This window comes from Procambarus clarkii, chromosome 6, assembly GCF_040958095.1.
Source record: "Procambarus clarkii isolate CNS0578487 chromosome 6, FALCON_Pclarkii_2.0, whole genome shotgun sequence".
Classification (NCBI taxonomy): Eukaryota; Metazoa; Arthropoda; class Malacostraca; order Decapoda; family Cambaridae; genus Procambarus; species Procambarus clarkii.
This window is the reverse complement of record NC_091155.1, coordinates 35,935,514-36,007,602: the sequence shown is the minus strand read 5'-3', so window position 1 is coordinate 36,007,602 and position 72,089 is coordinate 35,935,514.

The window sequence follows — 72,089 nt, the reverse complement described above, 5'->3', positions numbered from 1 at the left end:
GTGGCGGACCCGTTGCAGGTCGCTTCCGAACTGGGTTCCCACTTTTCTTCTGTTAGCTCTGGTCTTCATCTTCCCCAATCTTTCCTTCTTCGTAAACCTTTCCTTGAGTCTCGTCCTTTAGATTTCTGCACTCATCTTCAGCTTCCCTATAATGATCCCTTCTCTCTCTCTGAACTTCGTTCTGCCCTGGCCCTCTGCGGTTCTACGGCGGCGGGCTCCGATGGTATTCATTATGAGATGCTTCGCCATCTCCCTCCGAGTACGTCTCAGTATTTACTGAGTCTGTATAATCGGATCTGGGAGTCGTCGTCAGTCCCTGAGGACTGGCTCGATGCCGTTGTCCTCCCTGTTCGCAAACCGGGGTCTCTGGGTACTTTCCCTAAGGACTTTCGCCCTATTGCTCTCACAAGTTGTGTCTGCAAACTCTTTGAACGTATGGTTAACGTTCGTCTGATGTGGTTCCTGGAACACCATCACCTCCTCTCCCCTTCTCAATTTGGTTTCCGCAAGTGCCGCAGCACGACAGATGTCCTGGTGAACTTGGAGGTCTATATTCGTACTGCTTTTGCTGCGAAGACCTCCGTTGTTGCCGTCCTTTTTTGACCTGGAAAAGACTTACGACACCACTTGGCGTTATCATATCCTATCTCAACTTCATTCTTTTGGCCTTCGTGGTCATCTCCCTCTCTTTCTCCGCGGCTTCCTCTCTCGTCGTTCCTTTCGGGTGCGCCTTGGTACTGCTCTCTCTCCCTCTTTTCAGCAATACGAAGGTGTGCCCCAGGGTAGTGTTCTGAGCACTACTCTTTTTCTGGTTGCCCTCAATGGTCTTCTTTCCTCTCTTCCTTCTGGTGTCTTCTCCGCTCTCTATGTCGATGATCTTACCCTTTGTTGTCAGGGTGATGATTCGCCTCTCCTTCAACGTCGGCTTCAACTTGCAATTGATGCCGTGTCGTCTTGGGCCACTGATCATGGCTTCAAGTTCTCTACTTCTAAGACTTGTGCCATGACTTTTACGTGGAAACGGGTTGTTCTTCGTCCCTCTTTGTCACTTTATGGTCATCCCCTTGAATACAAAGATTCCGCGAAGCTTTTGGGGTTATTCCTTGACACTCGTTTGTCTTGGTCTCCCCATATCTCTTACCTCCGTGTTGAGTGCTCTAAGGCCCTTACCCTCCTTCGGGTCTTGTCCCATACTTCTTGGGGGCAGATAGGCGCACTCTCCTTGCTTTACATTCCTCTCTCGTCCTGTCTAAGCTCGATTATGGTTGCCCTGCTTACTCGTCTGCTTCTCCTTCTACTCTTCGCCGTCTTGATGCTTTGCACCATACTGGGTTGCGCCTCAGTTCTGGTGCCTTTCGTTCGACTCCCGTCCTTAGCTTGTATGTTGACACTGGCTTCCTGTCTCTCCTGGACCGCCGTGATCGCTACTGTCTTCGCTATCTTGCGAGGTCCTTGCAACATCCTTCCTCTCGCCTCTGTCGTGCTTTAACTTTTACCCCTCCTGTGGTTCCTGTTCCTCTTCACCACCTCCCTCTTTCTGTCCGGTTATCTCGCCTGCAGGATTCTCTTTCCGTTCGTATTTCTGATGTTTCTCCTCGTGTTGTTCCTTCTTTGCCCCCGTGGAGGGTCCCTCTTCCGCGGTTTTGTACATCCTTGACCCGTATCACTAAAGCTTTTACCCCTCCTACGATTCTAAAACGCCTTTTCCTCGAGCACTTTTCTTCTCACTCCCGCTCCGTTTCTGTCTTCACCGATGGGTCTAAGTCAGCGGACGGTGTTGGCTACTCTGTTGTTTTTCCTGATCGCACTTATATGTGTCGCTTGCCTCCGGAGACTAGCATCTTTACAGCGGAACTTTATGCTATTCTCTATGCTCTTCGTCTCCTGCTTTCTCGTTGTCAGTCTTCCTTTGTAGTTGTTGTTGACTCTCGTAGTGCCCTCATGGCTCTCGGGTCCTTTAATCCAGTTCATCCGGTGGTTGTCGAGATCCAGCATTGGCTGTTTCTCGTTCACAGTAAATTTAAGTCGGTTGAGTTTTGTTGGGTTCCCAGCCATATTGGTGTGTCTTTAAATGAGCGTGCGGATGCTGCCGCCAAGGAAGCTGTCCGCTCTTGTCCCATCTCTCGTAAAGGCATTCCGTATTCCGACTTTTACCCGGTTATCCATTCCTCAGTCCTTACCCGTTGGCAGGCTTCTTGGTTGTCTGTTACTGGTAACAAGCTACGTACTCTTAAATGTTGTGTTTCATCGTGGCCGTCCTCCTTCCACCATAACCGGAGGTGGGAAACAGCTCTGGCGAGGTTGCGTATTGGCCATACTCGCTTAACCCATGGTCACTTGATGGAGCGCCGCCCTGCCCCTTATTGTCCTAGTTGCATTGTCCCTCTTACGGTCGTGCATGTCCTTCTTGAATGTCCTGACTTCCAGGACGAGCGTGTGTCTTGCTTTCCGACCGCCCCTCGCGGTCACCTGTCCCTCGATAGAATTCTTGGTGACTCGGATACTTTTGATATCGTTCGCCTTATGCGTTTTTGTTCTCGTATTGGCATCCTTGGTGATATTTAGCGCCCTCTGATTATTTTGCGTATTTGATGGTGCTACATAGCCTTCCCGGTTTGGTGCCTTCTTTTGATAATTACTTACTTACTTGTTAAAGGGCCCGCCAATTGTCTTAATGATATTTTTTAGCTGGAATTGGGCATTTACGGCTTTAGCGGGTAGGCGGTTCCATGGGTTTATAGCCCTCTTGGTGGAAAAAAAAATCTGTTTTCAGTCCTACTTGAGAGAACATACTCTCCAACACTATATCTGTGATTGTCCTGTTATCAGTGACTTCATACCAAATGGTATGAGGTATTTTGAGCTCTGTAATTACTTCATACACTCAGAAATATTGGAAGATATTCTTGTGCTGCACCCAGATTTTGCCAGTGGACGATAATAGATCAGCATTAAGTATTTTGTTCTCTCCTAATTCCATGTATGACTGGCCATCCTGTGAGGTGAGGATGTTGGATGAGCTTGTAGCTGGTTTTTGATCTACACTGTGTGGTCCTTTATACAGAATAGGGAAGCAGCACATTGCTGTGTATACCTAAACCATGTTTAAAAATACATTGTGTGAGAGGAGTCTGGTAGAAACTGGTAAGAGCTAGTAATTATAATATAATGTTTCCATGATTCAGTGCTTACCTCTTGTGAAAATTGCTTAGAGTTATTTAGTCAGAGTTGATTTGTTTTTTGTATTGAGGCTGGTATTTTCTAAATTGATTCCATGTACAGTATGTCTAACCATCCTGTGAGATGGGAGTATTAGATAAACTTATAGCTAGTTTTTTATCTACACTGTGTAATATTCCATATAGAATAGGGTAGTAGTACATTGCTGTGTATACCTAATCTTCTTAAAAAAAAAATCAGTAATAAAGATTTTAAATTATAGTTTGTATTATTACAAATTCAGTACTGCGTTATCCTTATTAAATCATGTTGACCATGGATCATTAAGATCTCATGTTGATATGTAATAGTCATATTTCTTTTGAACTGCTTATCCATGCTAATCATTCATTAAATTGTGCATTCTCTCAATTTTTCACTTCCTTGGATACACTGTACAGTACAAAAAGATAGGATAAAAACAAACCAGTAATATTTCTTTCATTATATTTTTCATTTAAATAACTGCATCAATATTTTTACAGCTGACAGGATTTGTTTTACCATGCAGGTGCATTATTTATTAAAAAAAAATTTGGTTTATTGTTACACACAATGGTGCTACATAACCTTCCCAGCTTGGTGCCTTCTTTTAATACTTACTGATTAAAAAATAAATAATAAATACATTTTATTCAGGAAAAGTACATACAGTTGATTTATAAACATAATGTTGGATTTATAGGCAGAGCTAGTACATACAATACCTAAAGCCACTAATACTCATAGCATTTCAGGCAAGGTGTGGGGGAAAAAACACAGACTAAAACTTAATAGTAATCGGCATTAGGTATACATTGTGTTGAAAGAAGGAATAAAAAATACAAAAAGGGGGGGTTAACATAGCATAAATCAGCAATTGCACATGTTGGTGAACAGCGTTGTTTAAAAAATAGCAAGACATGGGTTGACATTTACGAGGTAAGTTAGGTTACATGGAGTTAATTAGGCAGTACTTGGTTTAACTCTTAAACTGGTTGAGAGAGGTACAGCCTTTGACATGATTCGGGAGGTCATTCCACATTCTGGGTCCCTTGATTTGTAGAGCACTTCTAGTTTGGTTACACACAGCCAAATTGAGTAACAGGAAGAGGTCTTAGACACAAATTTGTTCCATGCTAAATGTAGAGGAATCAGCTGAGTACTGTATTCCTCAAATAAAATAAGTTGCCTCAGCTTATAAGGTAAATAAAATAAGCATTTTTCAAATAAGTAGCTGCCTCACCTCACTGCCTTACTGCTACATAGCCTTTCTGGCATGGTGCCTTCTTTTGATAATTACTTGTTCCACACCCAAATTGTATAACAGGAAGAGGTCTTGGATCCCTACTTCCCTCTCTCTTTTTTAAAAATCTATATAGTCATAATTATAGCTTTAAGTATTCAATGAATAAAGTTTTTGACATTTTTACCCTTCTCCTTACCAAACATCATTTGTGCAGCATATTTTTATTTTATGTCTCACCCAGATTTAATTTCAAAATAAAACCAAACTAAATAAATTAGAAATGGGTATGTATAGCTAAGGTACACCCCTTACTACTAGGTGAACAGGGGCATTTGGTGATAGTAAATTATCCCATCAGGCAGGGCTCATCACCTTCTCTCATTTTCCATGTTCACCAGTGTTTATTTACTTAATAACTACTGGTATAATATCTTGCTATTATAAAACTAATTCTACTATCATCAAACACATATTTACTTCAAGTTTCAAGCAGAGAATGCATATATAACTAACACAAAGGACTCCTCTTCACTAGATCACCAGCTATAATATTTTGGTCATGTTCCAATATCATAAATCGATCCCAGTGTTGTGTAGTTGAGAAAAAATGACTTATATCCAGTTTACGTAAAGCTACGAGTGGTCGAAACCACACTTAAATCCCGGAATGAACTTACGAAGGTTTTTCCACTTAGTGTAGCTACTTGAATATGGACGTAGCCGCCACGAAGGCGCTAAGACGGAAAACGTTCTTAGCTAAGAGGAAAAACCTCCATAAGTAGCTTCCTGAATCCGGCCCCAGCCGTTGAAGCAAGTAACAGCTCCTATAAATTCTCTTGGACGAAGTGTGACGAAGATCATAGTGGTCTTTATCATGAACACGCTGTCAGCAAATACAAGGGAGGTGTCTTTCCGAAACCCGTTTATCTTTCATTTGTGGCCATGAATATTAGGTAGATATTGGGTGGGCTGGTTAGATCACAAATGATCGACTCAAACAAGGTAATTAAGCCTTGGTCTTTATGGTTCAATGTACAGTGTTTTCTCTGATATAGCTGTCATATATTAGGATTCTGGCTTCATAGCTAGCGCCACTCTGACAGGTCAAGACGAGGAAACATGCTTTGTGTATCAGTTACCAGGGTGATGGAAGCTACCTCACACGAGGAAAATTTGGTGTCTACATCCTAGTTATACCTGGTGGACTAAGGCCTGCTGTACAAATAAGATAAGGAACCTCTTCAATGTATGTAGTCTAATACATACCCCCTAAATGTCAACCTGTTTTGCTTTTTATTAACAATATTCATTATTGACCAACTAGTTTAACTGCTGATATCTGCCTTATATAAACTTGAAGAAAATTGTAGTCTTCTGTTTATTTAGTTAAAATTACTTCTGCTGTTCTGTTTCAATTTCTGCTGTCCTTCCATCATTTAATTTTTGTCATTCTTGATTTTCTTTTTTCAATTCATGCTTTTAATCTCAATTAGTTTTAAGGTTTTAGTCTAAGTGTTTTTTCTTCATCTTGCCCGAAACGCTGTGTATTAGTGGCTTTAGGCATAGTATGTACCACCTGTACATACATACTGTACATACTACTTGTAAAGCCTCTACAACCTTCATTGTCCCCTTCTTACCAAGCAAGTAACTGACAAAAGATTAAACAATCCATGGCTCACAAGTGGCATTCTCAACTCAATCAACAAGAAACGTGAATATGAAAAGAAACTTAGGATTGGCCTAGTTTCAAAGGAAGTAGCTAAAAGGTACTCATCAATGCTTACCAGTATCATAAGAAAGGCAAAACTTGCATATTATGTGAATAGATTCAATGAAGCAAAAGGCAACATGAAAAGCACTTGGAAAACAATCTCTAGTATCCTGGGAACTAAACAACACTCACATAACCAAATAAAACTCTACAAGGATGGGGATATACCGTCAACTGATTTAGAAATGGCAAATGAATTTAATAGTTTCTTTTCATCGGTTGGTGCTAATCTTGCCAGTAAAATCCCACAGACTCAGACACATATTAACACATATCTCTCAGGCAGCTATCCAAACTCTCTTCTTCTTTCACCAATCAGCCCGGCAGATGTTGTGTCCATCATACACTCTCTAAAAACCAAGGCAGGGAACACCAGTGAAATTCCGTCTATTGTGTACAAGAGAGCCTCCCATGCCCTTGCCCCACCCATAGCCCTACTGTTCAACAAATCTATAGTGTCACACCTTCCCTCATATCCTCAAAAAAGCAAGAGTAACGCCAGTCCATAAAGGAGGCAATCCGGCGGACATAAACAATTATAGACCAATATCAAATCTACCCATTCTATCAAAAATATTTGAAAAAATTATTTACAAACAGCTCTATTCCTACCTCGTAAAATACGACATACTCAGCCCCTGCCAGTTTGGCTTCCGGTCCCAAAAGAGCACCAACGATGCAATCATTAGTCTCCTTGACGTTATCTACTCAGCCCTTGACAAAAATGAGTTTCCGATTGGACTCTTCATTGACCTAAGAAAAGCCTTTGATACTGTCAATCACAACTACCTCTTACTTAAACTCCAGCATTATGGAATCCGAGGCCTTGCCCTTGACTACATCCGATCCTATCTTAGTGACAGACAACAATATGTAACCATCAATGATACAACTTCTTCCACTCTACCAATTACCGTTGGAGTGCCACAGGGCAGTATCTCAGGACCTCTTCTATTTCTTATATATATATAAACGATCTGCCTAATGTCTCTAATATTCTCAAACCTATATTGTTTGCTGATGATACCACCCTTATCTATTCAGACCTCAACCCACATACACTAAATAATGTTGTGAATAATGAATTAAAAAAAGTCCACTTATTTATTTATTTATTTATTTATGCATATACAAGAATGTACATAAGGAATGTGAGGATACAAATATGGTAATTACAGTCTTGTAAAGCCACTAGCACGCGCAGCGTTTCGAGCAGGTCCTTAATCTAAGAAAATTTTAAGGAGGTAAATACTTGCAAAATTTATAGACAAAAAAATGATAACAGATTACATGAAATGAAAAAAAAAGAAGATGAGAGAAAATTGTAGGTACAGTATATTAAAGCACATAGGTAGCTAAGATTGATTGCAATGACAGCTTGACTTATGGATGTCAACGAACAAACATTAAACATCGAAAAGACTTACTACATCTTATTTGAAAGCAAATCATCAAATGCAATTCAGCTACAGATAGACAACATTAACATCAGTAATAAAAAAGATGGCAAGTTTCTTGGCGTATTCCTAGACAAGAGACTCAACTTCAGTACCCACATTCAACACATAATTAAGAAAGTCTCTAAGACAGTTGGTATACTCTCCAAAATCAGATATTATGTTCCTAACTCTGCTCTCCTCTCACTATATTATGCCTTAATCTACCCCTATCTTAATTATGGTATCTGTGCATGGGGGTCTACCACTGCAAACCACCTTAAGCCCATCATCACACAGCAAAAATCTGCTATCTTTATTTTATTTTATTTTTATTTATTTTATTTATATATATACAAGAAGGTATATTGGGTTTGTGAGAATACATTGGATTGTACAGTAATTACATTCTTGTAAAGCCACTAGTACTCGCAGCGTTTCGGGCAGGTCCTTAATCTAGCAGATAATTTTAAGTAGGTAAGTTCAATTAGAATTGATAAATGAAAGATACATTACAAGAGAAAAATGAGATGAGAGAGATAAGTAAGTATATTAAAGCACATTGTTATATTAAAGCTCTGATTGATTACATTGACAGCTTGATTAGTAATTTAAACAAGATTAATAGACACCATACAGCAGATTGACAGCACATATAAGACAGCAATGATCACAATGGTAAAGATGTTCAGAATGGGTACATAAAGATTGGGAGACTGGGTAGCAAAAGATACAGATAAACAAGATTTATAAACACCATACAATAGAATGGCAGCATATATAAGAAAACAGCAATGATCTCAATGGTAAAGATGTTCAAATTGGGAACAAAAAGGTTGGGAGATTGGGTAGCAATAGATACAGTGCAATTTTAAGGCAAAAAGAGAAAAACTATGAAGATGAAATTAGGTACTTATAAGTATTGATTTTGAATGATGTAAAAGTTGGACAGCTTTTCAATTCAGTAGGGAGCGAGTTCCATAAACTGGGTCCCTTTATTTGCATAGAGTGTTTACACAAATTAAGTTTAACTCTAGGGATATCGAAGAGATATTTTTTTTTTTTTTTTTTTTGAGATATATACAAGAGTTGTTACATTCTTGTACAGCCACTAGTACGCGTAGCGTTTCGGGCAAGTCCTTAATCTTATGGTCCCTGGAATACAATCCCCTGCCGCGAAGAATCGTTTTTTCATCCAAGTACACATTTTACTGTTGCGTTAAACAGAGGCTACAGTTAAGGAATTGCGCCCAGTAAATCCTCCCCGGCCAGGATACGAACCCATGACATAGCGCTCGCGGAACGCCAGGCGAGTGTCTTACCACTACACCACGGAGACTATATTTATTTCTGGTGTGGTGATAATGGGTCCTATTACATCTGTCCAGGAAGAGTTTCAGACAAGGATTTGCATTTAAGAACAGGGTTTTGTAAATGTAGTTGACACAAGAGAATTTGTGGAGTGAGATTATGTTTAGCATGTTTAGGGAGTTAAACAAGGGGGCTGTGTGTTGTCTGAAAGCAGAATTTGATATTATTCTGATAGCAGATTTTTGCTGGGTGATGATGGACTTGAGGTGGTTTGCAGTGGTTGAACCCCATGCACAGATACCATAGTTGAGATAGGGATAGATTAGTGCATAATATAGAGAGATGAGAGCAGAGTTAGGAACATAATATCTGATTTTGGAGAGTATACCAACTGTTTTAGAGACTTTCTTAGTTATGTGTTGTATGTGGGTACTGAAGTTGAGTCTCTTGTCTAGGAATATGCCAAGAAACTTTTCATCATTTTTATTGCTAATGTTTACATTGTCAATCTGAAGCTGAATTGCATTTGTAGATTTGCTTCCAAATAGGATGTAGTAGGTCTTTTCTATGTTAAGTGTTAGTTTGTTGGTTGACATCCATAAGTGGACTTTTTTTAGTTCATTATTAACAACATCATTTAGTGTATGTGGGTTGGGGTTGGAGTAAATGAGGGTAGTATCATCAGCAAACAAAATAGGTTTCAGAATGTTAGAGACATTAGGCAGATCATTAATGTATATAAGAAATAGTAGGGGTCCCAAGATGCTGCCCTGAGGCACTCCAACGGTTATTGGTAGAATGGGAGAGATTATATTGTTGATGGCTACACATTGGTGTCTATCACTAAGATAGGATTGGATATAGTCCAGTGCATGGCCTCGGATTCCATAATGATGGAGTTTACATAAGAGGTAATCATGATTAACAGTATCAAAGGCCTTTCTCAGGTCAATGAAGAGTCCAATTGGAAACTCATTTTTGTCAAGGGCAGAGTAAATTATATCAAGGAGACTAATAATTGCATCGTTGGTACTCTTTTGAGAGCGGAAGCCAAACTGACAGGGGCTAAGAATGTCGAATTTTACGAGATAGGAGTAGAGCTGTTTGTAGATAATTTTTTCAAATATTTTTGATAGTATGGGTAGGTTCGATATTGGTCTGTAGTTGTTTATGTCTGACGGATTACCTCCTTTATGAACTGGCGTTACTCTTGCGTTTTTAAGGATATCAGGGAAGGTATGACACTCAAGGGATTTGTTGAACAGCAGAGCTATAGGTGGTGCAAGGGCATGGGAGGCGCTCTTGTATACAATGGATGGGATTTCACTGATGTTCCCAGCTTTGGTTTTTAGTGAGTGTATGATGGACACAACATCTGACGGGCTGACTGGTGAGAGGAGAAGAGAGTTTGGATAGCTGCCTGAGAGATATGTGTTGATATGTGTCTGAGTCTGTGGGATTTTACTTGCAAGGTTAGCACCAATCGATGAAAAGAAGCTATTAAATTCTTTCGCCATTTCTAAGTCAGATGACAGTGTAAGGCCATCCTTAGAGAGTGTTATCTGGTTGTGGGAGTGTTGTTTAGTTCCCAGGATGTTAGAGATGGTATTCCATGTGCTTTTCATGTTGCCTTTTGCTTCTTTGAATCTAGTCTCATAATATGAAAGTTTTGCTTTTCTTATGATACTGGTAAGCACTGATGAGTACCTTTTAACTACTTCCATTGAAATTAGGCCACTCCTAAACTTCTTTTCGTATTCATGTTTTTTGTTGATTGATTTAATTATGCCACTTGTCAGAATAATAACTAATAACTAATAATAACTATCAGAATAATAACTAACTCTGCTTTCAGACAACACTCAGCTCCCTTGTTTAAATCCCTAAACTTGCTAAATATTAACTCCCTCCACACATTCTCTTGTGTCAACTACATTTACAAAACCCTGTTCTTAAATGCAAACCATGCTCTGAAACTCTCCCTGGACAGATGTAATAGGACCCATTATCACCACACCAGAAATAAATATCTCTTTGATATCCCCAGGGTCAAACTTAATCTGTGTAAACACTGTATGCAAATTAAGGGACCTAGTCTATGGAACTCACTTCCTAGTGAATTGAAAAACTGTAAAACTTTTGCCTTATTTAAAAGCAAAACCAAAAAGTACCTAATTTCATCTTCTTAGTTTCCTACACTGAGCTTTAAATTTGCTCTGTACCTAGTGTTACCCAATCTCCTAATTGTTATGTAGTATCAAACAACCTTATCATTGTGTTCATTGCTGTCTTCTTTTATGTGCTAGCCATATGCTGTATTGTGACAACCAATTTTTGTCAACTACCATTCAAGCTGTCATTGCAATCAATCTTATATTGTTTCTGCTGTATTGTCCCTAAAAATTTTTGTCAACTACCATTCAAGCTGTCATTGCAATCAATCTTAGCTACCTATGTGCTTTAATATTCTGTACCTACAATTTTCTCTCATCTTCTTTTTTTCATTCCATGTAACTGTTATCATTTTTTTGTCTATAAATTTTGCAAGTATTTACCTACTTAAAATTTTCTTAGATTAAGGACCTGCCCGAATGCTGCGCGTACTAGTGGCTGTACAAGACTGTAATTACCATATTATGTATCCTCACATTCCCAATGTACCTTCTTGTATATGCATAAATAAAAAAATAAATAAATAAATAAATAAATAAATAACCTGTATATAAACTAGAAATCCACCATTCTGTTTGTAACTCATCTTGTATGTTTGCCCAAAATGCTATGTGTATTAGTGGATTTAGTTACTGTATGTACTACTTGTGACTTGTCTCTACTGATTTTTTGTTCTCTCCACCAAACTTGTGTATCCTCCATGGCTATCTAGTGACCTTTATTCTACCTCTAATTGTTTCAATTCTTTTGTTTACTTGCATTTATTGTTGTGTTTTGCCATAATTATTCTCTAATTTTAGCAGACTTAATACTTTGTAAGCTCTTATTGTATTGTTATATTATTGTATTGTTGTGTTTTGCTATAATTACTTTCTATTTTACAGCAGATTTAGTATTTATCTGTTCCTGTAATTAATTATCTTATTGTATCGTGGCATTATCTTATCTATATGCTTACTGATATTGATCCTGATCGAAATCTTCTGTCCCATATCCACACAAATCAGCACATTGATCATCATTATTGCAGGTATAACACAGCAAATCTTGCAAAAAACAAACTCCTAAATAGCACCAGCTTATCAGTTTACAACCAAAATGTTAGGTCACTTGGTAAACATTTTGATGTTATAAATGCACTACTTACAGCACTAGGTACTAAGTAAGTAAGTAATTATCAAAAGAAGGCACCAAACCGGGAAGGCTATGTAGCACCATCAAATACGCAAAATAATCAGAGGGCGCTAAATATCACCAAGGATGCCAATACGAGAACACAAACGCATAAGGCGAACGATATCAAAAGTATCCGAGTCACCAAGAATTCTATCGAGGGACAGGTGACCGCGAGGGGCGGTCGGAAAGCAAGACACACGCTCGTCCTGGAAGTCAGGACATTCAAGAAGGACATGCACGACCGTAAGAGGGACAATGCAACTAGGACAATAAGGAGCAGGGCGGCGCTCCATCAAGTGACCATGGGTTAAGCGAGTATGGCCAATACGCAACCTCGCCAGAGCTGTTTCCCACCACCGGTTACGGTGGAAGGAGGACGGCCACGAGGAAACACAACATTTAAGAGTATGGAGCTTGTTACCAGTAACAGACAACCAAGAAGCCTGCCAACGGGTAAGGACTGAGGAATGGATAACCGGGTAAAAATCGGAATACGGAATGCCTTTACGAGAGATGGGACAAGAGCGGACAGCTTCCTTAGCGGCAGCATCCGCACGCTCATTTAAAGACACACTAATATGGCTGGGAACCCAACAAAACTCAACCGACTTAAATATACTGTGAACGAGAGACAGCCAATGCTGGATCTCGACAACTACTGGATGAACCGGATTAAAGGACCCGAGAGCCATGAGGGCACTACGAGAGTCAACAACAACCACAAAGGAAGACTGACAACGAGAAAGCAGGAGACGAAGAGCATAGAGAATAGCATAAAGTTCCGCTGTAAAGATGCTAGTCTCCGGAGGCAAGCGACACATATAAGTGCGATCAGGAAAAACAACAGAGTAGCCAACACCGTCCGCTGACTTAGACCCATCGGTGAAGACAGAAACGGAGCGGGAGTGAGAAGAAAAGTGCTCGAGGAAAAGGCGTTTTAGAACCGTAGGAGGGGTAAAAGCTTTAGTGATACGGGTCAAGGAAGTACAAAACCGCGGAAGAGGGACCCTCCACGGGGGCAAAGAAGGAACAACACGAGGAGAAACATCAGAAATATGAACGGAGAGAGAATCCTGTAGGCGAGATAACCGGACAGAAAGAGGGAGGTGGTGAAGAGGAACAGGAACCGCAGGAGGGGTAAAAGTTAAAGCACGACAGAGGCGAGAGGAAGGATGTTGCAAGGACCGCGCAAGATAGCGAAGACAGTAGCGATCACGGCGGTCCTGGAGAGACAGGAAGCCAGTGTCAACATACAAGCTAAGGATGGGAGTCGAACGAAAGGCACCAGAACTGAGGCGCAACCCAGTATGGTGCAAAGCATCAAGACGGCGAAGAGTAGAAGGAGAAGCAGACGAGTAAGCAGGGCAACCATAATCGAGCTTAGACAGGACGAGAGAGGAATGTAAAGCAAGGAGAGTGCACCTATCTTCCCCCCAAGAAGTATGGGACAAGACCCGAAGGAGGGTAAGGGCCTTAGAGCACTCAACACGGAGGTAAGAGATATGGGGAGACCAAGACAAACGAGTGTCAAGGAATAACCCCAAAAGCTTCACGGAATCTTTGTATTCAAGGGGATGACCATAAAGTGACAAAGAGGGACGAAGAACAACCCGTTTCCGCGTAAAAGTCATGGCACAAGTCTTAGAAGTAGAGAACTTGCAGCCATGACCTGTGGCCCAAGACGACACGGCATCAATTGCAAGTTGAAGCCGGCGTTGAAGGAGAAGCGAATTATCACCCTGACAACAAAGGGTAAGATCATCGACATAGAGAGCGGAGAAGACACCAGAAGGAAGAGAGGAAAGAAGACCATTGAGGGCAACCAGAAAAAGAGTAGTGCTCAGAACACTACCCTGGGGCACACCTTCGTATTGCTGAAAAGAGGGAGAGAGAGCAGTACCAAGGCGCACCCGAAAGGAACGACGAGAGAGGAAGCTGCGGAGAAAGAGAGGGAGATGACCACGAAGGCCAAAAGAATGAAGTTGAGATAGGATATGATAACGCCAAGTGGTGTCGTAAGCCTTTTCTAGGTCAAAAAGGACGGCAACAACGGAGGTCTTCACAGCAAAAGCAGTACGAATATAGACCTCCAAGTTCACCAGGACATCTGTCGTGCTGCGGCACTTGCGGAAACCAAATTGAGAAGGGGAGAGGAGGTGATGGTGTTCCAGGAACCACATCAGACGAACGTTAACCATACGTTCAAAGAGTTTGCAGAGAACTTGTGAGAGCAATAGGGCGAAAGTCCTTAGGGGAAGTACCCAGAGACCCCGGTTTGCGAACAGGGAGGACAACGGCATCGAGCCAGTCCTCAGGGACTGACGACGACTCCCAGATCCGATTATACAGACTCAGTAAATACTGAGACGTGCTCGGAGGGAGATGGCGAAGCATCTCATAATGAATACCATCGGAGCCCGCCGCCGTAGAACCGCAGAGGGCCAGGGCAGAACGAAGTTCAGAGAGAGAGAAGGGATCATTATAGGGAAGCTGAAGATGAGTGCAGAAATCTAAAGGACGAGACTCAAGGACAGGTTTACGAAGAAGGAAAGATTGGGGAAGATGAAGACCAGAGCTAACAGAAGAAAAGTGGGAACCCAGTTCGGAAGCGACCTGCAACGGGTCCGCCACAAGAGTATCACGGAGGTGAAGGACCGGTGAAACATCGGGAACGAACTTACCCGCTATCTTGTGGATACGCTTCCAGATCTGGGCCAGAGGGGTCTCGGACGTAATTGTTGAAACATAAGATGCCCAACATTCACGTTTAGCCGTACGGATGGCCCTACGGGCCACCGCACTCGCTTTCCGAAAGAAAAGAAAAGAATCGGTCGTCTGCCTACGGCGGTGCCTCTTCCAGGCTGCACGCTTACAGCGGACAGCCCGAGCACAGTCCGCATTCCACCAGGGAACGCACTTCCGTGGACCCCGAGAGGAAGAGCGAGGAATAGAGCGGAGGGCAGCGTTGAAGACAGTGTCATGAAAAAGGAGGAGAGCGCGAGAGAGAGGCAGAAGGGAGAGGTCAGAGAGAGCAGCACTGAGGGTAAATAGGGTCCAGTCTGCCTTAGCAAACTGCCACCTAGGGAAAGAGAGGGAAGGGCGAAAAGAGAAAAAGGAAACAAGGATGGGGAAATGATCACTTCCATGGAGGTCATCAAGAACCTACCACGTGAAATCTAAGTAAAGAGAAGAAGTGCAGAGAGAAAGATCAAGACAAGAAAGGGTGCGAGTCCGAGAGTCCAAATGAGTGGGCTCACCAGAATTCAGAAGAGACAGGGAAGAAGAGAGGAGAAACGGCTCAAGGAGGCGACCCCGGGTATTTGTCAGAACGTCACCCCAAAGAGAATGACGACAATTGAAGTCACCCAGCAGGAGCACAGGCTCCGGCAAGGAGTCTAGGAGGTGTTTCAAATCAGGAAGAGAGAGCGGGACACGGGGGGAGATAAATGGAACAAACTGTGTACCATTTCCCCACAAAGATAAGAGCACCAGAACAATGGAGAGGCGAAGGAAAAAGTAAAGGAACAAAGGGAACATCAGCCCAAATCAAGAGAGCAGAAGAATTAGAAGCCCCAGCAATGGCTGGGGGGGGGGGGGGAGAGAAAGGAATAGCCACGAAAACGACCAGGACGAGCACCAAGCATTGGCTCCTGGAGACAGACACAAAGGGGCGAAAACCGCGAAATCAGAAGTTGGAGTTCGAGGAAATTGGCGTAATAACCTCGAACGTTCCATTGAAGAGTGGACAACGACGAGAAGAGAAAGGACAAAAACAGAGAACAAGGAAGAAACAAAGGCGAAAGAGCAACAGAGCACGTTAAAGAATATCAGGGTCGGGATCAGGGTCAGCAAAGTCAGGGTTAGGAGCCATGGGTAAACTGAGCAAAGATGGAGGGAAGGAAACGGGAGAACAGATCAGAGGTGGGCGGGCAGAGTCCGGAGGAGGAGGAGGAAGAGGAGGAGACAACGGAGAGGAGCAGTCAAGGACAGCAGCAGGAAGAGGGGGAGTAGAAAGAGGGGAGCGCACCCCAGCAAGAGCAGCAACCGAAAGGGAAGCAGGGGCCAAAGAAACCTCCATAGCAGGAACAGGGGGCGCAAGCACTGAAACGGGAGGGGAAGGAGAAACAGAGCCAGAAGGAGGAGCTGAGGAAGAAAGCGAAGCCTTCTTACCCGCCGGGGAAGAGGAAGGAGAGGAGCCAGGCTTACGCTTCTGACTTAAAGAGACCGGTGTCCCAGCAACTAAGTACCGAGCAACGGATTCCAGTGTCTCAACAGGAGAAGCCGAACGAGAGCACACACGACGGCCGTTAGGAGAGCGATGGACATCCGCCCGCACCGACAGGCGGTGGGGAGAGCCGATAGATGGAGGAAGAGGATGGGAAGGAGGATCGGAGGGGGACGAGGAAGAAGACACAGAAGACACGACAGACCGGGTAGAAGGAAGGGGAACCCCAGACAGAGGACCAGGAGGAGGATCCTTCGGGAGAGAACCCAAAGGAACAGAGGAGGGGGCAGTGGGCGCATCAGGGTCCAAGGCCCGGAAACGGTTGTGAGTCTGAGGAAGGCGGGAAGGACGAGGAGAGGAAGAGCGCAACACGCGAGCATAAGAGATATTAGCATAAGGTGGGAGCCGGCGAACCTGGCGCCTCGCCTCAGGAAAAGATAAACGCTCCCGGTGCTTCAGGTTGAGGACGGCTGCCTCAAGCTTGTAATGGACACACGCACGGGAGAAGGTAGGATGGGCCTCACCGCAGTTGAGGCAACGAGCCTGGGGAGAAGTGCACTCCGACTTAGAGTGACCTTCGCCACCACACAAAGGACAGAGAGAGACAGTCCCGGAGCAGCGGAGGGCACCATGCCCAAACCTCCAGCACCTGTTGCAGAGCCGAGGAGAAGGAATGTACTCCTGGACAGAGCACCTGGCACCAGCAAGAATGACAGAGGGTGGAAGGGTCCTACCATCAAAAGTAATCTTCACAACCCGGAGGGGTTGACGGCGACTACCACGAGGGGGACGAGTAAACGTGTCCACCTGGAGAATAGAATGGCCCGGGGCAGCGAGGATATGTCGAATATCGTCGTGGCAGTCGCGCAGGTCCCGAACACCGGTCGCAACATGGGGCGGGAGCAAAATAGTGCCAACACTGGCATTCAACTGAGCGTTCTTCGAGACCCGAACGGGGGTCTCGCCAAGGCAGGATAAGGCAGCCAAGCGGGAAGCCGCATCCTGAGAAGGAGCAGCAACGACACGTGTACCGAGACGAGTGGGGTTGAAAGTAATGGAGGCATCCACGGAATCAATGAGATGTCGATGGAGGGAGAAATCGTCATGAGGCGCAGAATCAAGAGGGAGGAGATCAAAATATTTGGCCCACGAAGCGGGACCAAACAAGGCTTGATAGGTAGCAGAACTGGAAGGAATCGAGCGAGGGCGGCCGTGACGAGGACGGCGGTGAGAACCCCCAGAGAGAGAGGGGTTAAAAGGCGCAGTAGTTACAACTAGAGAAGGAGCCGCGCCAGGGGACGAGGTAGTCACCACTGGGGGCTTGGGGCTCGACCCAACCAGAGGAGGGAGGGGAGCCAGGGGAAGGAGTCAGAGAGGCCAAAGGAGGAGCAAGGTCGGGGCCCAATGCAGCGGAGGCTACAGAGCCCGGTCTTCCAATACGGACCGACTCGGGGGCTTGGTCGCCCACCCCACGAGCCTGAGAAGGTAAGCCAGAAGCAGCCGAAACAGGGGTTATCATCTTGACGAAAAGAAGAATTCATTCACGAATGTGCCCCCACACCCACCATGGAGCCACAATTAGAGGCAGGACACCCAACAAGAAGCTATCGCCGATCTTGTCGGGGCCTCCTAGGGGTGCGTCGTGAGTATACGCCCCACAAACGCCACCTTAAGAAACCAACAGTCCGTCGAGATCGGGTTCAGTGACGAAAGGGGGATTGACAATAAAAGGTTCCCCTCGCTCTCGACGTCGGGTACTACAGTTCTACGGGTGCAAGAGTATGCCTCCTCAAGCACCCGGGCGTCAAAATAGAAGAAGTCCAAGGGAAGAACCAGAACGAGCAAAAGGTCGGCAGGAAACGGCAAGCAGATAGGAGAAGAGGGGGGAGAAAAACGAAACAGAAGGAAAAGGAAAAGATGCCCAGCAGAATTGGAGAGGACGGCAGCAGGAGCACAAGGCTAGAAAAGGACAGAGGACTGTCCCAAGGAGCATCATACTCCGGCAGCCGCCCACGAAGCCCCCACACGGCGACAACGAGCTGAGCGGGGAGGGGGCACTAGGTACTAAATTATCATTCATCATTTTAACAGAAACTTGGCTAAGTAATGACTATACCCAACTCTACAATTTAGCTGGTTATAAAGCCATTCATAACTGCAGGCCTAATAAAAAAGGTGGTGGTACAGCAATATATTACAAAGATACCTTCATTTGCAATAGTGTTATTAGTGATAGAGATGACTATTGTGAATATACCTTTGCCAAGTTCTCCAGTAAATCCCTTAAATCCTCCCTGACTATCGGTGCCATGTATAGATTTCCTAATACCAACATAGCTTTATTCTCTGACAATGTAAGGAATCTTATCATCAATAACAATCTCAACAAAAATCACATCATTCTAGGAGGTGATTTCAGTATTGACCTGGGTCTTCAAAACAACCCTCAAGTTGACTATTTTCGTAACTGCAAGCACTCCTGTATGCTAATCCCCACAATCACCAAGCCCACCCGAGTCACTCAAACATCTGCCACTACCCTGGATCACCTATGGACTAATATAACAGCTTCCCCTTACATCTGGGGTAATTTATGACAGAACAACTGACCACTATCCTACTTTCCTCATAGCAAACATTGACACATCACCACCAGAAACCAAGAAACTTTCATTCAGGCTACATAGTGAATCAGCTTTAGGCAATCTCTCTAATGCACTTCACAATATTAACTGGGAATCTGAATTTAATCATTCACAGGATATAAACTCATCAACTAACCTCTTTCTCTCCAAAACTCTAAGCCTCTACAACACTCACTGTCCCCTCCTTACCAAACAAGTAACTGATAAAAGAAAAAATAACCCGTGGCTCACAAGTGGCATAATTAAATCAATCAACAAAAAACATGAATACGAAAAGAAATTTAGGAGTGGCCTAGTTTCAAAGGAAGTAGTTAAAAGGTACTCATCAGTGCTTACCAGTATCATAAGAAAAGCAAAACTTTCATATTATGAGACTAGATTCAAAGAAGCAAAAGGCAACATGAAAAGCACATGGAATACCATCTCTAATATCCTGGGAACTAAACAACACTCCCACAACCAGATAACACTCTCTAAGGATGGCCTTACACCGTCATCTGACCTAGAAATGGCGAATGAATTTAATAGCTTCTTTTCATCGATTGGTGCTAACCTTGCAAGTAAAATCCCACAGACTCAGACACATATCAACACATATCTCTCAGGCAGCTATCCAAACTCTCTTCTCCTCTCACCAGTCAGCCCGACAGATGTTGTGTCCATCATACACTCACTAAAAACCAAAGCTGGGAACATCAGTGAAATCCCATCCATTGTATACAAGAGCGCCTCCCATGCCCTTGCGCCACCTATAGCTCTGCTGTTCAACAAATCCCCTGAGTGTCATATCTTCCCTGATATCCTTAAAAAAGCAAGAGTAACGCCAGTTCAAAAAGGAGGTAATCCGGCAGACATAAACAAATATAGACCAATATCGAACCTACCCATACTATCAAAAATATTTGAAAAAATTATCTACAAATAGCTCTACTCCTATCTCGTAAAATTCGACATTCTTAGCCCCTGTCAGTTTGGCTTCCGCTCTCAAAAAGAGTACCAACGATGCAATTATTAGTCTCCTTGATATAATTTACTCAGCCCTTGACAAAAATGAGTTTCCAATTGGACTCTTCATTGACCTGAGAAAGGCCTTTGATACTGTTAATAACAATTACCTCTTATGTAAACTCCATCATTATGGAGTTTACATAAGGCCATGCACTGGACTATATCCAATCCTATCTTAGTGATAGACACCAATGTGTAGCCATCAATAATATAATCTGTCCCATTCTACCAATAACCGTTGGAGTGCCACAGGGCAGCATCTTGGGACCTCTTCTATTTCTTATATACATCAATGATCTGCCTAATGTCTCTAACATTCTGAAACCTATTTTGTTTGCTGATGATACTACCCTCATCTACTCCAACCCCAACCCACATTCACTAAATGATGTTGTTAATAATGAACTAAAAAAAGTCCACTTATGGATGTCAACCAACAAACTAACACTTAACATAGAAAAGACCTACTACATCCTATTTGGAAGCAAATCTACAAATGCAATTCAGCTTCAGATAGACAATGTGAACATTAGCAATAACAAGGTTCTTGGCATATTCCAAGATGGAAAGATGGAACCTTTCCAAGATGGAAAGGTTCTTGGCATATTTCTAGACAAGAGACTCAACTTCAGTACCCACATACAACACATAACTAAAAAAGCCTCTAAAATAGTTGGTATACTCTCCAAAATCAGATATTATGTACCTAACTCTGCTCTCATCTCTCTATATTATGCACTAATCTATCCCTATCTCAACTATGGTATCTGTGCATGGGGTTCAACCACTGCAAACCACCTCAAGTCCATCACCCAGAAAAAATCTGCTATCAGAATAATATCAAATTCTGCTTTCAGACAACACACAGCCCCCTTGTTTAACTCCCTAAACATGCTAAACATAATCTCACTCCACAAATTCTATTGTGTCAACTACATTTACAAAACCCTGTTCTTAAATGCAAATCCTTGTCTGAAACTCTTCCTGCACAGATGTAATAGGACCCATTATCACCACACCAGAAATAAATCTCTCTTTGATATCCCCAGAGTTAAACTTAATCTGTGTAAACACTCTATGCAAATAAAGGGACCCAGTTTATGGAACTCACTCCCTACTGAATTGAAAAGCTGTCCAACTTTTACATCATTCAAAATCAATACTAAAAAGTACCTAATTTCATCTTCATAGTTTTTCACTTTTTGCCTTAAAATTGCACTGTATCTATTGCTACCCAATCTCCCAACCTTTATGTTCCCAATTTGAACATCTTTATCATTGTGATCATTGCTGTCTTCTTATATGTGCTGCCAATCTGCTGTATGGTGTTTATAAATCTTGTTTATCTGTATCTATTGCTACCCAGTCTCCCAATCTTTATGTACCCAATCTGAACATCTTTACCATTGTGAGCATTGCTGTCTTATATGTGCTGTCAATCTGCTGTATGGTGTCTATTAATCTTGTTTAAATTACTAATCAAGCTGTCAATGTAATCAATCAGAGCTTTAATATAACAATGTGCTTTAATATACTTACTAAGCTCTATCATCTCATTTTTCTCTTGCAATGTATCTTTATCATTTATCAATTCTGATAGAAATTACCTACTTAAAATTATCTGCTAGATTAAGGACCTGCCCGAAACGCTGTGCGTACTAGTGGCTACAAGAATGTAAATACTGTACTATCCAATGTATTCTCACAAACCCAATGTACCTTCTTTGTATATATATATATAAATAAATAAATAAATAAATATATGAATAAATAAATAAATAAATACTAGCTCTATGTATAAATCCAACATTATGTTTGTAACTCATCATCTATGTATGTACTTCTCCTGAATAAAAATTTGATTTTGAATTTTGAAATTTGTATGTACTTTTAAATAAATAAAAATTATTTATGAATTTATTTTGTTATTACACTCTCTCTTTCAAACTGGTTGGGAGGCATACACATTTTAATTAAATTTTAGTAATTTAATTAATTTAGCATTCCCAATAATTAGGAAACCAGCGATAGGAAATCTCATAAATGCACCTCACAATATAAACTGGGAATCTGAACTCAACAATACACAGGATATAAATTCATAATGGATATAAACTGCCAAAAGATTAAACCTTTGGCTCACAAGTGGCATACTTAAAGCAATTAACATGAAACATGAATATGAAACAAAACATAGAATTGGCTTAATTACAAAAGAAGTTAAGAGATACTCATCAATGCTTATCAATATAATATGATGAGCCAAAGCTTCCTTTTATGAGAATAGATTTAAAGAAGCAAAAGGAAATATGAAAATGAAAAAATCCACAAGGGCCGTGACGAGGATTGAACCTACATCTGAGAGCATCCCAGACACTGCTTTAATCGACTGAGCTACGACATGGATAAGGGCCTCGTCACGGCCCTTGTGGATTTGTTCATTTGATGCATCATGCTATTGTGATTTCTATGTGTAGTGAAATATGAAAAGTACATGGAAAGCCATCTCTAACATCCTAGAGTGCAAACAACAATCTCATAACAAGCAGATAAAACTCTCCAGTGATGGTTACACACCTGCAACAGACTTAGATATTGCAACTGAATTTAATAGCTTTTTTTCATCAATTGGTACAAACCTTGCCAGAAAAATCCCAGAGACCCAGACACATGTTACTACAAAACTCACAGGCAACTGTCCTAATTCTTTTGACAGAGCACTTGGGCTCTGTCAGCAAGCTGTTCTACCTCTTAAGAGGTAGACTATATTGCTCTGGACTCTATACATTCCTATCTCAGTGACAGACATGTACATGTGGTCATCAATAGCATAACCGTCCTTACTTTACTCACTTGAACATAGGGGTGCCACAGGGCAGCATCATGGAACCTCTCACATTTCTTATATACATCAATGATGTGCCGAATGTTTCTAGCATTCTTAAACCTATACTATTTGCAGACAATACTACCATTGTCTATTCTCACCCTACCCACACACACTAAATAATATTGTCAACAGTGAATTAAAGTCCACTCATGAATGTCAACCAATAAACTTACACTAAACATAGAAAAGACATTCCACAGTTTATTTGGTAGTAAATTATCAAATCAGATTCAACTTCTGATAGACAATGTTAACATTACCCATAAAAATGATGGGAAGATGACCAAACCACACACCGGAAGATGAGGAGATGACGACATTTCGGTCCGTCCTGGACCATTATCAAATCTATTGTGATAATGGTCCAGGACGAACCGGGACGGTGTCGTCTCATCTTCTGGTGTGTGGTTTGGTCATCATAGTCTTAAGATTAATTTGATTGTTGAACTTCTTACCAAACAAAAACCAGAAAACCTTCTTACCAGTCTGTAAAACGTCTTGTCGATGTTAAGGGTAAGTTTGTTAACAGTTAATTTAATGGACTTCATTTTGTTCAGTATGCACCATGTCATTTAGAATAAGTGGGTTAGCGTGTGAGAAAATATGAAGATTGTTTCTTCTTCATGTGATGAAGAGAAAATATGAAGGTATTTGGAAGATATATATATATATATATATATATATATATATATATATATATATATATATATATATATATATATATATATATATATATATATAAATATATATATATATATATATATATATATATATATATATATATATATATATATGCGAACAAGCCTGAATGGTCCCCAGGACAATATGCAACTGAAAACTCACACCCCAGAAGTGACTGTCCTGGGGACCATTCACGCTTGTTCGCATTTGTGTTCCTCACGTGTGCCCCAAAGAATGAGGTGATTTGGTAAAATGCTATGCCCAAGATTACTATCCGAGTGCCGGCGGTGAGGTGGTTCAAATAGCCTCGGCTATCACCTCATTATGTCCGGTCGTGATGGTCAAGTGGATTAAGGCGTCTTGTACATACCAGTTGCGTTGCTTCTGGGAGTATGGGTTCGAGTCACTTCTGGGGTGTGAGTTTTCAGTTATATATATATATATATATATATATATATATATATATATATATATATATATAACTGAAAACTCACACCCCAGAAGTGACTCGAACCCATACTCCCAGAAGCAACGCATCTGGTATGTACAAGACGCCTAATCCACTTGACCATCACGACCGGACAAAATGAGGTGATAGCCGAGGCTATTTGAACCACCCCACCGCCGGCACTCGGATAGTTATCTTGGGCATAGCATTTTACCAAATCACCTCATTCTTTGGGGCAACACGTGAGGAACACAAATGCGAACAAGCCTGAATGGTCCCCAGGACATATGCAACTGAAAACTCACACCCCAGAAGTGACTCGAACCCATACTCCCAGAAGCAACGCATCTGGTATGTACAAGACGCCTAATCCACTTGACCATCACGACCGGACAAAATGAGGTGATAGCCGAGGCTATTTGAACCACCCCACCGCCGGCACTCGGATAGTTATCTTGGGCATAGCATTTTACCAAATCACCTCATTCTTTGGGGCAACACGTGAGGAACACAAATGCGAACAAGCCTGAATGGTCCCCAGGACATATGCAACTGAAAACTCACACCCCAGAAGTGACTCGAACCCATACTCCCAGAAGCAACGCATCTGGTATGTACAAGACGCCTAATCCACTTGACCATCACGACCGGACAAAATGAGGTGATAGCCGAGGCTATTTGAACCACCCCACCGCCGGCACTCGGATAGTTATCTTGGGCATAGCATTTTACCAAATCACCTCATTCTTTGGGGCAACACGTGAGGAACACAAATGCGAACAAGCCTGAATGGTCCCCAGGACATATGCAACTGAAAACTCACACCCCAGAAGTGACTCGAACCCATACTCCCAGAAGCAACGCATCTGGTATGTACAAGACGCCTAATCCACTTGACCATCACGACCGGACAAAATGAGGTGATAGCCGAGGCTATTTGAACCACCCCACCGCCGGCACTCGGATAGTTATCTTGGGCATAGCATTTTACCAAATCACCTCATTCTTTGGGGCAACACGTGAGGAACACAAATGCGAACAAGCCTGAATGGTCCCCAGGACATATGCAACTGAAAACTCACACCCCAGAAGTGACTCGAACCCATACTCCCAGAAGCAACGCATCTGGTATGTACAAGACGCCTAATCCACTTGACCATCACGACCGGACAAAATGAGGTGATAGCCGAGGCTATTTGAACCACCCCACCGCCGGCACTCGGATAGTTATCTTGGGCATAGCATTTTACCAAATCACCTCATTCTTTGGGGCAACACGTGAGGAACACAAATGCGAACAAGCCTGAATGGTCCCCAGGACATATGCAACTGAAAACTCACACCCCAGAAGTGACTCGAACCCATACTCCCAGAAGCAACGCATCTGGTATGTACAAGACGCCTAATCCACTTGACCATCACGACCGGACAAAATGAGGTGATAGCCGAGGCTATTTGAACCACCCCACCGCCGGCACTCGGATAGTTATCTTGGGCATAGCATTTTACCAAATCACCTCATTCTTTGGGGCAACACGTGAGGAACACAAATGCGAACAAGCCTGAATGGTCCCCAGGACATATGCAACTGAAAACTCACACCCCAGAAGTGACTCGAACCCATACTCCCAGAAGCAACGCATCTGGTATGTACAAGACGCCTAATCCACTTGACCATCACGACCGGACAAAATGAGGTGATAGCCGAGGCTATTTGAACCACCCCACCGCCGGCACTCGGATAGTTATCTTGGGCATAGCATTTTACCAAATCACCTCATTCTTTGGGGCAACACGTGAGGAACACAAATGCGAACAAGCCTGAATGGTCCCCAGGACATATGCAACTGAAAACTCACACCCCAGAAGTGACTCGAACCCATACTCCCAGAAGCAACGCATCTGGTATGTACAAGACGCCTAATCCACTTGACCATCACGACCGGACAAAATGAGGTGATAGCCGAGGCTATTTGAACCACCCCACCGCCGGCACTCGGATAGTTATCTTGGGCATAGCATTTTACCAAATCACCTCATTCTTTGGGGCAACACGTGAGGAACACAAATGCGAACAAGCCTGAATGGTCCCCAGGACATATGCAACTGAAAACTCACACCCCAGAAGTGACTCGAACCCATACTCCCAGAAGCAACGCATCTGGTATGTACAAGACGCCTAATCCACTTGACCATCACGACCGGACAAAATGAGGTGATAGCCGAGGCTATTTGAACCACCCCACCGCCGGCACTCGGATAGTTATCTTGGGCATAGCATTTTACCAAATCACCTCTTGATTTGGCTTGTTCGCATTTGTGTTCCTCACGTGTTGCCCCAAAGAATGAGGTGATTTGGTAAAATGCTATGCCCAAGATAACTATCCGAGTGCCGGCGGTGGGGTGGTTCAAATAGCCTCGGCTATCACCTCATTTTGTCCGGTCGTGATGGTCAAGTGGATTAGGCGTCTTGTACATACCAGATGCGTTGCTTCTGGGAGTATGGGTTCGAGTCACTTCTGGGGTGTGAGTTTTCAGTTGCATATGTCCTGGGGACCATTCAGGCTTGTTCGCATTTGTGTTCCTCACGTGTTGCCCCAAAGAATGAGGTGATTTGGTAAAATGCTATGCCCAAGATAACTATCCGAGTGCCGGCGGTGGGGTGGTTCAAATAGCCTCGGCTATCACCTCATTTTGTCCGGTCGTGATGGTCAAGTGGATTAGGCGTCTTGTACATACCAGATGCGTTGCTTCTGGGAGTATGGGTTCGAGTCACTTCTGGGGTGTGAGTTTTCAGTTGCATATGTCCTGGGGACCATTCAGGCTTGTTCGCATTTGTGTTCCTCACGTGTTGCCCCAAAGAATGAGGTGATTTGGTAAAATGCTATGCCCAAGATAACTATCCGAGTGCCGGCGGTGGGGTGGTTCAAATAGCCTCGGCTATCACCTCATTTTGTCCGGTCGTGATGGTCAAGTGGATTAGGCGTCTTGTACATACCAGATGCGTTGCTTCTGGGAGTATGGGTTCGAGTCACTTCTGGGGTGTGAGTTTTCAGTTGCATATGTCCTGGGGACCATTCAGGCTTGTTCGCATTTGTGTTCCTCACGTGTTGCCCCAAAGAATGAGGTGATTTGGTAAAATGCTATGCCCAAGATAACTATCCGAGTGCCGGCGGTGGGGTGGTTCAAATAGCCTCGGCTATCACCTCATTTTGTCCGGTCGTGATGGTCAAGTGGATTAGGCGTCTTGTACATACCAGATGCGTTGCTTCTGGGAGTATGGGTTCGAGTCACTTCTGGGGTGTGAGTTTTCAGTTGCATATGTCCTGGGGACCATTCAGGCTTGTTCGCATTTGTGTTCCTCACGTGTTGCCCCAAAGAATGAGGTGATTTGGTAAAATGCTATGCCCAAGATAACTATCCGAGTGCCGGCGGTGGGGTGGTTCAAATAGCCTCGGCTATCACCTCATTTTGTCCGGTCGTGATGGTCAAGTGGATTAGGCGTCTTGTACATACCAGATGCGTTGCTTCTGGGAGTATGGGTTCGAGTCACTTCTGGGGTGTGAGTTTTCAGTTGCATATGTCCTGGGGACCATTCAGGCTTGTTCGCATTTGTGTTCCTCACGTGTTGCCCCAAAGAATGAGGTGATTTGGTAAAATGCTATGCCCAAGATAACTATCCGAGTGCCGGCGGTGGGGTGGTTCAAATAGCCTCGGCTATCACCTCATTTTGTCCGGTCGTGATGGTCAAGTGGATTAGGCGTCTTGTACATACCAGATGCGTTGCTTCTGGGAGTATGGGTTCGAGTCACTTCTGGGGTGTGAGTTTTCAGTTGCATATGTCCTGGGGACCATTCAGGCTTGTTCGCATTTGTGTTCCTCACGTGTTGCCCCAAAGAATGAGGTGATTTGGTAAAATGCTATGCCCAAGATAACTATCCGAGTGCCGGCGGTGGGGTGGTTCAAATAGCCTCGGCTATCACCTCATTTTGTCCGGTCGTGATGGTCAAGTGGATTAGGCGTCTTGTACATACCAGATGCGTTGCTTCTGGGAGTATGGGTTCGAGTCACTTCTGGGGTGTGAGTTTTCAGTTGCATATGTCCTGGGGACCATTCAGGCTTGTTCGCATTTGTGTTCCTCACGTGTTGCCCCAAAGAATGAGGTGATTTGGTAAAATGCTATGCCCAAGATAACTATCCGAGTGCCGGCGGTGGGGTGGTTCAAATAGCCTCGGCTATCACCTCATTTTGTCCGGTCGTGATGGTCAAGTGGATTAGGCGTCTTGTACATACCAGATGCGTTGCTTCTGGGAGTATGGGTTCGAGTCACTTCTGGGGTGTGAGTTTTCAGTTGCATATGTCCTGGGGACCATTCAGGCTTGTTCGCATATATATATATATATATATATATATATATATATATATATATATATATATATATATATATATATATATATATATATATATATATATATATATATATATATATATATATATATATATATATATATATATATATATATATATATATATATGTCGTACCTAATAGCCAGAACGCACTTCTCAGCCTACTATGCAAGGCCCGATTTGCCTAATAAGCCAAGTTTTCATGAAATAATTGTTTTTCGACTACCTAACCTACCTAACCTGACCTAACCTAACCTTTTCGGCTACCTAGCCGAACCTAACCTATAGAGATAGGTTAGGTTTGGTTAGGTAGGGTTAGTTAGGTTCGGTCCTATATCTACGTTAATATTAATTCCAATAACAAAAAATTGACCTCATACATAATGAAATGGGTAGCTTTATTATTTCATAAGAAAAAAATTAGAGAAAATAAATTAACTCAGGAAAACTTGGCTTATTAGGCAAATCGGCCCTTGCATAGTAGGCTCAGAAGTGCGTTCTGGCTACTAGGTACGACATATATATATATATATATATATATATATATGTCGTACCTAGTAGCCAGAACTCACTTCTCAGCCTACTATTCAAGGCCCGATTTGCCTAATAAGCCAAGTTTTCCTGAATTAATATATTTACTATAATTTTTTTCTTATGAAATGATAAAGCAACCCTTTTCTCTATGTATGAGGTCAATTTTTTTTTATTGGAGTTAAAATTAACGTAGATATATGACCGAACCTAACCAACCCTACCTAACCTAACCTAACCTATATTTATAGGTAAGGTTAGGTTAGGTAGCCAAAAAAAGCTAGGTTAGGTTAGGTTAGGTAGGTTAGGTAGACGAAAAAACATTAATTCATGAAAACTTGGCTTATTAGGCAAATCGGGCCTTGAATAGTAGGCTGAGAAGTGCGTTCTGGCTATTAGGTACGACATATATATATATATATATATATATATATATATATATATGTCGTACCTAGTAGCCAGAACGCACTTCTCAGCCTACTATACAAGGCCCGATTTGCCTAATAAGCCAAGTTTTCATGAATTAATTGTTTTTCGACTACCTAACCTACCTAACCTAACCTAACCTAACTTTTTTGGCTTCCTAACCTAACCTAACCTATAAAGATAGGTTAGGTTAGGTTAGGTAGGGTTGGTTAGGTTCGGTCATATATCTACGTTAATTTTAACTCCAATAAAAAAAAATTAACCTCATACATCATGAAATGGGTAGCTTTATCATTTCATAAGAAAAAAATTTGAGAAAATATATTAATTCAGGAAAACTTGGCTTATTAGGCATATCGGGCCTTGAATAGTAGGCCGAGAAGTGCGTTCTGGCTACTAGGTACGACATATATATATATATATATATATATATATATATATATATATATATATATATATATATATATATATTATATATGTCGTACCTAGTAGCCAGAACGCACTTCTCAGCCTACTATGCAAGGCCCGATTTGCCTAATAAGCAAAGTTTTCATGAATTAATTGTTTTTCGTCTACCTAACCTAATTTTTTCGGCTACCTAACCTAACCTAACCTATAAAGATAGGTTAGGTTAGGTTAGGTAGGGTTGGTTAGGTTCGGTCATATATCTACGTTAATTTTAACTCCAATAAAAAAAATTGACCTCATACATAATGAAATGGGTAGCTTTATCATTTCATAAGAAAAAAATAGAGAAAATATATTAATTCTGGAAAACTTGACTTTATATATATATATATATATATATATATATATATATATATATATATATATATATATATATATATATATATATATATGCGAACAAGCCTGAATGGTCCCCAGGACTATATGCGAATGAAAACTCACACCCCAGAAGTGACTCGAACCCATACTCCCAGAAGCAACGCAACTGGTAACTACAGGGCGCCTTAATCCGTTTGACCATCACGGCCGTCAAAAGGAAGTGATAGCCGAGGCTATTTGAGCCAACCGAGTTGCCGTCGGGGAAGTGACTCAAATAGCCTCGGCTATCACTTCCTTTTGACGGCCGTGATGGTCAAGCGGATTAAGGCGCCCTGTAGTTACCAGTTGCGTTGCTTCTGGGAGTATGGGTTCGAGTCACTTCTGGGGTGTGAGTTTTCATTTTCATATATATATATATATATATATATATATATATATATATATATATATATATATATGTGTGTGTATATCACGAAAATAAACACGTGATTAAGAATGTGACAATGTCAGACCACGGAGGAAAAATGAAACAGGAATTTCCTTAAGTACTTTCGTATATTAAATACATCTTCTGAAGATGTATTTAATATACGAAAGTACTTAAGGAAATTCCTGTTTCATTTTTCCTCCGTGGTCTGACATTGTCATATATATATATATATATATATATATATATATATATATATATATATATATATATATATATATATATATATATATATATATATATATATATATATATATATATATAATTAAAACGAGTGGACCAAGTATGCTACCCTTGCAGAATGCCAACGTTAATTGAGAGCTTTTATTGGTCCTGAAGCCACACTGTATTATCACACGAGGATAACCTCAATAAATTCCTCTCCCTGTGTGATCTAACAAACTGACCCTATCAGTGCTTCAACTTAATTATCCCATTGTTACCAATTTCGTAAGTTATTAACAGGAGTTAACTAAGTTCTATAAACTGACCCTATTAGTGCTTCAACTTAATTATCCCATTGTTACCAATTTTGTAAGTTATTAACAGGAGTTAACTAAGTTCTATAAGATATTGTTACTGTAGGTGGACAGTGACCTTGTATGTTAAGATAATTGTCAAGTAAATTAATAATATTAATAATAATTTATTCACAAGCAAGTACAATGGGTTGGCGAGATTACATAAGATTGGTATTTTTACATTCTTGTAAGGTCACTAACACGCACAGTGTTTCCTGCAAGTTCTATAACATATAGTTACTGTGAGTGACCAGTTACTTTGTATGTTGAGATAATTGTCAAGTAAGTTCTATAACATTTCTAGTTACTGAGAGTGGACAGCGACTTTTTATGTTGAAACAATCGTCCAGTTCTATATTCTGTAATATAATTAAAAGGTAATAGGTAAGAGTCAAGTATTACACCATATTATATCTATAAATAATATGGGCCAATGATTGCAAATAAGCAAATAATAACTTCACATCATTCACATCCATCAACACAACACGAACCTAAACTGCCAATCAAAACAAACTATATTGTTTTGGTTTGCCTAGATGACAAATTGCAAGCCGTGGTTTGGCCACAGGGCGGCAAAAACCATAGCTCTTTGACCTTTAATATGTGGCTAGTAAAAAGTTCTTGAGAATGTGAACATTCTAGAAGTTTCTACCCGAATCCAGGTCAAGAAATGCACGACTATATAAAAAGTTCCGATACTTGTGGAACAAAGTTTGCATTCACAGTTAAAGGAGGTAAATCTGTGTGTCTTATTTGCCAAGTGCCATTCAGTCATTACAAAGCCAAGAACTTGAAACGCCAGTATGAACCCAATCACAAAAACTTTTCGTATGATTATCCACCTAAATCAGACTTAAGGAAAAATAAGTGAAATGAGTTAAAATCATCAATAAATAGCCAGCAGACACTGTTGACATTAATCAGTAAGGAAGATGTGGCTCTCAAATGGTTCTCCTGCAGCTCTCAAACATCTTAGGTTTATCATTTGCAGCTCTTACAGTAAGCAAGTTTGGCCACCCTGCCATAAAGGCTACTCCTATACCTGGTAAAACAGGCCTATAATAATCATACACACTAATTATGCAATGATTAAATTTAGACTTATATCTACAAATTAATAATCATTACACTGTAATATATAGTTAGAAATACTTATTAATCAAAGATATTGAGAATAATGCAAATATAGACATCTGATGTAAATACTAGCAGGAATTAAGCCTAGGCTAACTATATTCAATGAAATACTAAAAAAAAAAAATTAAATTCTAGTCATGGTAATATACTATAAATGAAAAATGTCACTTTATAAAATGGGTTAATACAAGTGGCAGAGTCAGGTTAATATTATTGTCAGATAAGATAATATAATTGCCAGTGTCAGGCTAATACAATTGCCAGTCAGGGTAATATTACTGCTAGTTAAGAAAATATAACTGTTAGTCAGGGGGTAATATAATTGCCAGTCAGACTCATTTAATTGAGTCAGGATAATATAATTGCCAGTCAAGCTAATGCAATTCTCAGTCAGGATATACGTAATATAATTGCTAATCAGTATAATATTATTGCAGGTTAAGATAATATAATTGTCAGAGTCAGGATAATATAACTGCTATAACATAAATATCTCAGTCTGGCAAATATTATTTAACAGCTGAGTAATATATATTACTATATATCGTTGGGCTAGAGAAAATATATTTTTCCTACTAAGAAAATTATAAATGTCAGTCAGGCTAATATGACTACTGAACTAAGGTTAGCCTTTTATCAGTATCTATCTTAATGCACACAATAATACAGGTGTTAGATCACTATAACTACTGTGGATAGGTCAGACTACTAAAAATATCTGATGCAAATATAAATGAAGAGGTTTAGCTGAAATAAATTCCAGTCTAATATATATTTGTTAATGATTTATATATCTCACTCATTGAGCAAAATAACAAAAATTATTTTATTATTTCATAAAAATAGTAGAATAGTATATATATAAAACCACAGTTAAAAGTTAACAAATTAACTAGAGTGCTTTTGGCTTGCTTTCAAGCCTTCAACTGTGCTGGCAGTGATGGCACTACCAATGCCAGCACTGTGGCTGTGAAATATTGCCACATTTCTTCTGTGGCAGAGAAGAAAGTGGAATGGAAGCTATGAGGTACACAGATATCAAAGAAGATAATTGGTACCAGTTGTAGATACACAATCATGATGATAGAAAGGAAAATAGGGCAGGGGTTGGAGAGTGAGAAACAAGTTACAGTGAAGTAGCAACACCATGTTTTTGAATACAGTATATCGAATTGGGTAAGCTAAAACAGTATAAAAATATATAATGAAATAATTGGTTGCAGCTATGGAGAGTGCAAGATATTTTCCTGATAAAGTTTACAATTTCCAGCAATTTTAAAATTGGAAAAATGGTATTATAAGTTAATGAACTAATATGTGCTTTATTTTACAATATACTTAAAACATTTTCTGATTTATCTCTCACACTCAAAATGTTTAACCTATCACCCAAATGCACCGTCATGTGAGTTTTCATACTACAAAGATGACTGAATCTCTTCCAAAACTCTGGACACTCATGAAGGTTTATCATTCAAATGCACTAACATGTGTGCTTTTATACCTTTACGTGACTTATATAATCTGCCACATTTATCACACTCAAAAGGCCTTTCTTCTGTATGTACTGACATGTGACTTATTATAGATCCACGATCTCGAAACCTTTTGCCACACTCATCACACTTAAAAGGTCTTTCATCACTGTGCATCATCATGTGAGTCTTCATACTTCCAAGCTGACTGAACCTCTTCTCACACTCTGGACACACATGAGGTTTTTCACCCGAATGCACTAACATGTGAGTCTTCATATGTCCAAGCTGACTGAACCTCTTCCCACACTCTGGACACATATGAGGTTTTTCACCCGAATGCACTAACATGTGAGTCTTCATATCTCCAAGACGACTGAACCTCTTCCCACACTCTGTACACATATGAGGTTTTTCACCCGAATGCACTAACATGTGAGTTTTCATACTTCCAAGCAGACTGAACCTCTTCCCACACTCTGGACACTTATGAGGTTTTTATACAATACAATACAATTTTATTTAGTTAAGGGACATACATACAATAAATTTTTACAAGGATTTGTTGACTTATAGGTAGAGCTAGTACATACAATGCCTAAAGCCATTGTATGTACTAGCTCTACCTATAAGTCAACAAATCCTTGTAAAAATTTATTGTATGTATGTACCTTACCTAAATAAAATTGTATTGTATTGTATAAAAACCTCATAAGTGTCCAGAGTGTGGGAAGAGGTTCAGTCTGCTTGGAAATATGAAAACTCACATGTTAGTGCCCGAATTTCACCCGAATGCACTAACATGTGACTCTTCATATTTCCAAGATGAGTAAATACCTTCCCACACTCTGGACACTGGTGAGTCTTCATCTTCTTTATGATAGGTGCAGTTAATTTTAATTTAATTTTGCCCCGAGGGGCGAGTTTATTGGGCAGCGCCACTCATCTTGTGAGTGAACATACCGCCATAGCAGAATGTACAACACTCCCCAATAGGAAGAAAACCCGCTGGGTTGTTCATCCTGTCACTTGTACCCAGACACAGCTGGGACTTGCTTAACTCTCAAGTGAACAGCTCCTCAAACAAGAAGATTAACATTTATCAACCCTTAAAAGCTTACGTTATCTTGCGGGTGCAAAATTGGGAAATCTTTTAAGAACAGTATCAACATTTGACAAAAAGTGTTTTCCTAACTCAAACAATGTGGGGTTTATTATTCTACAGTTATTCCTAATATCTCTCAGGTGTTCACATTCACGTAGATAGTGGTCAAGGCGGTGTCCATCACTCTCACCACAGATGCTGCAACTTCGCTGATCAACTGTTGTTTCCATTCCAAATCTCCATGGATATTTGTATCCAAGACGGATTCTCGCTATTACAGATTCTCTCCCTCGTCGTCCTCCTCTTCGGCCATACTGATTGGGATTGCCAGCTGCAACCATGTTGTACCATCGTACAGATTCACTGGTTTGTGCTTCTATCCTCCTTTCCTCAGTTACCTTGTCACGGTGATGTTGCCTGATAATACCTCTAATTTGTAGTAGAGTCTTGGGTATGAAGTATTCAATATGGTCTCCTTCAGCGCCTTCAGCAGCCAGCACATCTGCTCGTTCATTCCCACATATTCCAACATGGGAGGGGATCCACAGAAACTTGATGACTCTTCCCTGGTTGGTAAGTACTCTCACAGCTCTCTTGATTTCAGCAACTATTGCAAGATTTTCTGTCTGATTTTTACTTAGGCTTTGCAGTGCTGCTTTTGAATCGGTGCAAATCACTGCACCATTAGTGTTCCGTTCAAGAAACCTTAACGCCATAACAATGGCAGTTAGCTCTGCTTGCGTTGAAGAGGCATAGTTCTCAATACGTGCTTTGTCTTCATTTCTGCGTTGGAAGGTATTATCCTTGATTACCGTGTATGCTGCACCAGCCCTGCCATTGATAGGATTAGATGACCCGTCAGTGTAGATTTGATCTAATTCATCTCCGGCTTCTTTATAAATGTCCTCGAGATACTTGTGCCTCATTTCTTGTGGTATCATGTTGGATTTTTTCATTGCCATTTCATTGATGATGATCTTGCACGAGTCATCCTCCCAGGGAGGTAACCTCTCTACAGGCAGGAGCTCACGGGCTTGCTCAAGCAGGTGAAGCTCTTCAAGGTAGCAGACTGCTCTGTGATGCCATTTTTTGCTTCTCCTGTTTCCCCCTGAAAGTAGCACAGAGCTCAGTTTTTTCTTGGCAATATCATTGTAATGGGGATCTCTGGCTATCTTAATTGCAAGCTTAGCATTCAGCTCCTGAATTCTGCTTTTAATACTGGGAAGGGACAACTCCTCTCGTAGATTAGACGTTTTGGCAGTTCTTGGGACTCCAAGAATGATTGTCATGGCTTCATTTTGAACGCTTTCAAGCCTTTTCATATCGCTTTGGGAGTAGGTGCACAGTACTGGTGCGGCATAGTCTATGACGGAGCGCACATAGGCTGTGTACATCATTTTGAGCACGGCAATAGAGGCTCCATGTCCATTCCAGGTCATAGCTTTCAGTGCCCTGAGTCGACTTTTGCATGTTCCTATGAGTTGGTTGAGCTCCTCTTTCTTTCCCTTGTTAGAGCCGACAGTGACGCCAAGGTACCGATAGTGGTCAACCCATTCAAGTGTTACACCATTAATTTGCAGTTCTTCATTTGCTCTCCGCTTGTGATGGGAGTATGCCTTCGTCTTGTTTGTGGAGAGAGTGAAACCGAGCTCAATACATTTCCTTCCGAGGAGTTCAATGGACTGTTCAATTTTTCCCAAGGTGGGAGCTTGTATTAGGACATCATCTGCATATCCCACTTGTTGTGTTCCTTCCGGAAAATCAATATTTGCAATGGCGTTCATAAGTACATTGAATAGTGTAGGGCTTAAGACTCCGCCTTGGGGGGTCCCGAGTTCCATATTCATTGTTCTGGAGACTGCTCCATTGAAGCAAACCTTGGCTTTCCTTCCTGTGAGGTAGTCTTCAACCCATTTCATGAGTCTCCCCTTGACACCCATGCATGCAAGCTCGTCCAGGATCGCAATCCCCTGTGCTTTGTCGAAGGCTCCTTTGATGTCAACAAATACAGAGTACCTAGCCGTGTCATTAGCCAAGTAATTAACTATACAATTTGCTGTGCTCCGTCCTTTAACAAATCCATTGACCCCCTCCCCTAACCTGCCTATTTTGTGCAACAGTCGGTTTAGGATGATCCTTTCAAGCATCTTGCAAGTGCATGACACGAGGCTGATAGGTTTGTAATTACCAGGGTCATTAGGCTTCGGTATGGGAATAATTATTGCGTGTTTCCATTGTGTGGGCAACACTCCACTTAGGAATGACTTGTTAAACAGGTGGAGTAGTGGATTCCCAGACACTTCACACAGTGCATTGAGTATGTCGTAGGTGACGCCATCTTCACCAGGTGCTGTACTTTTACCCTTTTTCATAGCGCCCCTTACTTCTTGGGCTGTGATTGGTTCCCCATATTCGTCATCACTAGACAGTGCTCTTGTTATCCTAATTCTTCTGTCATCATGTCGCAGGAGCTGTTCCCTGCTGATTTCTGCAGGGAGGGAGGAGGAGGATGCTGCATCACTCCACTTGTGAATTAGTTCCTCAGCCTTACCCTGGGGGTCTTTGTGAGCCGCAGGCCGGGCTCTGCTCCCCTTAGCTATCTGAATTTTTGCCCACACTTGTCTTGCAGATGTTTCCCGTCCAATAGAGCTAGTGAACTCAAGCCATTGTCTTTCCCGCTCTTTAATCTTCTCTTCCCTGGCTACTTGACACACAGTTTTAAACAACTCTTGGTTACTTTCAGTGGGATGTCTCCGGTACTCTCTACTCATATCTCGCACATTTGCGTTAAGCATCTTTATGTAATCATTCTCATACCATTTTATTTTCTTCCTCTGAGGGTTACTTCGCCCAGGCGTACGGCGCGGAACTCTTGGTGCAGTTTGTGGGAACAGGTGCAGTTTGTGGGAAGGTTTTCTCCTCGGATGACTGCATGAGTGGTGATGCTGGGTGACGCCTCACGGTGGGACGTCAATGTTGAGGCTTAGGCAAGGCTTGAGTGTTGTTTCTTAGGCTGTTGTAGAGTTAGACTTGATGTGAGCACTTGAAGGTCAATGGTGGGCTTGTTCTTTATGATAGGTGCAGTTTGTGGGAAGGTTTTATGCTCATGTCTGGACACTCACCGTCCCGTGTTGTGATAATGGCGGCGACGCTCACCTAGGCGTTCCAGTGTTCTTTCTGGTGCCACACTTTATTTTTCCTACTTCTTATTTTTGTTTGTAACTAGTTTTCTACATTTAACTCTTATGTTTTCCTCATTTTTCAAATTAAAGAATACGCTTGCAATTTATTTATTAAAATATAATGGTACACGTTTATATACTTTCTGAAGGAAACATTGTTCCCATGGTGAATGCACTACTTTGCATTCTTTTTTTTCAATTAAATATATAATCAATAAGTAAATATGAAAGGTAATAAACAGAATACAAGTAGATTCACAAAAAATAGGCAAGACAATAAGCAAATACATTCATAAACAAATTTGTAATAGGGAAGGAGCGCCACCGCTGGCTGGAAGGATACAAGACACTTTGTACACTGACAACATCGCACTAATATCTCTACCACTTAGGACGTTTCGCATATGTGTACTTGTTTAATATTAAAACGACAATATAATGTTATTTACAATTAAAATCTTCTATTTAACAGGCATATAGTTAACAAATGAAGTTTAGTGATGTGATGGACATAGTCCGGGCTTGGTAAGGACGCCGCCCGCCAGCGTAAACACAACACACCACGAATGACCACTGTGACGATAATCTCCTTCAAGAGATTGAGCCTGCTCTTCCCTCCACAATTACGTCGTTGAAATTATATAAAACTACTATGGAAGAAATGTCCAACAACGACAACAACACCAGCAAGGTTTGCCAGAGCGCAAAACGTATGCAGCCAGAGACACCTGCTCAGACTCAAACCGCCAAACTACCTGTCTTACTACCGGCTCCGCTGATTGGTCGCCGGTCTGGCTGCAACTGCACTCGCCCCCCCCCATACTACTTGATGTCTGGGGTTGCCACGACCTCAGACCTCAGAATATTCTGTGCTTTTGCAGTTACCACTCCTCCCGGCTAGACGTTAGCGTATACTGAGAGAGGTGGTAGCTTAAAGCCAATATTCCAGCACCTTCCATTTATTTTTGTATTGCACTTCTTGTTATTTTGCCTTAACGTAACTTTTCATTGTGTCATTTAATTATTCTTATTATTTTGATTGATTGATTTTATTATACGAATTTGTTTGTCCATTTTTTCATGTTTTGATTTATTTAACGTAATTAAAATTTCATTGTTAAAGTTTACTTGTGTTTTGTGTGTCTTCTCCTTACCTTACCACAGACGAAGTTCCAGTTTTCTATTTTTTTTTATAACTATGTGACGAGGCCATACCCCTAGCCTTAAACAGCCGAACACCAACGCGTTACCGTCACAAGTTATATGGGGGCCTGTCCTAGGAGCTTCACTCAGGTACTGGTGCCAAGTGGTAATTTATGGTAAGCGTATTTAACTTTGTTAACGTAGCTTTACTATTTTTCATATTCAATTTCATTTTTTATAAGGTGCGGTGTATTGTGCATTACGAGAGTAACATATGGTGAAGGCGAGACAACTTTGGATTACGTGGTGACTGTAGGCCGCAGTCATACTCTTAATTGGTCATCTCTCCCTCCGTGTTATTACTCGTGTTTACCATCTTTGTCCCTTGAATATTTCTCATTTTTGACAGATCATCATATTGGTACCCTGGTACTGTGGTCTGCCCCGGGTCAAGAGTACCCAATCTTCTGCAATCTGACTGTAGGAGGACAAAGAGGGCCATAGTTCCTCTAGCTCGAACTTTAGTTGCTGAATTGGGACCTCAGCAGCAGTTCTCGTCACCAGTTGACACCTCGCACCCCTACACGTCAGTCAGAGATGATGATACATACAACGGTAGGGAATTAGCTTACTTTTCAGAGCACAAAAGTTCGCTAATTCTGTAAGTATCATATTAAATTCAGTAGGAAAAACTTGCTTTATGTCCTATAGAGACGTGGCAAGGTATGCCTACATCCTTGGACTACCAATTTTACTTTTGAAGCATTTAATTGTTTCATTTGTTTTCGAAACTCTGTTTCATTTGTTAGTAGGATTTTCTTGCCCTTATCCTCTTACATGAGTACCGGGTACAAGATTTCCTGCGCCCTTGATTTAATTTAATCATTTAACATCTTTTACTTAACTTTAATTGTTAAAGATCTCGCAGGATAGGTACCAGTTGCCACGTTGTCCTGTTTCTGACATTCACTATTGCAAATTCGTGTACCTTTATTTGCTAATTTCACCATGTTTCGTCTCCAAGCTTTCCGTACAAATCCAGCAGGTGAAATAGGGACTTTAAGTCGTGCCAAGAAGACTGAATTACAAACTCTTGCACATGAGTATCAACTAGAAGTTCCCTACCAAGCCAACAAAAATGACCTTCACAACCTGTTGCTGGATTACTATTTAGAGCAAGGTAAGATAGACTCTGAAACTCATGAAACTTACTATATTGCAGATAAAACTGATTTGGCAACGCTGAAACTCAAACTAGAGCTGGCCAAGATTGAAGAACGAACAGCTGCAATACGAAGGGAAGAACGAGAACGCGAAGCTGCCTTGAAGAGAGACGAACAAGAACGCGAGGCTGCTTTGAGGAGAAACGAACAAGAACGCGAGGCCGCTTTGAGGAGAGAAGAACACGAACGTGAGGTCGCATTACTCCGTGAACGTGAACGAGTACAGCTTGAAACACTCCAGGAGCGGGAACGCTTACAGCTTGAAACCAAACAACGCGAGTTGGAGATACAACGTGAACATGACAAGCAACAAGCGACTCTGGCTCTTGAGTGTCGTCAACGAGAATACACGTTGGAAACTTCACACCTCGCTCAACGCCAGCAAGCTACTGCCAATCTTCCCGTCAGTTTTAATATATCACATGCAAGTAAGTTAATGCCATCCTTTGTAGAAGCAGAAGTTGATGTGTTTTTCACCACCTTTGAAACCCTTGCTAATCAACTCAGTTGGCCTGTCGACCAATGGGCCACACTTCTCAGAGTCCATCTTACAGGTAGAGCTGCAGTCACACTCAGTACTTTGGCGTCTGAGAATGACTACCACACTCTGAAACAAGCAGTGTTGGACGCCTACCTACTTTCCACCGAAAGTTATAGAAGGAAATTCCGTGACCACCTGAAGGCAAGTACCACTACCTTCCTCGAGTTTGCTAACACGAAACGGAGGTATTTCATGAAATGGCTGGAAGCAGCACATGTCTCTACTTTTACAGAACTCGTCAACCTGATGCTTGTTGAAGAATTCTTGAGGCGTGTGCCGCCTCCTGTCCGCCTCTACTTAGCAGATAAAGAAGAAACCGACTACCTGAAGTGTGCTAAGTCGGCTGACACTTACAGCCTCATCCACCGGCTGACACCCGAACCATCCTCCAGTAAGAAGTCGTGGTACAGTTACGAGAAGGTGAGCCCCGATCAAGCTGGTTCACAACTGTACTGCAAGTATTGTAGACTCTATGGACATACCATAGACAAGTGTGGTAAGTCTCAATACAAGGGAATCACTGACCAACAAAAACCCAAACCAACTCCTCCTAAGTCCGGTAAGCCTGTGATGAATGTTGGTGTTGAGGTTAATGATCTTTCTCTTTTCAGTAACCACCTGTATACTGGAACTGTCTCTGCCAACGGTTCAAATCCGGAGGGACGTTTCAAATTGAAGATCTTGAGGGACACAGCGGCTCTACAATCGATCATCTTGAAGTCGGCTGTGCCCAACATCACCTACACCGGAGAAACTGTCTTCATCACTGACCTCACTGCTACCACTCCATACCCTCTCGCCAGAGTCCACCTGGATTGTCCCTACGTGAACGGGGAAGTCCAAGTCGCCGTCAGGGAAAAGCCTTTTCCCATGCCTGGAGTGCAACTTCTCCTAGGCAACGACTTGGCAGAAGACCTGCAACCGACCAACCTGATCGTCATGGACAAACCCCAGGTGTGTAACTCTGTGCCAAGAAACCCTATTCTAGAGTATGTTCCAGCAGAGGTTCAAGAGAGTGAAGTTTCTCCTCCGGTTCTCGTGACCACCCGTGCACAAGCCGCACGTCCACAGCCAGCTGACTCTACTGCTACCGCTGTCCCTCAAGACCCTCAGAAACTCCCCCCGCATCTGACCAAACTGGAGTTCCGTAAGTTGCAGAGGGAAGATCTTACTTTAACACCATTGTTTTTCCAGGCTGAGACTCAACCCGACAGTATTCCTGGGTTCTTCCTAGAGAACGACTTACTCTACCGCAGATATAGACCCAGTAAACTGAAGGAGGAGGACGATTGGGCCAACATCGAACAACTTGTGATTCCCACCAGCCTGCGGCCCACTATTCTACACCTGGCCCACGGAGCATTCTCCCACTACGGCTTCAACAAGACTTACCATGGGATTCGTCAAGACTACTACTGGCCAGGTATGGTAAATAACGTCAAACAGTACGTAAAACAGTGTCATACATGTCAGATGGCAGGCAAACCGAACATCTCCATTCCCAGAGCGCCACTGATTCCCATACAGGTGCCTGCGGAACCTTTCCACAGACTCATAATAGACTGTGTTGGTCCTTTACCTCGGACCAGTTCAGGTAACGCCTACATCCTAACCATCCTGTGTCCTACCACCAGATTTCCCATAGCAGTTCCTGTGAAGAACATCACGGCTGCTACGGTTATAAAACATCTATTGAAGATCTTCACTCAATACGGATTTCCCAGGGAGATTCAAAGTGACTGTGGTACCAACTTCACCAGTGATCTCTTCAAAAGGACACTGGAGGAGTTCAACATCAAACAGATATTGTCCAGCCCCTATCATCCTGCTTCACAGGGTTCTCTTGAACGTAGTCATCAGACCATCAAAGCACTCTTGAAAAAGTTTTGTAGTGAAACCTCGAAGGATTGGGATAAGCAGATTGACCTTATAATGTGTATTTTCAGAAGTCTCCCCAATGAGTCCCTAGGAGTATCTCCTTATGAGATGCTCTACGGCCGTAAGTGCCGTACTCCCCTTAAGGCTTTCAAAGACTCTCTCCGAGATGCCACCTTCAGTGAGCATCAGAATGTGCCCCAGTTTCTTCAAAACCTTCAACACATTCTCGAGAGAGTCCACCGTTTTGCCCATGATAATCTATTGAAAGCCCAGGAGAGAATGAAGACTCATTACGACCAGACCAGCAAGGTAAGAAAATTCAAGCCGGGAGACTTCGTCCTTGCCTACTTCCCTATCCCAGGTTCACCTTTACACAACAGGTTTTCAGGACCCTACTGCGTCAAAGAGTGCAGGAATAATAACAACTACGTAATAGACTCCAGATAGGCGGCGGAAGACCCAGCTGTGCCACGTCAACCTCCTGAAGCAATATAATGGTACTCCTCCCACTGTCCTAACTAACTATTCCACCTTCACAGAACCCTACATCCACAGTGAGACCTTCCCAGCTTCTCCTCCCGAAAGCACTGACAAGGAGTCAGCGCTTTCTAATTCCGAAATCCTTAATGATCTTCCCAAATGCTTTCAGGATAATAATCGTGCTCCTTTGCCCTCTTCTAATTCCACTCTCACCTCGTCAGATAAGCCCTTCATCCTCCATGTCGACGCCAATGGTACCGACGTTGGTGGTGTCGTGATGCAGCAACGAGGCGAGAAGAGTACACCTGTCAGCGACTACTGCTACAAGGAACTACGGAACAATTGGCAAGGAGCTACTCTTCCTCATCCTGAAGCTTCAGCACTTCACTCCACACCTGAAAAGTGCTCGGTCCACCATCAATACGGACCACACCACCCTACACCTCCTGCAGCACGCCCACTTCCCATCTCAACGTCTTCTACTATGGGCTTGCTACCTGCAGAAATTCAACCTGGAGACACGCTATACCAAGAGTCTGACAACATCTTGGCCCATGATCTCTCCAGAGTTTATGAAGTAGAAGCAACTCCATCTCATACTCCACCACATAACGACGTACTTCTTCCAGAACCGCAGGCTTCGGGGGAGAGTTGTGACGATAATCTCCTTCAAGAGATTGAGCCTGCTCTTCCCTCCACAATTACGTCGTTGAAATTATATAAAACTACTATGGAAGAAATGTCCAACAACGACAACACCAGCAAGGTTTGCCAGAGCGCAAAACGTATGCAGCCAGAGACACCTGCTCAGACTCAAACCGCCAAACTACCTGTCTTACTACCGGCTCCGCTGATTGGTCGCCGGTCTGGCTGCAACTGCACTCGCCCCCCCCCCATACTACTTGATGTCTGGGGTCGCTATGACCTCAGACCTCAGAATATTCTGTGCTTTCGCAGTTACCACTCCTCCCGGCTAGACGTTAGCGTATACTGAGAGAGGTGGTAGCTTAAAGCCAATATTCCAGCACCTTCCATTTATTTTTGTATTGCACTTCTTGTTATTTTGCCTTAACGTAACTTTTCATTGTGTCATTTAATTATTCTTATTATTTTGATTGATTGATTTTATTATACGAATTTGTTTGTCCATTTTTTCATGTTTTGATTTATTTAACGTAATTAAAATTTCATTGTTAAAGTTTACTTGTGTTTTGTGTGTCTTCTCCTTACCTTACCACAGACGAAGTTCCAGTTTTCTATTTTTTTTTTATAACTATGTGACGAGGCCATATACCCCTAGCCTTAAACAGCCGAACACCAACGCGTTACCGTCACACCACAAACACGATACAACGCACAAAACACAACACTTATGTCAGTTTTTGGATAGACTCCTTTCATATTTATTATGTGATAATTATACTTGCATATAATGATAATTATTATAGATAAGTGCCTAATATGTAATATTAATCAATAAAAACGAAGTCAGAAGGCACACGCCTGTCTGTACATATGTCTTTTGTGTAAAAGACTGCCCGACCTGCCCGAAACGCTGCGCGTACTAGTGGCTTTACAAGAGTGTAAATACTGTACTATCCAATGCATTCTCACAAACCCAATGTACCTTCTTGTATATATATAAATAAAATAAATAAATAAACAAGTATTATGGGAGCTCATGTACTTGTGCGCTAGCTGGCGTTCACAACTGTTCTCGCCTACAAGCATTAGAATTAAACAAACGAATTTATTTATTCATTTATATACAAGAAGATACATTTTCTCGAAAGAGGTCATAACATTGGTGTTCTTACATTCTTTTTTAAGCCACTAACTCGCAAAGGCTTTCGGGCATGTCTAAATCTGGCCCAATCCTGCCTATTTATCTTTTCCATTTACCAATAATAATATTAATTGTTATATATTTTCAAGATGGTACAATGAGTTTGTAAAATAAAATGTTATTATAAATAAATACTAAAAAAATTATTATTTATGTTGTATTAAAAATAAAAAATACTAATGTACATTTGCAGGCGATGAGTCACAATAACGTGGCTGAAGTATGTTGAGTGTGTGTAGTAGTGTGTGGTCTGGTCAACTAATGTACATTATTTCACTCTGAGATATTTACATATTACGAATTTTAATCTCAAAATATATACATATAACAATGTATAACTACGAAGAAAAAAATCAAACGGGAAATTACTTAAGCACTTTTGTGATAATCAACACGTCATAATATACGTTGGTTGATGTGTTGATTAACACGGAAGTGCTTAAGTATTTTCCTGTTTTAATTTTCCTTCGTGGTTATACATTGTCTTCAACTCTACCGTGTCATTCCATTTATTACGTGTTAATTTTTTCGTGAAGCCTGTGAGGTGCGGATATTAGATAAACTTGTAGCCACTTTTTTATTTACACTTTGTAATTCTTCATATAGAATCACACATAAAATCTTCATATAGAATCTACATATAGAATCTTCATATAATACATCTTCAGAAGTAGGACACATTCCTTCTGAAGATGTATTAATATACTAAAGTACTTAAGAAAATTTAAAATTCCTGTATCAATTCTTCCTCCATGGTCTGACACTGTCACATTTTTCATCACGTGTTAATTTTCGTGATTTACATACATTATATATATATATATATATATATATATATATATATATATATATATATATATATATATATATATTATATATATATTATATATATATATATATATATATATATATATATATATATATATATATATATATATATATATATATTTTTGATTTACCTCCAACAGTGAAGCATAATGTACGAAAGATTGAGAAAATTCGTGTTAGAATTATTAATCTTACTTTTTCGGTCATATTTAATAAAATATATATATATATATATATGTATATATATAATATATATATAATATATATATATATATATATATGTATATATATAATATATATATAATATATATATATATATATATATATATATATATATATATATATATATATATATATATATATATATATATATATATATATATATATATATATATAGGATTTCTAGTAAAATCCTAGTAAACAACACAGAAATCATCGATAGATACAGCGATAGCAGGCGGCTTGACGTTTGCGAGGCACTACACATCAAGAAGTCAACACCAGCAATCAACAGCCAATTATTGCACAACTATATTCTACCCACCTCAAGACTCCACTCCAATATAGAAGCATCAAGAAATATGGACCAATAGGCTTTCTACAAACACTTCTATTCAATATCCATTGTTTCGTGTTCTGTCTTGTGTTGATACTTTTAATACCCTATTAATATCCTCTAATGCCACATCATCCTTCCCACCTCACTCAAATGTAATGCCACATCACCCTTCCCACCTCACTCAAATGTAGATATAAAATCAGGGAAACGCAAGTTCTAATCAGTTGTGTATTTGTGAAGTCTTTGAAAATGTAATAAGTTTTACGAAACGCGCCCGTGTCGCGTCAGACTAGAAATAAAAATGAATTTTGGAGAAGTGATTTTTGATTTACCTCCAACAGTGAAGCATAATGTACGAAAGATTGAGAAAATTCGTGTTAGAATTATTAATCTTACTTTTTCGGTCATATTTAATAAAATATGTCTACAGGAAAGACTGCTACCAAAATATACTAATATATATATATATATATATATATATATATATATATATATATATATATATATATTATATATATATTATATATATATATATATATATATATATATATATATATATATATATATATATATATATATATATATATATATATATATATATATATAAAAGTTTGTGAGGGTACCACCTCTGGTGCCAATGTGGGGACCCATAGCCTCGGTGAAGAAAATAAAAAGTATTCAGAGGAGACCTTGTGGTTTCTCACTGAACACTAATATTATCTTCTCCTACCACCCCCATTCTTTTGTATGTACACATATATATTTACTTTATTTGAACTTTGTTACAAAAAAGGAGTTACATATGGGTTACAAAGATGGTTATCATAGGTTGTCGAGTTCCTCCAGCTCCTCAGATGGCGGGCAGGAACCCTGGATGCAGTGCGCATTTCCCCTCTGTATCGCCACACTGAGGCGCTGGAAAAGAAAGCTTGCAGCTCTTGGGTCCCTTGTTATTTCAATGAGCCTAGAATTAACCCAGTTCCTTCAAAAAACTGGTAGCACTTTTACCCCAGGCGCCGAGTGTCTCAGAAGCAATGGGGACAAAATTGTAGTGGTGATCCAGTTCACTATACTTACGGGATTTGGCTGCTTCCCTGTGGGTGGCAGCGCCACCTGGTTGTGCAACACTGAGGTTAATGTAGGTGTTAGCCAGGGTTGATACGCACGTGTAGTCCCATACCAACTGCTTGCCATTCTTCCAGGGGTTCACTGTGATACCATCCGGGCGACCAATAAGAGCATCAGAGTTACGGGCGTTAGGTAACGGGGCTCTCTTTCAGCTGGGCATCCAGCTGTGGTGAGGCTCCTCTTGATGATGTCGTTAACTTCATTGTGCCTCGAGTGCCATTACCCTGTGCTTTGGAAGAGTAGGCCATGGTGGCCGTACCTGTCAGCCAACTCCTCGCCGCAAATACACCTATATCTTGTGTGGATTGGAGCAGCAAGGCGGAGGGCCACTGCAATTCGGAGGGCGTGTGGTGTGAGACGCGTGCCAGTTGCCGACATTGGGGTTGCTAACAGGAAATCCCCTGCATGTGGTGCTGCTACTGCTGTGAGGCGAGCAATGTCGTGTTGTGTTGTTGCAGCACCCAGGCACTCTGCAGCAACTTGGTCTACAATGGGGCCATCCCAGCTGGATTGCTTGTGGGCTTTTGGGGATGGTCGTTGAGGTGATTGGCCTGCACGAGAGGCCCACTCTGTGGCACAGCGTGTAAAATTGGGATCATGTACACCTGCCAGCTGATGTAAGTGGGCAGGTAGAATTTCCTTCACAAGGTCGTCGGATGCTGATAAGGAGGACAGGAAGGCTGGAACAGCGATTTGCGTTGCTGTTCGAACTCCGAGGCCCCCAAGTCTTACGGGAAGAGAGGCTTGTTTCCACTGTAGGTCATCGAGAGAGAGGTTAAGGGCTTTTTCTAGCATTGATTTCAGTAACCGGTCATACTCACTTAGTTTTTGGCTACTGTAAGATGGTGAACACCTCAGAAAGTAGGTTAACCTGGGGAGGGACAGACATCTGATGATGAGGTAGAGTGCATCATGAGCATCAATATCCTCAATCCTCCCCATCCACCCATCCCTCCCACCCATCCATATATATATATATATATATATATATATATATATATATATATATATATATATATATATATATATATATATATATATATATATATATATATATATATATATATATATATATATATATATATATATATATATATATATATGTGTGTGTGTGTTGTTATATTATCATGGTGATATTATAAACAACATGAATGATATTATGGCTGGAAATGGGAACAATCCCATTTTTGCATTAGCGCGGGAGGAAATGATATTGGTCGAGTTAGGAGTGAGGAACTGATTCAGAGGTATAAAACAGCCATAGAATTAGTTAGGAGCAAGGGAGGAATCCCGATCATATGTGGCATTCTTCCAAGAAAGGGAGTGGGAATTAAATGAATGGATGTCGAGGGCACTTGGTGTCAATTGCCGGCTGGAAGGATATTGCAGACTTCAGGTGACGCGTAAAATCCACGGAAGCGGGAAACAACTGTCAAACTGACAGGACCAATCTTCGCACGTCCAACCTCCTTGACGTGTTGTGTCAGACTGATGGCGCCAACGCGGCGCCTGCCCGGACCCCCTTTCCTTCGTGACGTCACATTCGCCACGGGAGGTTTTCATTGGCTCCCTGTGCCACATTGCTGTCGGTGACCAATCCGGTGTCACTGACGTCACACAGTTTTGGCGGGGAAACAGGAGAGCCAGCGCCATCTTGGCTTCCTAAAGGGCCTAAACCACAGGCCAAAACATTATTGTTTTATAAATTTCTCGGCACTCCGAGAACACTCCACTCTCCCACATATATCAAATTGATGCCTGCAACCTAGAGAACGCTTGGGTAAAGTGGACATGACTCTTACTGCAGGCGTGGGAGAAATATAAGGGGGGGGGAACACCGTCACAATATATATATATATATATATATATATATATATATATATATATATATATATATATATATATATATATATATATATATATATATATATATATATATATATATATATATATATATATATATATGTATATGTATATATATATATATATATATATATATATATATATATATATATATATATATATATATATATATATATATATATATATAAAAGTTTGTGCGGGTACCACCTCTGGTGCCAATGTGGGGACCCATAGCCTCGGAGAAGAAAATAAAAAGTATTCAGAGGAGACCTTGTGGTTTCTCACTGAACACTAATATTATCTTCTCCTACCACCCCCATTCTTTTGTATGTACACATATATATTTACTTTATTTGAACTTTGTTACAAAAAAGAGTTACATATGGGTTACAAAGATGGTTATCATAGGTTGTCGAGTTCCTCCAGCTCCTCAGATGGCGGGCAGGAACCCTGGATGCAGTGCGCCTTTCCCCTCTGTATCGCCACACTGAGGCGCTGGAAAAGAAAGCTTGCAGCTCTTGGGTCCCTTGTTGTTTTAATGAGCCTAGAACCCAGTTCCTTCAAAAAACTGGTAGAACTTTTACCCCAGGCGCCGAGTGTCTCAGAAGCAATGGGGACAAAATTGTAGTGGTGATCCAGTTCACTATACTTACGGGATTTGGCTGCTTCCCTGTGGGTGGCAGCGCCACCTGGTTGTGCAACACTGAGGTTAATGTAGGTGTTAGCCAGGGTTGATACGCACGTGTAGTCCCATACCAACTGCTTGCCATTCTTCCAGGGGTTCACTGTGATACCATCCGGGCGACCAATAAGAGCATCAGAGTTACGGGGCGTTAGGTAACGGGGCTCTCTTTCAGCTGGGCATCCAGCTGTGGTGAGGCTCCTCTTGATGATGTCGTTAACTTCATTGTGCCTCGAGTGCCATCCCCCTGTGCTCTGGAAGAGTAGGCCATGGCGGCCGTACCTGTCAGCCACCACCTCGCCGCAAATACACCTATATCTTGTGTGGATTGGGGCAGCAAGGCGGAGGGCCACTGCAATTCGGAGGGCGTGTGGTGTGAGACGCGTGCCAGTTGCCGACATTGGGGTTGCTAACAGGAAATCCCCTGCATGTGGTGCTGCTACTGCTGTGAGGCGAGCAATGTCGTGTTGTGTTGCTGCAGCACCCAGGCACTCTGCAGCAACTTGGTCTACAATGGGGCCATCCCAGCTGGATTGCTTGTGGGCTTTTGGGGATGGTCGTTGAAGTGATTGGCCTGCACGAGAGGCCCACTCTGTGGCACAGCGTGTAAAATTGGGATCATGTACACCTGCCAGCTGATGTAAGTGGGCAGGTAGAATTTCCTTCACAAGGTCGTCGGATGCTGATAAGGAGGACAGGAAGGCTGGAACAGCGATTTGCGTTGCTGTTCGAACTCCGAGGCCCCCAAGTCTTACGGGAAGAGAGGCTTGTTTCCACTGTAGGTCATCGAGAGAGAGGTTAAGGGCTTTTTCTAGCATTGATTTCAGTAACCGGTCATACTCACTTAGTTTTTGGCTACTGTAAGATGGTGAACACCTCAGAAAGTAGGTTAACCTGGGGAGGGACAGACATCTGATGATGAGGTAGAGTGCATCATGAGCATCAATATCCTCAATCCTCCCCATCCACCCATCCCTCCCACCCATCCATATATTTATATATATATATATATATATATATATATATATATATATATATATATATATATATATATATATATATATATATATATATATATATATATATATATATATATATATATATATGTGTTGTTATATTACCATGGTGATATTATAAACAACATGAATGATATTATGGCTGGAAATGGGAACAATCCCATTTTTGCATTAACGCAGGAGGAAATGATATTGGTCGAGTTAGGAGTGAGGAACTGATTCAGAGGTATAAAACAGCCATAGAATTAGTTAGGAGGAAGGGAGGAATCCCGATCATATGTGGCATTCTTCCAAGAAAGGGAGTGGGAAATGAAAGGATGTCGAGGGCACTTGGGTGTCAATTTCCGGCTGGAAGGATATTGCAAATCAAATGCAATATTTTTCATAGACAACTGGGAACACTTCTATGGAAGAAATGAAATGTATGCTCGTGATGGGGTGCATCTATCGAGAGCTGGGGTTGTTGCTGCTGCGAACTCGTTGGAAGAAGTGGTTAGAGGTGTTTGTTTGGGTTTAAACTGTTAGTAGATAGAGGTATGGGAATTGATTTGGAGGAAGGAGGTAATAAAAGTATGTGTTTGTGGGAGAAAGGAATTGGCAAAATGATCAGGGAAAGAGAAGGGCCTCAAAATAACAATTCACTTAGGGTATATTACACTAACAGTAGAAGTCTAAGAAATAAAATTAACGAATTAAATGCTCTTGTCTGCACAGAAAAAATAGATATTATTGCACTTACCGAAACGTGGATGAATATAGAAAATAGAGAACTATTAGCTGAATATCAAATATATGGATTTAAACTGTTTCGCACAGATAGATATATTAGACGAGGAGGTGGAGTAGCCATATATGTTAGGGACAATTTGAAATGTAGTCTCAAAGAGGGAATCAAAACAGAGCCACACACAGAAACTATTTGGATAGAATTAAACGAAAAAGCTAATAATATTATAATAGGAGTAATATATAGGCCACCAAATTTAGACAGAATGGAAGCAAAACACCTATGGGATGAAATATCTAGAGCATCTAGATCTAACAGTATTTATGTCATGGGTGACTTTAATTTTAGCAGAATAAACTGGTTGAACAAAACAGGGAATAGTGAAGCAGAAGATTTTCTAGAATTAATTGACGATTGCTTTCTTACGCAACACATTAAGGATCCAACACGGGAAAATAATATATTAGATTTAGTGTTAACTAACAGGGAAACGCAAATTAATGACATCGAAATAGGGAGTGAGCTAGGGAGCAGTGATCACAAAGAAATCAGATTTAGCATAGAATGGAATAGACCAGTAGGAGAAAATTCTGTTAAAGTGCCAGATTTTCGAAAAGCTGATTTTAATAGCCTAAGAAATTTTTTGGGTCAAATTGATTGGAAAGTCTTGGGTATGGGGTGTGGGCCGGTCTTGGAGCGAGACATGAACCCCGCGATAGGTGACTTAAATGGGGATTTCGATGTGGATTCAATATATAACTTATTTAAGAATATTCTAAACAAAGCACAGGAACGTAGTATACCATACAAATTGAATAGATCGAATACTAATGACCCAAAGTGGATAACAAAGAATTTGAGGAACCTTATAGGTAAAAAGAGAGCTTGGTACAAAAGGATTAAAAATGGGGAGGTCACTTTAGAACAGGAATTCATACAACTGGTTAGAAATATTAAAAAAGAGATAAGGAAAGCAAAAAGAAACTATGAAGTTCGCATAGCAGGGCAAGCAAAGACAAATCCTAAAGGGTTTTTTCAGTTATATCGTACTAAGACTAGGGAAAGGATAGGTCCATTAAAAACTGAGACAGGTCAAATAACAGATAGTGATGAAGAGATGAGTAGTATTTTTAATAAATATTTTGTATCTGTATTTACTAAAGAGGAACTTAACAATATGCCTTCAGCCGAACAAGTCTATGTGGGTGGGGACGAGGACAGGTTGACGAGTTTAGCAGTTACCAGGGAGGATGTTCTTAAACAAATAGTAAAACTCAAACCAAACAAATCCCCAGGGCCGGATGAAGTGTTTGCCAGGGTGCTTAAAAAATGCAAAGAGGAGCTTTGTGACCCACTGTCAACCATATTTAATAAATCAATAGAGTCAGGCAGAGTGCCAGAGTTTTGGAAAGTTGCTAATGTGATACCAGTTTTTAAGAAAGGAGATAGATCACTTGCGTCTAACTATCGACCAATTAGCCTAACGTCTATTGTGGAAAAGTTACTCGAATCTATAATAGCAAATAAAATTCGTCTTCATCTTGAAAAACATAAATTAATAATTGAGTCACAGCATGGTTTTGTAAATGGCCGTTCATGTTTAACAAATTTTTATCTTTTTATTCTAGCATAGTTGAGGCAGTTGATAGTGGTAAGGATTGTGATGTTGTGTACCTTGACTTTAGCAAAGCTTTTGATACAGTGCCACATGAAAGACTGATTAAAAAGATAGGGTCTCATGGTATTGGGGGTGCTATATTAAGCTGGATTAGGGCATGGCTATACCAAAGGAAACAGAGAGTTAGTATAAATGGAGTCAAGTCAGAGTGGGAAAATGTTGTAAGTGGAGTGCCTCAAGGCTCTGTCCTGGGACCTCTGTTGTTTATAATATATATATATGATTTAGATTCATTTATTTATCATTTAGATTCAGGCTAGGTAATGATGATAGAGTTACAAGATACGAGCTAGATGGTGTTGAGATTGCGAAGTCGGATTGCGAAAGGGATCTGGGAGTTATGATTAGTAAGAATTTAAAACAAAAGGATCAATGCATGAATGTTCGTAATAAGGCGAATAGGACACTGGGATTTATTAATCGAAGCGTTAGTAACAAGACACCTGGTGTGGTTCTTAAGCTATATCTTGCTCTGGTTAGGCCCCATTTAGATTATGCAGTTCAGTTTTGGTCGCCGTATTATAGAATGGATATAAATTCACTTGAACGTGTCCAACGTAGGATGACTAAGTTAATTCCCCAAATTAGAAATCTTTCATATGAAGAAAGATTAACAAAGCTTAAGTTGCATTCACTGGAAAGGCGAAGAGTTAGGGGTGACATGATACAGGTTTACAAGTGGATGAATGGACATAACAGAGGGGATATTAATAGGGTATTAAAAATATCAACACAAGACAGAACACGAAACAATGGGTATAAATTGGATAAGTTTAGATTTAGGAAAGACTTGGGTAAATACTGGTTCAGTAACAGGGTTGTTGATTTGTGGAACCAATTGCCGCATAAGGGATCTGGGAGGATCCAAAATCACTTACGTCCTCTAATTACCCAACACAAAGCTGCTATTAGAACAATATCCAACTCTGGCCCAAACATCACTCGGTACCCCTACTCAAATCTCTGAATATGTTAGATATTAAGTCACTGCACATTCTCTCATGTGTATTATACATATATAAAACGCTAAACTATAATGCCAATCCTGATCTTAAAAGCTTCATTGAAGGTTGTAACAGAACCCATGAGCACCACACCAGAAATAAATACAGTTTTGATATTCCTAGAGTACGTCTTAATCAAACTAGAAATGCTCTGCAAATCAAGGGGCCCAGAATGTGGAATGACCTTCCCAACCATGTTAAAGACTGTACCTCTCTCAACCAGTTTAAGATAAAAACTAAACACTACCTAATAAATTCCCTGTAATCTACCTCACTCCTCTATTGTCAACCCATGTCTGTTATTTTCTTTTTTTTTTAATCAACACTGTTTGTCAACCTATTGTATTTGTGCTACTTTTTCAGTCATGTTTCCCCTTTTTTTTATCTTTATTTGTATTTGTTCTCAACACTTTTTATTCTTTATGCTCAATTAGTATTAAGTTCTAGATATTAATGTTTTTCTTGCCCGAAACGCATTGCGTAATAGTGGCTTTAGGCATTGTATGTACTAGCTCTATCTATATATCAATCCATTAATGTAACATCACTTGTATGTATATACCTTACCTGAATAAACATCTGAATCTGAATCTGAATCTGATAACGTGGTGGAGGTGGAAACTCCAACACTCCATAGTGTTGGAGTTTCAGAAGGTTATTATGGTTAACAGTGTCAAAACACTTGCATAAGTCAACAAACAAACCTATGAAGAGCTCATTTTTATTAAGTACTGCATGTAATAATTTAGGCACATTAATAAGAGCATTGTTGGTGCTTTTATTGGTCCTGAAGCCACACTGTATTATCGCACGAGGATAACCTCAATAAATTCCTCTCCCTATGTGATCTAACAAACTGACCCCATTAGTGCCTCAACTTAATTATCCCATTGTTACCAATAATATTACCAATAATAAACTATATTGTTTTAATTTGCCTAGATGACAAATTGCAAGCCGTGGTTTGGCCACAGGGCGGCAAAAACTGTAGTTCTTTGACCTTTAATATGTGGTTAGTAAAAAATTCTTGACAATGTGAATATTCTAGAAGTTTCTACCCGAATCCAGGGCAAGAAATGCATGACTATATAAAAAGTTCCGATACTTGTGGAACAAAGTTTGCATTCACAGTTAAAGGAGGTAAACTGTGATCATTATCATAGCAATATGGAAGTTGTAGTGAAGGACCTGGTGACTCTAGTGGGAGCCCTGAGGACAGAGTTGGACTCTGCGGGAGGAGGTGCGTCAGCTGAAAGAACAACGAGAAGTAACGAAGGAGGAGACCAGTAGTAAAGAGACCTCGTCTTGGAGAGTTGTGAAAGTCAGGGGCCTTAAGAAGACTTTGATAAAGCCGCCTTCAAACGCCATAGCAACTTCTAATTCATTTGACGTTTTGGAGGACGAGTGCTGTGGAGAGACTGCGGATCGCGCAAAAGGGAAAGCAACGAAGAGCAAGGAAGCGCAGGCCCCTCAGAGAGTAAAGGAAGTACCAAAGCAAACCTTAGTTGTGGGAGATTCCCAGATAAGGTATTTGGATAGAACGTTTTGTGCTAGAGATAGGGGGAACAGGTTAAGGGTTTGCTATCCCGGAGCTGGCATTGGTGATATTATAAACAACATGAATGATATTATGGCTGGAAATGGGAACAATCCTATTATTTGCATTAGCGTGGGAGGAAATGATGTTGGTCGAGTTAGGAGTGAGGAACTGATTCAGAGGTATAAAACAGCCATAGAATTAGTTAGGAGCAAGGGAGGAATCCCGATCATATGTGGCATTCTTCCAAGAAAGGGAGTGGGAAATGAATGGATATCGAGGGCACTTGGTGTCAATTGCCGGCTGGAAAGATATTGCAAATCAAATGCAATATCTTTCATAGACAACTGGGAACACTTCTATGGAAGAAATGAAATGTATGCTCGTGATGGGGTGCATCTATCGAGAGCTGGGGTTGTTGCTGTTGCGAACTCGTTGGAAGAAGTGGTTAGAGGTGTTTGTTTGGGTTTAAACTGTTAGTAGATAGAGGTATGGGAATTGATTTGGAGGAAGGAGGTAATAAAAGTATGTGTTTGTGGGAGAAAGGAATTGGCAAAACGATCAGGGAAAGAGAAGGGCCGCAAAATAACAATTCACTTAGGGTATATTACACTAACAGTAGAAGTCTAAGAAATAAAATTAACGAATTAAATGCTCTTGTCTGCACAGAAAAAATAGATATTATTGCACTTACCGAAACGTGGATGAATGTAGAAAATAGAGAACTATTAGCTGAATATCAAATATATGGATTTAAACTATTTCACACAGATAGATATATTAGACGAGGAGGTGGAGTAGCCATATATGTTAGGGACAACTTGAAATGTAGTCTCAAAGAGGGAATCAAAACAGAGCCACACACAGAAACTATTTGGATAGAATTAAACGAAAAAGCTAATAATATTATAATAGGAGTAATATATAGGCCACCAAATTTAGACAGAATGGAAGCAAAACACCTATGGGATGAAATATCTAGAGCATCTAGATCTAACAGTATTTATGTCATGGGTGACTTTAATTTTAGCAGAATAAACTGGTTGAACAAAACAGGGAATAGTGAAGCAGAAGATTTTCTAGAATTAATTGACGATTGCTTTCTTACGCAACACATTAAGGATCCAACACGGGAAAATAATATATTAGATTTAGTGTTAACTAACAGGGAAACGCAAATTAATGACATCGAAATAGGGAGTGAGCTTGGGAGCAGTGATCACAAAGAAATCAGATTTAGCATAGAATGGAATAGACCAGTAGGAGAAAATTCTGTTAAAGTGCCAGATTTTCGAAAAGCTGATTTTAATAGTCTAAGAAATTTTTTGGGTCAAATTGATTGGAAAGTCTTGGGTATGGGGTTTGGGCCGGTCTTGGAGCGAGACATGAACCCAGCGATAGGTGACTTAAATGGGGATTTCGATGTGGATTCAATATATAACTTATTTAAGAATATTCTAAACAAAGCACAGGAACGTAGTATACCATACAAATTGAATAGATCGAATACTAATGACCCAAAGTGGATAACAAAGAATTTGAAGAACCTTATAGGTAAAAAGAGAGCTTGGTACAAAAGGATTAAAAATGGGGAGGTCACTTTAGAACAGGAATTCGTACAACTGGTTAGAAATGTTAAAAAAGAGATAAGGAAAGCAAAAAGTAACTATGAAGTTCGCATAGCAGGGCAAGCAAAGTCAAATCCTAAAGGTTTTTTTCAGTTATATCGTACTAAGACTAGGGAAAGGATAGGTCCATTAAAAACTGAGACAGGTCAAATAACAGATAGTGATGAAGAGATGAGTAGTATTTTTAATAAATATTTTGTATCTGTATTTACTAAAGAGGAACTTGACAATATGCCTTCAGCCGAACAAGTCTATGTGGGTGGGGACGAGGACAGGTTGACGAGTTTAGCAGTTACCAGGGAGGATGTTCTTAAACAAATAGTAAAACTCAAACCAAACAAATCCCCAGGGCCGGATGAAGTGTTTGCCAGGGTGCTTAAAGAATGCAAAGAGGAGCTTTGTGACCCACTGTCAACCATATTTAATAAATCAATAGAGTCAGGCAGAGTGCCAGAGTTTTGGAAAGTTGCTAATGTGATACCAGTTTTTAAGAAAGGAGATAGATCACTTGCGTCTAACTATCGACCAATTAGCCTAACGTCTATTGTGGGAAAGTTACTCGAATCTATAATAGCAAATAAAATTCGTCTTCATCTTGAAAAACATAAATTAATAATTGAGTCGCAACATGGTTTTATAAATGGCCGTTCATATTTAACAAATTTGTTATCTTTTTATTCTAGCATTGTTGAGGCAGTTGATAGTGGTAAGGATTGCGATGTTGTATACCTTGACTTTAGCAAAGCTTTTGATACAGTGCCACATGAAAGACTGATTAAAAAGATAGAGTCTCATGGTATTGGGGGTGCTATATTAAGCTGGATTAGGGCATGGCTATACCAAAGGAAACAGAGAGTTAGTATAAATGGAATCAAGTCAGAGTGGGAAAATGTTGTAAGTGGAGTGCCTCAAGGCTCTGTCCTGGGACCTCTGTTGTTTATAATATATATAAATGATTTAGATTCAGGTTTGAGTAGCAACATTTGCAAATTTGCCGATGATACGAAAATCGGTAGGGAAATTAATTCGGAGGAGGACTCACTATCACTTCAAGTTGATCTAGATAGGGTTTTGAAATGGTCAAAGGATTGGCAGATGCAGTTTAATGCTGATAAATGTAAAGTTCTGAGGTTAGGTAATGATGATAGAGTTACAAGATACGAGCTAGATGGTGTTGAGATTGCGAAGTCGGATTGCGAAAGGGATCTGGGAGTTATGATTAGTAAGAATTTAACATAAGAACATAAAAACATAAGAACATAAGAACAAAGGTAACTGCAGAAGGCCTATTGGCCCATACGAGGCAGCTCCTATTCTATAACCACCCAATCCCACTCATATACTTGTCCAACCCGTGCTTGAAACAATCGAGGGACCCCACCTCCACAATGTTACGCGGCAATTGGTTCCACAAATCAACAACCCTGTTACTGAACCAGTATTTACCCAAGTCTTTCCTAAATCTAAACTTATCCAATTTATACCCATTGTTTCGTGTTCTGTCCTGTGTTGATACTTTTAATACCCTATTAATATCCCCCCGGTTATGTCCATTCATCCACTTGTAAACCTCTATCATGTCACCCCTAACTCTTCGCCTTTCCAGTGAATGCAACTTAAGCTTTGTTAATCTTTCTTCATATGAAAGATTTCTAATTTGGGGAATTAACTTAGTCATCCTACGCTGGACACGTTCAAGTGAATTTATATCCATTCTATAATATGGCGACCAAAACTGAACTGCATAATCTAAATGGGGCCTAACTAGAGCAAGATATAGCTTGAGAACCACACCAGGTGTCTTGTTACTAACGCTGCGATTAATAAATCCAAGTGTCCGATTTGCCTTATTACGAACATTTATGCATTGATCCTTTTGTTTTAAATTCTTACTAATCATAACTCCCAGATCCCTTTCGCAATCCGACTTCGCAATCACAACACCATCTAGCTCGTATCTTATTTATTTATTTATTTATTTATTTATTTATGCATATACAAGAATGTACATAAGGAATGTAAGGATACAAATATGGTAATTACAGTCTTGTAAAGCCACTAGCACGCGCAGCGTTTCGGGCAGGTCCTTAATCTAAGAAAATTTTAAGGAGGTAAATACTTGCAAAGTTTATAGACAAAAAAATGAAAACAGATTACATAGAATGAAAAAAAAAGAAGATGAGAGAAAATTATAGGTACAGTATATTAAAGCACATAGGTAGCTATGATTGATTGCAATGACAGCTTAAAATGGTAGTTGACAACAAATTGGTAGGCACAATACAGCAGAAACAATATATGATTGATTGCAATGACAGCTTGAATGGTAGTTGACAAAAATTGGTAGTCACAATACAGCATATGGCTAGCACATAAAAGAAGACAGCAATGAACACAATGATAAGGTTGTTTGATATTACATAAAAATTAGGAGATTGGGTAACACTAGGTACAGAGCAAATTTAAAGCTCAGTGTAGGAAACTAAATAGATGAAGTTAGGTACTTTTTGGTTTTGCTTTTAAATAAGGCAAAAGTTTTACAGTTTTTCAATTCACTAGGGAGTGAGTTCCATAGACTAGGTCCCTTAATTTGCATAGAGTGTTTACACAGATTAAGTTTGACCCTGGGGATATCAAAGAGATATTTATTTCTGGTGTGGTGATAATGGGTCCTATTACATCTGTCCAGGGAGAGTTTCAGAGCATGGTTTGCATTTAAGAACAGGGTTTTGTAAATGTAGTTGACACAAGAGAATGTGTGGAGGGAGTTAATATTTAGCAAGTTTAGGGATTTAAACAAGGGAGCTGAGTGTTGTCTGAAAGCAGAGTTAGTTATTATTCTGATAGCAGATTTTTGCTGTGTGATGATGGGCTTAAGGTGGTTTGCAGTGGTAGACCCCCATGCACAGATACCATAATTAAGATAGGGGTAGATTAGTGCATAATATAGTGAGAGGAGAGCAGAGTTAGGAACATAATATCTGATTTTGGAGAGTATACCAACTGTCTTAGAGACTTTCTTAGTTATGTGTTGAATGTGGGTGCTGAAGTTGAGTCTCTTGTCTAGGAATAGGCCAAGAAACTTGCCATCATTTTTATTACTGATGTTAATGTTGTCTATCTGTAGCTGAATTGCATTTGATGATTTGCTTCCAAATAAGATGTAGTAAGTCTTTTCGATGTTTAATGTTAGTTTGTTCGTTGACATCCATAAGTGGACTTTTTTTAATTCATTATTCACAACATTATTTAGTGTATGTGGGTTGAGGTTTGAGTAGATAAGGGTAGTATCGTCAGCAAACAATATAGGTTTGAGAATATTAGAGACATTAGGCAGATCGTTTATATATATAAGAAATAGAAGAGGTCCTAAGATGCTGCCCTGTGGCACTCCAACGGTAATTGGTAGAGTGGAAGAAGTTGTATCATTGATGGTTACATATTGGTGTCTGTCACTAAGATAGGATCGGATGTAGTCAAGGGCAAGGCCTCGGATTCCATAATGCTGGAGTTTAAGTAAGAGGTAGTTGTGATTAACAGTATCAAAGGCTTTTCTTAGGTCAATGAAGAGTCCAATCGGAAACTCATTTTTGTCAAGGGCTGAGTAGATAATGTCAAGGAGACTAATGATTGCATCATTGGTGCTCTTTTGGGACCGGAAGCCAAACTGGCAGGGGCTGAGTATGTCGAATTTTACGAGGTAGGAATAGAGCTGTTTGTAAATAATTTTTTCAAATATTTTTGATAGAATGGGTAGATTTGATATTGGTCTATAATTGTTTATGTCCGCCGGATTGCCTCCTTTATGGACTGGCGTTACTCTTGCTTTTTTGAGGATATCAGGGAAGGTGTGATACTCTATAGATTTGTTGAACAGTAGTGCTATGGGTGGGGCAAGGGCATGGGAGGCTCTCTTGTACACAATGGACGGAATTTCACTGGTGTTCCCTGTCTTGGTTTTTAGAGAATGTATGATGGACACAACATCTGCCGGGCTGATTGGTGAAAGGAGAAGAGAGTTTGGATAGCTGCCTGAGAGATATGTGTTAATATGTGTCTGAGTCTGTGGGATTTTACTGGCAAGATTAGCACCAACCGATGAAAAGAAACTGTTAAATTCATTTGCCATTTCTAAGTCAGTTGACGGTATACCCCCATCCTTGTAGAGTTTTATTTGGTTATGTGAGTGTTGTTTAGTTCCTAGGATACTAGAGATAGTTTTCCAAGTGCTTTTCATGTTGCCTTTTGCTTCATTGAATCTATTCACATAATATGCAAGTTTTGCCTTTCTTATGATACTGGTAAGCATTGATGAGTACCTTTTAGCTACTTCCTTTGAAACTAGGCCAATCCTAACTTTCTTTTCATATTCATGTTTCTTGTTGATTGAGTTGAGAATGCCACTTGTGAGCCATGGATTGTTTAATCTTTTGTCAGTTAGTTGCTTGGTAAGGAGGGGACAATGAATGTTGTAGAGGCTTAGAGTTTTGGAGATGAAGAGGTTAGCTAATGAATTTATATCATGGGTATTATTGAATTCAGAATCCCAGTTAATATTGTAAAGTGCCTCTGTAAGATTGTCTAAAGCTGATTCACTGTGTAGCCTAAATGAAAGTTTCTTGCTTTTTGGTGGCGTTATGTCCATGTTCGCTATGAGAAAGGTAGGATAGTGGTCAGTTGTTCTGTCGTAGATTATACCAGATACAAGGGGAGCTGTTATGTTTGTCCATATGTGGTCCAAGGTAGTGGCTGATGTTTGAGTGACTCGGGTAGGTTTGGTGATTGTGGGGATTAGCATACAGGAGTTCATGCTGTTAAGGAAATAGTTAACTTGAGAGCAATTTTGTTGACCCAGGTCAATATTAAAGTCTCCTCCCAGAATGAAGTGGTTTTTGTTGAGATTGTTGTTTATAATAAGATTCCTTAGGTTGTCTGAGAAAGAAGCTATGTTAGTATTGGGAAATCTATAGATGGCTCCAATAGTCAAAGAAGATTTAAGGGATTTAATTGAAAACTGAGCAAAAGTATATTCACAGTAGTCATCTCTGTCACTAATAACACTGTTGCAGATAAATGTATCTCGGTAATATATAGCTGTGCCACCACCTTTTTTATTAGGCCTACAGTTATGAATGGCTTTATAACCAGCTAAGTTGTAGAGTTGGGTATAGTCTTTATTTAGCCAAGTTTCTGTTAAAATAATGAACGATAGGTTAGTACCTATTGCTGTGAGTAATGCATTTAAATCGTCAAAATGTTTACCAAGTGATCTAACATTTTGGTTATAAACTGATAGACAGGTGCTATTTTGAAGTTTGTTTTTAGCCTGGTGTGCTGTGAAATACTTGCAATAATGATGATCAATGTGCTGGTTGGTGTAGATATGAGACAGAAGATTTTGATCAGGATCAATATCAGTGTGCATAGGATGCAGAGGGATCACGATACAAGATACACGATAAAGCAAAACACAAGAATAAAAGCAAATACAATAAAATAGTAACAATTTAGAAGTAAAATAAAGATCCAATAGATAGCCAGGGAGGACACAGAAGTTACATAAAATAAAAAAAACAAAAAATCAGTAGAGACTGACAATATAAATGTAAAATAAAAAATAATAAGAAAAATTATAATCTTAAAAAAAAAAAAAAAAAATGATCTTGAAGATAATTAGCTTAGTAATGGTTAATTAACAGGGTAATAAAAAGCCCTAGGTTTAGTGACAAGGGGATTAACTAAGAACAAATAATTAAGAGTATAAAACAGGCAAAGATGACAAACAAAAAAAAATAAAAAAATAAAAATAAAAATAAACACCTTTGGAAAGGAAAGGCAGAGCTTAAGTACACTTTGGTTGTATGTGAGACTACAAATTATGTTCTGGTTATTCAGCTGATATCCCACAGTCATCCAGGAAAGAAGTGAGATGTGCTTCAGTGGTTATGACATAAGTTTTTCCAGAGTCAGTCTTCCTAGCTATTATTTTACCATCGCGCACAAAACAATGTTTAATAGCAGTGGATCTATTGCAAATTCCACGTAGTTTAAATAAGAGATTTTGTCTGAATCTGGTAAGACATTCGTTCACATAAACCTTGGATTTCATAGCGACTGCAGTAGTGATAAGGTCTGACTTGCGGGAGCAGCTATCTAACTTCACCCTTATCTTTCTGTTGTTTGTACCAGATGATTTGGCACCCACTCTATAAGCTGACTTAATGTCTCTTGCTTCAATTGAATAATTCAACTTAGTACGCAATTCCTGGATCACAATGTCTTGTAACTCTATCATCATTACCTAACCTACCATCATTAGGTAATCATTACCTAACCTATCATCATTACCTAACCATTAAAACAAAAGGATCAATGCATAAATGTTCGTAATAAGGCGAATCGGACACTTGGATTTATTAATCGCAGCGTTAGTAACAAGACACCTGGTGTGGTTCTCAAGCTATATCTTGCTCTAGTTAGGCCCCATTTAGATTATGCAGTTCAGTTTTGGTCGCCATATTATAGAATGGATATAAATTCACTTGAACGTGTCCAGCGTAGGATGACTAAGTTAATTCCCCAAATTAGAAATCTTTCATATGAAGAAAGATTAACAAAGCTTAAGTTGCATTCACTGGAAAGGCGAAGAGTTAGGGGCGACATGATAGAGGTTTACAAGTGGGTGAATGGACATAACAAAGGGGATATTAATAGGGTATTAAAAGTATCAACACAAGACAGAACACGAAACAATGGGTATAAATTGGATAAGTTTAGATTTAGGAAAGACTTGGGTAAATACTGGTTCAGTAACAGGGTTGTTGATTTGTGGAACCAATTGCCGCGTAACATTGTAGAGGTGGGGTCCCTCGATTATTTCAAGCGCGGGTTGGACAAGTATATGAGTGGGATTGGGTGGTTATAAATAGGAGCTGCCTCGTGTGGGCCAACGGGCCTTCTGCAGTTGCCTTTGTTCTTATGTTCTTATGTAAACCTTTGTGTCTTGTTTGCCAAGTGCCATTCAGTCATTACAAAGCCAGGAACTTGAAACGCCAGTATGGACCCAATCACAAAAACTTTTCGTATGATTATCCACCTAAATCAGACTTAAGGAAAAATAAGTTAAATGAGTTAAAATCATCAATAATAGCCAGCAGACACTGTTGACATTATTCAGTAAGGAAGCTGTGGCTCTCAATTGGTTCTCCTGCAGCTCTCAGACATCTGAGGTTTATCATTTGCAGCTCTTACAGTAAGCAAGTTTGGCCACCCCTGCCATAAAGGCTACTCCTATACCTGGTAAAACAGGCCTATAATAATCATACATACCAATTATGCAATGACTAAATTTAGGCTTATATCTACAAATTAATAATCATTACACTGTAATTTATAGTTAGAAATACTTATTAATCAAAGATATTGAGAATAATGCAAATAACCAGCAAACACAGAACGTTTGTGGACGTTTTTAAATGGTGCCACAAAGGTAATACTGTAACTTTTGACATAAATACGTATATCTGACATTCTTAAAACCAAAGGATATAACTAAAAACATATATTCTTGAGACACAGTTTTTTAAGATTTATGTAAAAATTTAAAAATAATAGTAAATGCTATGGTATTATAATGTTTTCATGCTTTATATTTAAGAATAAATAATTTTCAGTCAACATTTAGTTTTTTTTGTTTACTTTCTGTAAAGCTATCCAATTTACGTTCTTATAACATAAATATAACATTTATATGACGTCAGTATAACGTTATTTACACGACATCATTACGTTATTATGATGTTATATTAACGTATAATTCCTGTATGAAAACCAGAATATATATTGAACTTTATGTTTTAAACCTTGTAAAGTTATCATAAAACTTGGAATAAGACGGTAAGCATGCTTTACTTATGAAAATATACAAACAAATCAACAAAAACATTTTAACATAAAAAGCATAAACATAACATAAATTGATTGCATGCATGGGAGTTAACTGGAACTCTGTAATATTGCATACATGAACCTTAAGGTACAAACCCAGTGTATTTACTCATGCAGTTCTTTCCTAAATCTAAATTTTTCCAATTTTTACACTTTGTTTCGAGTTCTGTCTTGTGTTGCTACTTTTAATACCCCATTAATGTCCCCTTTGTTATGTCCATTTATCCCATTGTGCACCTCTACCATATGTCACTCCTAATTCTTTGCTTTTCTAGAGAATGTAATATAAGCTTTGACAATCTTTCTTCATATGACAGGTTAACAGGTAGAACAAAGATTACCATTTATATATGGATAACTATTATAAGTCGGTTTGAATGAGTGAATTGCTGCTTGAAGATAGGTATATACACGTGTGGTACTATCAGATTGCATCGTGGTGAGCCTAAAACCCTTCAGATCCAAGCAAAGGGTAAAATGCCAGCAGATACAATTTCGAACACATTGATACCAAAATGAAAGACATATGACGAGAATTGAGGTAACCAAAGTGAAAAGAGTGTTCACATTACATTGCACTAGAGTGCTCCCGGGTTACTTTCTCTCACTTTCTCTGTTTTGTGCGGATGGTACACCTTGCTTTTGGAGTTTATATGCACTTAAACCTGTAGATAATTCTATTGCTAACACATTGATACCAAAATGAAAGACCTAGGATGACAATTGGGGTGACCAAAATGAAAAGAGTGTATACATTTTATCGCTCTTGTGCGCTCCCTGGTAACACACTCTCGCCTACTCTGTTTGTTGCGGATGGTAAGCCGGGCTTTTGGAGTTTATATGCCTTTAGTCCTGTAGAGAATTCTATTGCGAACACATTGATGCCAAATTGAAAAACCTAGGATGGGAATTGAGGTAACAAAGTTGAAAAGGGTATACACTTTTCAGTATTATCACACTCTCTAATGTAATGAGAGTTGCTTGAGGGTGGCTCAGCTTTCTTTTTCTGGTACCCTTGGCCTACATTCATCTTGTCGGCGGGTGGAGCGCGCTGCTCTCTTTGACATTATATGCACATAGTTCTGTTGGGAATTCTATTGCGAACGCATTGATACCAAAATGAAAGACATAGGAAGAGAATTAAGGTGACAAAGTTGAAAAGAGTATACACTTTTCAGTATTTCCGCGCACTACCAGGGAATGTCCAAAAAAAAATGGAGAGAGTGGAGGGGTAACTTGCCCAAAACGCGAAAGTGTTTGGGGAGATTAACTTTCGTTCAATACTATTATGCAAAAGGAGCCACACATCTATGGTTCATCCAATAAAATCAGCAGACTTCTAGATGTTACTACTGCTCGGCTTAGACTCGGTTACAAGTATTTCTGGGAATTCTCATTATCTGCCGATGTAGACCTGACCAAATGTTAACTGTCAACAAAATTATTTGCACACCCCTCCGTCACTATGTGATAGTGAATTCAGAGACAATTCTATAACCAATGTACCAACGATGTGTCAATATTTCATTCAAAATGATCTGGTACCAGAAATTTTAGCCAAATATCCCCAGTTTGCTAACTGTAAGTAGTAACTAAGTGATTGTAACCTATCCACCGCTGCCCACTGGATGGGGAGCGGTGTGCAGGACAAACATATCAATTGTGACACTAGCTCTCCACATATGTCAGTTGCTTAATTTAGAAACTGTACTTGTGATCGATCTCGAACCCATTGTTGATGTGACGACTTATACTGAATTTTGTAACTAGCTCATCAAGATTGTAACTTGCTTAGCTAAATGAATTGTGGGGTTCAGTCCCTGAGCCCATTATGTGCCTCTGCAACCCTTTCCACTACCGCCCACAAGATGGGTATGGGGTGCATAATAAACGAACTAAACTAACTTTAAGGCATCCTGAAAGAAAGCTTGGAGGGCTTGAAAAATTGCAGAACGAAGCCTTGAGGATAATCCTTGGGTGCCCTCGTACCACAAAGATACTTAATATGAGAAAGGAACTTAATATTCCGAGCGTTGTTTATCGTGTTACTGAAAATAACTGTCAAATTGGTATAAAAATGCTTAGGCTAGCTCATCCTAACCGTTGCACAGAAGCCCTCCAGAATTTCTTTATTGAATGTAAACATTGTTTCAAATAGATAAATAAAATTGGAACTGAACTCAGAAAGTATCAGATTTATAATTTGTACCAAGAGAGACAACAATAGCACTTTCCTGCACTGTAGGAAATTACACCCTTTTCAATTTTAATCCCTCCCTTTCCATCAAAGGAGCAAATTAGAGATCAGTCCCAGCTTTGTTTTGAGGCAAAGCTCAACGTCTTAAGCCATATTGATGCTCTGTCCACAGAGCATTCTCTCTCTCAATTCATATACACTGAAGGTTTCCTAGAGTGCCCAACGGGTGCAGCTGGAAGTGCAGTTGTCCTGGCAATAGGATATGACTTATATTTTGAGTGGGGAGTCCGTATAAACAACTGGGCCTCTACCCTTCAGACTGAACTATTTGCCTTGCTCCTTGCACTGAAATGTGTACAAGTATCCAAACTTGATACATTAATTGTAAGTGACTCTTTATCATCCTTAATTGCTCTCAACTCTTTAAGACATAACTGTAACATGCTTGTGTCTGAAGCTAGACACAAATACAATAACAACTTGAGGAACCTTATCATAAACAATAATCTCAACAAAAATCACATAGTTCTCAGAGGTGATTTCAATATTGACCTAGGGCTACAAAATAACCCTCAAGTAGACTATTTCCTCAACAGCATGAATTCCTGTATGCTCATCCCCGCAATCACCAGGCCCACCCGAGTCACTCAAACATCTGCGACTACCCTGGATCACTGATGGACCAGCATAACAGCTCCTCTTACATCAAGTATAATCACTGACAGAACAACTGACCACTATCCTACCTTCCTTGTAGCGAACATGGCCATAACACCACCAGGTAACAAGAAAATTACCTTTAGGTTACAATGTGAAGCGGCAATAGGCAATCTCACAAATGCCCTCCACAATGTAAACTGGGAATCTAAATTTATCAATACACAGGATAATAATTCGTTAACTAGCCTCTTTCCAAAATTTAAAGCCTTTACAATACTTATTGTCCTCTCCTCACCAAGCAAGTAACTGGCAAAAAGGTTAAATAATCCCTGGCTCACTAATGGCATACTTAAAGCAATCGACAAGAAACATGAATATGAAAAAACTTAGGATTGGCCTAGTTGGAAAAGAAGTAGTTAAGAGGTACTCATCAGTGCTTACCAGTATAATAAGAGCAAAGCGTTCCTATTACGAGAATAGATTCAAAGAAGCAAAAGGCAACATAAAAAGCACATGGAGAGCCATCTCTTCCATCCTAGGAGCTAAACAACATTTACATAATAAGATAAAAATCTCCAAGGATGGTTATACACCTGCAACAGATCTTGAAACAGCAACTGAATTTAATAGCTTCTTTTCATCGTTTGGTGCTCACCTTGCCCGAAAAATCCCAGAGACTCAGACATATGTTACCACATATCTTTCACGCAGCTATCCAAACTCTCTTCTCTCTCCGGTCAGCCCTACAGATGTTGTGTCCATCATTCACTCGCTAAAACCCAAAGCTGGGAACATTAGTGAAATACCATCGATGGTACACAGGCGTGCCTCCCATGCCCTTGCACCATCCATAGCACTGCTGTTCAACAAATCCCTAGAGTGTCATACCTTCCCTGATATCCTTAAAAAAACAAGAGTAACGCCAGTTCATAAAGGAGGTAACACGGCAGACATAAATAATTACAGACCCATATCGAATCTACCTATATTATCAAAAATATTTTTTTTTTTTTTTTACAAACAGCTCTACTCCAATCTTGTAAAATTCAATATACTAAGTCCCTGTCAGTTTGGCTTCCGCTCCCAAAAGAGTACCAATGATGCTATTGTTAGTCTGCTTGACTTAATCTTCTTAGCCCTTGACAAAAGTGAGTTTCCAATTGAACTCTTCATCGGCCTGAGAAAGGCCTTTGATACTGTTAACCATAACTACCTCTTACTTAAATTCCACCATTATGGAATCCGTGGCCTTGCCCTGAACTATATCCGATCCTATCTTAGTAACAGACACCAATATGAAGCCATCAATGATATAACCTCTCCCACTCTACCACTTACCGTAAAGGTGCCACAGAGCAGCATCCTAGGACCCTCCTGTTTCTTATATACATCAATGATCTCCCTAATGTCTCTAACATACTTAAACCTATATTGTTGGGTGATGATACTACTCATCTACTCTGACCCCAACCCACTCCTGTTAAATAATGTTGTAAACAATTAATTAAAAAAAGTCTACTTGTGGATGTCAACCAACAAACCTCACACAAAACATAGAAAAGACCTACTATATCTTATTTGGAAACAAATCAACAAATGCAATTCAGCTTCAGATAGATAATGTAAACATTAGCAATAAAAATGATGGAAAGTTTCTTAGCCTATACTTAGACAAGAGACTCAACTTCCGCACCCATATACAACACATAACTAAAAAGGTTTCTAAAACAGTTGGTATACTGTTTAAGATCAGATATTATGTACCCTACTCTGCTCTCCTCTCACTCTATTATGCACTTATCTATCCCTATCATTCTTATGGTGTTTGTGCTTGGGGTTCAACCTCTGCAAACTACCTCAAGCCCATCATCATCCAGTAAAAATCTGCTATCAGGACAATAACTAACTCTACCTTCAGACAACACACAGCTCCCTTGTTCAAATCCTTAAACATGCTAAACAAATTCACTCCATACATTCTCCTGTGTAAATTACGTTTATAAAGCCCTTTTTCTAACTGCAAACCCTGTTCTGAAACTCTTCCTGGACAGATGTAATAGAACACATGGCCACGTCCCCACCAGACATAAATATCGCTTTGATATCTCCAGAGTCAAACTTGCTGACGACACAACCTTCATTTACTCCAGTCCCGACCCCCTTGCTCTAAATGCCACAGTAAATACTGAGCTAGAGAAAGTCCATCTTTGGCTAACTGCCAACAAACTCACCCTTAACATTGACAAAACGTTTTATATTCTGTTTGGCAATAAATCCTCTAATCAGATAAATCTCAAAATAAACAATACCCAAATTTGTAACAAATTAGATGGCAAATTCCTTGGCGTTCTCATCGACCACAAGCTGAATTTCCAGGGTCACATTCTAAATATATCAAAAAAAGTTTCAAAAACTGTTGGCATTCTTTCTAAGATCAGATATTATGTACCCCGCCCTGCCCTGGTTACTCTCTATTACTCCCTCATCTATCCATACCTCAACTATGGTATTTGTGCTTGGGGTTCTACTACCCAAAATCATTTACGTCCTCTCATTACCCAACACAAAGCTGCTATTAGGACAATAACCAACTCTGGCCCCAGACATCACTCGGTACCCTTACTCAAATCTCTGAATATGTTAGATATTAAGTCACTGCACATTCTCTCTTGTGTATTATACATATATAAAACGCTGAACTGTAATGCCAATCCTGACCTCAAAAGCTTCATTGAAGGTTGTAACAGAACCCATGAGCACCACACCAGGAATAAATACAGTTTTGATATTCCTAGAGTACGACTTAATCAAACTAGAAATGCTCTACAAATCAAGGGACCCAGAATGTGGAATGACCTTCCCAACCATGTTAAAGACTGTACCTCTCTCAATCAGTTTAAGATAAAAACTAAACACTACCTAATAAATTCCCTGTAACCCACCTCACTCCTTTATTGTCAACCCATGTCTGTTATTTTATTTTATTATTATTATTTTTTTTTTAATCAACACTGTTTGTCAACCTATTGTATTTGTGCTGCTTTTTCAGTCATGTTCCCCCTTTTTTTTATCTTTATTTGTATTTGTATTCAACACTTTTTATTCTTTATTCTCAATTAGTATTAAGTTCTAGTTATTAATGTTTTTCTTGCCCGAAACGCATTGCGTAATAGTGGCTTTAGGCATTGTATGTACTAGCTCTATCTATATATCAATCCATTAATGTAACATCACTTGTATGTATGTACCTT